At 48.6% G+C, this 72,089-nt stretch overlaps 4 pseudogenes; 2 read left to right on the forward strand and 2 right to left on the reverse strand.

The window, feature by feature from the left end:
• Window positions 1-27,512: 27,512 nt before the first annotated feature.
• LOC134931202 (5S ribosomal RNA) lies at window positions 27,513-27,630 on the reverse strand (annotated as a pseudogene).
• A 139-nt stretch (window positions 27,631-27,769) lies between these two features.
• On the reverse strand, window positions 27,770-27,887 carry LOC134929845 (5S ribosomal RNA; annotated as a pseudogene).
• A 540-nt stretch (window positions 27,888-28,427) lies between these two features.
• LOC134929846 (5S ribosomal RNA) lies at window positions 28,428-28,545 on the forward strand (annotated as a pseudogene).
• A 139-nt stretch (window positions 28,546-28,684) lies between these two features.
• On the forward strand, window positions 28,685-28,802 carry LOC134931213 (5S ribosomal RNA; annotated as a pseudogene).
• Window positions 28,803-72,089: the final 43,287 nt, after the last annotated feature.

Here is a 72,089-nt window from a genome sequence, read left to right on the forward strand (position 1 = left end):
TGATGCAGCACACTGGGCTGAGCAGTGCACACAGATATGGTATGTGACTGAGTCACTGTGTGTATCGTTTTTTTCAGGCAGAGAACGGATATATTAAATAAAACTGCACTGTCTGGTGGTCACTGTGGTCAGTCACTAGTAAACTCTGCACTCTCTACACTTCTACAGTACTCCTAAGCTCCAGTAAATCAGGTCAATCTCTCTCTCTCTCTCTCTTCTAATCTAAATGGAGAGGACGCCAGCCACGTCCTCTCCCTATCAATCTCAATGCACGTGTGAAAATGGCGGCGACGCGCGGCTCCTTATATAGAATCCGAGTCTCGCGAGAATCCGACAGCGTCATGATGACGTTCGGGCGCGCTCGGGTTAACCGAGCAAGGCGGGAAGATCCGAGTCGCTCGGACCCGTGAAAAAAAACATGAAGTTCGTGCGGGTTCGGATTCAGAGAAACCGAACCCGCTCATCTCTAATAGGTAGCAGTGTTGCTTATACACACAATGGACCCCGGTAGCAGTGCCACTTCTACACACAATTCCCATAGGTAACAGAGGCACTTATACACACAGTGGCCACAGGTAGCTGAGCCGCCTTATACACACAATGGCCACAGGTAGCAGCACCACTTATACACACGATGGCCACTTTTAGCAGCACCGCTTATACACACAATGGCCACTGGTAGCAGTGTCACTTATACACACAATGGCCACAGGTAGCAGCACCACTTATACACACAATGGCCACAGGTAGCAGTGGCGCTTATACACAATGGCCACTGGTACCAGAGCCGCGTATATGCACAGTGGCCACAGGGAGCTGTGCCACTTATACAAAATGGCCACAGGTAGCAGTGTCGCTTAGACACATAATGGCTACAGTATTACTTTTTTTTATTAATCCAATGTCCACTGGTAGCAACTATACTCACAGAAGTTCAGTGTGTGTGTGGGGGGGGGGGGGGGTTGGAAAGTGGGTGTGTTCAGTGAGATGGAGGTGCCTATCCATGTCGCCGATCACCCCGATTCAGGGAATCACTTGTAGCGGCTGCGGATGGTGTCCGAGGTGCTACGTGTGGTGGTGGTGGTGTGGGTGCAGGAGGGGGTCCAGAGGTGTTGCGGGTGGTGGAGGGGTGGGTGCAGTGGCACGGATGGCGGAAAGGGTGCAGAGGTGCTGTGGGTGGGGGAGGGGTAGGTGTGGAGGGGGCGCGGATGGGGGAGGGGGTCTAGAGGTGCTGCGGGTGGGGGAGGTGCGTGTGCGGAAGGGGAGTGTAGATGCTGTTGGTGGGGGAGGGGTGGGTGCGGGGGGCTGTGGATGAAGGAGGGGGTCTGGAGGGTGTGTGCATGGGGGAGGGGCGATGTAGTGGGGGGGTGTTTGGGGGGGTGGGGTTGCAGGGGGGGTGAGGTTGGGTGATAGGTTCTAGAAGTGCTGCGGGTGGAGGGGTGGCTGCAGGGGAGCCGTGGATCCGGAGGTGCTGTAGGAGGTGGTCCAGAGGTGCTGCGGGTGGGGGAGGTGTGGTAGGTCCACGAATGGGGGAAGGTGTCTATAGATGATGTGGGTGGGGGAGGGGGCCAGAGGTGCTGTGGTTGGGGGAGTGGTGGCTGTGGGGGTGTGGTGGGGGTCCGGATGTGCTGTGGGCAGGGGAGGGGGCGGGGGGTGCTGTGGGTGTGGGTGCTACGGGTGGGGGAGGGGCGTGTGCCGCGGGTGGATGTGGTGGATGCTGCGTGTGCCGAGGTGGGGGAGGTGCGGGTGGGGTGGAGGGTGCGGGGGGGGAGGTGGGTATGGGGGTGGGTTGGGGGAGGGGAGGGTGCTGGAGTGTAGCGGGGGGAGAGGTAGGGGAGGTGCGGGGGTACTGCGGGTGGGGGAGGGGTGGTGGGTGCTACGGGTGGGGGAGGGGCGTGTGCCGCAGGTGGATGTGGTGGATGCTGTGTGTGCCGCGGGTGGGGGAGGTGTGGGTGGGGTGGAGGGTGCGGAGGGGGGTATGGGGGAGTGAAGGGTGCGGGGGTGTAGCGGGGGGAGAGGTGGGGGAGGTGCGGGGGTACTGCGGGTGGGGGAGGGGTGGCGGGCATGGGTGATATGGGTGGGGGAGGGGGTGGGAGTGCAGCGGGTGGGGGAGGGGCATGTGCAGGGGATGGATGTGGTGGGTGCCGTGGGTGGAGGAGGGGCGGGGGTGCAGCGGGTGGGGGCGGGAGTGCCATGGGTGTGGGAGGGGTGGGGGGTGCTGCAGGTGTGGGTGCTACGGGTGGAGTAGGGGGTGCGAGGCGGATGTGGTGGATGCTGCGGGTGGGGGGCTGATGTGGTGGATACTGTGGTGCAGGGGTGGGGGGATGTAGGGGGGAGCGGTGGGTACGTGGGTGGGAGAGGGGCAGGGGTGCCACGGGTGGGAGAGGAGGGGGCGGTGCGGTTTGTGGGTGCTACGGGTGGGGGATGGGGGGGGGGAGTGGTGTGGATGGGGGAGGGGTGTGTACCGTTGGTGGAGGACAGATGTGGTGGGTGCTGTGGGTGCCGCTGGTGGGGGAGGGTGCGGGAGTGCGACGGGTGGTGCTGCAGGTGTGGGTGCTACATGTGGGGGAGGGGGCTGGAGTGCCGTGGGTGGGGGATGGGTGTGTGCCGCGGCTGGGGGAGGGGTGGAAATGCCGCAGTTGGGGAGGGGCGTCTGCTGCTTTTGGGGGAGGGGCGGGAGTGCCGCGGGTGGGGGAGGGGTGGGGGGTGCTGCAGATGTGGGTGCTATGGGTGGGGGAGGGGGTGGGAGTGCCACGGGTGGGGCAGGGGTGGGAGTGCCGCGGGTGGGGGAGGGGTGGGGGTGCTGCAGATGTGGGTGCTATGGGTGGGGGGAGGGCGTGGGAGTGCTGCAGGTGGGGGAGAGGCAGGAGTGCCACGGGGGGGAGGGGTGGGGGGTGCTGCAGATGTGGCTGCTATGGGTGGGGGAGGGGGCGGGAGTGCCGTGGGTGGGGGAGGGGTGGGAGTGCCGCGGGTGGGGGAGGGGTGGGGGGTGCTGCAGATGTGGGTGCTATGGGTGGGGGGAGGGGGTGGGAGTGCCGTGGGTGGGGGAGGGGCGGGAGTGCCACGGGTGGGGGAGGGGCAGGGGGTGGTGCAGATGTGGGTGCCTTGGGTGGGGGAGTGAGTGCCGTGGGTGGGGGGTGCTGCAGGTGTGGGTGCCGCGGGTGGGAGGGTGCGGGGAGGAGCGGGATGTGTGCCGCGGGTGGGTGGCGGAAGTTGTGAAGGCTGTGGGTGCCGCGGGTGGGAGGGGGGCGGCCGTCAGTGGTCGTCCACGGCATTCTCCTCCGGACTGTGCGGCAGCTGAGCAGTAATCGGCTGCAGTGTCACCAGGATGCAGGGAGTGTACGGGGAGGGGGGAGAGAGGGGAGTGGGTGGAGATGGGGAGGGGACTGGGCGGATGGGCAGACCAAGGGAGGGGACTGTTCCTGGCCTGCATCCAGCCACCCAGATCTGTGCCTGTGACTCCGCCCAGCATTAGAAATGCAGGCACAGAGTCACAAGGCTAATATATAGGAGATGGGATACTTGCTTAGTTTTGGGTCCAAGTGAGAGTGTTGGTGGATTTACTTCATCACGTTGGGAAGGGCAGCATTGCAAATCAGGCATCAAGGCAATGATGACACAAGTCATGGCACATAGTGTCATGAAGCCCTCACTTTCTTCACTAGGACTGTGGCCAGGACACAGGAGCTCTCATAAAATGTGAGTCTCCTGGACATTCCTGGGTTGGCAAGTATGATATAATCATAGAGAATCACCTATCTCAGTCATTAAGAACTTGCCCAGGCAGCTGCGTAGCACTGCCCTTACATGGTAAGAGTTACCTTACAGATGCATCATGCCTGTCTGAGGGCATCTGCACGCATGTCACATATCTCATCGATTCATCGATCTATGTATGCACAGTGGCACTGAACCTGGACAGAGAGTATAAAACTGTCTCTACAGTAGCTCTGTCACGTTACAGTAAGTTTTGTATGTATGATTCCAAATGTTATTTGCAATCTTTCTATATAAAGTAACTGGAATTTTAGACCTAGTATTTCATGACAGATTAGAAGGAAACCAATTGGCTAATGATATGTGACAACGCAAAGGGATACACTGATAAGAGTACATTGATAGAGGTTGCTTGACTGCCCTGTGAAAAAGTGTCACCGTCATATAGTAAATCATTCCCAGTACACTATGGTGCAGGGGGAGCAGGAGAAGCTCTATTTGGGTACTATACTGATCCCCATTGCTGCACCTTATATATAGATTCAAAATTCCTGTTTGTAAGTTAATGTTTTTTACAAATATAAACATTTTTAGTTTGGAAGCTAATTCTGGGAAAACAATGGGCCTAATTCATAATTGTAAGAAATTGCACAGCCGCAGGGAAGCAGCTCTGCAATTCCATGTCATTAAACTGTAAATATAGATAGACGCCTCCTGTTTGCATTAGCGAGGATCTGATGGTTGTGTCTGGGGGCGCAGCCTAGGATCACCATCACGGGCATCAGTCGCTATTCGTCTTGGTTTCAGTCACGGCCGGAGTGCCCATCTGGCAATTGTGGCATATGCCAGAAGGGCCGATGGGCACGTAGGCCTGTACAGTCCCACAGAGAGCGGGGAAGGCCATGCGCAACGCAGCATCAATATCTCAGATCCGTGCGTTTCCATGGAAATGGGGGAGTGCCACGAATCCACGCTCACCCGACTCATGGCACAGACCCGTGCATCAGATCCGCACACTCCCGGGATGTGTGCGCGCACCCCCTCCCTGTGATGTCGCAAATGCCAGGGCCGAAACGGAGCCCCAGCTCGTCCCTGGTTTCAGTCACTGGCCAGCCCTGCAGCAGACAGAGGAAATCCCTTTAGTACATATTAATAAGCAGTATGAACAGGGATATTCTCTGCATTTAACTTTTGCTCCCTAATTTCCGTTTAGTAAATAGACCGCTTTACACACATGCACAGATGAAAAACATCAACCATTTGCATGAATATCGGCACCGCGTGTGACTAAAAATCAGGCCCATTATCTCTCTGCTCCTCTCAAGAAAACTACTTGGATGCAGATTAAGGGGTATATTTACTAAGCAGTGATAAGAGCAGAGAAGTGAGCCAGTGGAGAAGTTGCCCATGGCAACCAATCGGCACTGAAGTAACATCTATAATGTGCATACTATAAAAGGATACAGAGCTGCTGATTGGTTGATGGGGAAATTTCTCCACTGGCTCACTTCTCCGTTCTTATCACTGCTTAGTAAATGCACCCCTAAAGCTGCTAATCCCTTGTTCCACCAACAATCATACTCTCCAAGGTGACTCTGAGGAATTTTGGTCCTGACACCGGACCTTTATCATGGACATACAGGCAGGTACCAAACACAAGTACTGTACATACCTCCATTACCCATAATCACTCGGTGACAGCACCTGGTACAATAAAGTATATATATATATATATATATATATATATTAGAGATGAGCGGGAATCCGAACCCTACCGGACTTCAATACCCGAGCCCGGATCCGAGTCCGGCTCGGGTTTTCCCGCCTGTCTCGGAAACCAGAACGAGGCAAAACCTCATCATTCTGCTGTCGGATTCTCGCGGGGTTTGGATTCCATATAAGGACCCGCGCGTCACCACCATTTTCACTACAGTCTCAGGGAGTGAAGTGAGAGGACGAGTCCTCAGTGTCTCGGTGGGCGGGAAAGTGGGGTGGCGATTCCAGTGCTATCTTGTGCTGCTCAGTCCAGTGTAGTGTCTTATGCTGCATCAGTCCAGCCAGTCACAGTGGTGGTGTCCTCTGCTGCTGTATGTCCCCAGTGCTGCTGTATAAATCCCTTTCAGTGGTACTGTGTTGTCCTGCATCAGACCAGGGGTAGTGTCTTGTGCAGCATCAGTCCAGTGTTACAATATATCCAGTGTTACTGCCGTATAATTCCAGTGATACTGACGTATAATTCCCGTGATACTGGTGTATAATTCCAGTGATACTGCCGTATAATTCCAGTGATATTGCTGTATAATTCCTGTGATTCTGGTTTATAATTCCAGTGATACTGGCGTATAATTCCCATGATACTGCCGTATAATTCCCGTGATATTGCCGTATAATTCCTTTGATACTGCCGTATAAATCCAGTGATCCTGCCGTATAAATCCAGTGATCCTGCTGTATAATTCCAGTGATCCTGACGTATAATTACAGTGATCCTGCCGTATAACTCCAGTGATTCTGCCATATAATTACAGTGGTACTGGCGTATAAATCCAGTCCAGTGATACGGCCGTATATATATATATATCTATATATATACCCTGTTGCAAAGTGGATTACTGAGGCCATAACAACTATTCTGGTGTTAGACATGCATCTGCCATTAGTGCAGTGGGACTGCAGTGCCAACCCTAGACTTGTGTCGCCTAGATAAGTCATACAGTTACCTCATTGTCCTCTTTTACTTCTTGGCATGATGCGCTGTTTGGGTATTATTTTTTTAAGTGCCCTCCTGTCTGACACTGCACTGCCACTCCTAGATGGGCCAATTGTTTGTGTCGCTTGGCTTAGTCATACAGCTACCTCATTGCACCTCTTTTACATCTTTGCATGAGGTGCTGTTTGGGGCCTTTTTTTTATATCTGTCCTCCTGTTTGCCACTGCAGTGCCACTACTAGATGGGCTAATTGTTTGTATCACTTAGCTTAGTCATACAGCTACCTCATTGCGCCTCTTTTTCATCTTTGTATGATGTGCCGTTTGGGGTCTTTTTTTATATCTACCCTCCTGTCTGACACTGCAGTGCCACTCCTAGATGGTCCAGGTGTATGTGCCGCACACTTGTGTCGCTTAGCTTAGTCATCCAGCGACCTCAGTGCAAATTTTAGGACTAAAAATAATATTGTGAGGTGTGAGGTGTTCAGAATAGACTGGAAATTAGTGGAAATTATGGTTATTGAGGTTAATAATACTATGGGATCAAAATGACCCCCAAATTCTATGATTTAAGCTGTTTTTGAGGGTTTTTTGAAAAAAAAAAACACCCAAATCCAAAACACAGTTAGTGTTACAGCAACCTCGGTGCAACTTTTTTTCATCTTTGCATCATGTGCTGTTTGGGGCATGGCTTACCATCCTGTCTAACACTGCCGTATAAGTCCAGGGGTACTGCCGTATAAGTCCACCAATTGCAGAAATATTGAAAAATGACAGGGGCATGCAGGAGATGCTGTCAGTGGACTGAAATATCGCGGGCCACTTTCGACATTCAGCCACTGCATGCCACTACTAGATGGGCCTGGTGGTTGTGTTGCTTAGCTTAGTCATACAGCAACCTCGGTGCACCTCTTTTTCTTCTTTGCATCATGTGCTGTTTGGGACCTATTTTTTAAAACTGCCATACTGTCTGACACTGCAGTGCCACTCCTAGATGGGCCAGGTGTTTGTGTCGGCCACTTGGGTCGCTTAGCTTAGTCACACAGCGACCTCGGTGCAAATTTTAGTACTAAAAATAATATTGTGAGGTGTGAGGTGTTCAGAATAGACTGGAAATGAGTGGAAATGAATGTTATTGAGGTTAATAGGATCAGAATTACCCCCAAATTCTGTGAATTTAGTTGTTTTTATGTTTTTTTCAAAAATCATCCAGATCCAAAACTAAAACCCAAAAGGGTGGTTTGCGCAAAACCAACCCAAAACACGATTTGGGGAATTAGAACCGAAACCAAAACACAAAACACAAAAAGTGCCCGCCGCACATCTCTAATATATATATATATATATATATATATATGCTAAAAACATGTAATTAAAAACAGCACACTGCTTCATCTGGAGGCATATTGTAAATACTGCTCGAGCAATTTGGATTGTTCATTATGGCAACATGAAAAACAGTAAGATTAAGGTTATCAAGTTAATTACTGTATCACCTCCTGGAGCCGTGTATCCAGGTGCTACTTAATGAGGAAAGAGAATGTTACATAATACAACTATATATCCAAGAATAAAATACAGATGTGCTGCCTTTAATCACATGTTTTTAACATTTATTAAGACTTTGATTTTATCAGGTGCTGACACAGAGGGATTATGGGTAATATAGTAAATGGAGTAAAGTCTTTCTGTTAGGTAGTTGATTATATGTCCTTGCAAACAAGTCCACATGGCGTGCACACATAGGCGTATCTATAGTGGGTGTAGTGTGCTTGGTGCACACAGGCCCCTGGGTCCAGGGGGCCCACATCACACCCCGTACACCCATGTTTAGTTACTTACCTATACAGAATCCCTCATCTGCTCTGTTGCCGCAGCAGCAATCACTCGGAAAATGGCGCTGCGGTCATTTTCCCTGTGCTTTGCGCATGTGCAGTAGAGATTTGTCACCATGAACATGGCAGGCACCATGTTTCCGGACACCTGCGCATGTTTAATAGAGATTAGTTGCTGGGAACATGGTGAGCACCATGTTTCCGGAGACCTGTGCATGCGCAGAGTCTTCTGTACCACAGAGGTAAGAGGGCCCACAAGGAGGGTGCGCCCAGGCCCCCTCATCTCTTAAACCGTCCCTGCGTACACATAATTAAATGTGTAAACATATGTGTTCTTTTTCACCTAGCGTTTTTGCACTATATGGTGCAAGATGCATGGTGCAACTGAGACACCACAGCTTAGACACTTCTATGCTGCTGAATCTCCACCAATCAGTGGGCTTGGTTTACTGAATATACAGATGACCACTATTAGCGCATGCTTGCATCTGCCTTATCCTTGGTGCAATAGGACCTATAATAGCGCAGATGCACAACCAGGAGCGCTTTAAGAGAGGAGGAAACCCGCGTGCAGGCTCCTCCATCCGGGCCGCCTCCTCTCTGCCGGCAGCGCTCTAATGCGCATGCGCAGATCTCTAGGAAAATGGCACGACAGCCATTTTCCCAGCCATTTCTCTACTGCGCATGTGCGAAACAGCAGTGAAACTGGCCACTGCACCATTTTCACAGTGATTCAACAGCGCTGCTGCCTTCGGCGCAAGACTCCGGAGGGGTGTGTATCCAAGAAATAGGTGCAGTGTGTGCGGTGTGGGCCCCCTGGACTTAGGGGCCCGTGTGCACCGCACACACTGCACCCATTATAATATGCCAGTGTGCACAGCTATGCATTTGTCAATATGCACTCACTGAATTTTACCTACAAGTGAACAAACCCATTATCACACAGTTCACATCAAGTTGATATATATATATATATATATATATGAGATGAGCGAGTTCGATTCCCAGAGAGCCGAATCCCCCGAACTGCACGCGACGCTGCCATTTTCCCTCCGAACTTGGAGAGTGAGTGGGACAGACCTCTGTCTTTCTGTGGGTGGTGGGGTCGGGTGGGGTTAGTGTGTGCTCTGTAGGGGTGCTGCTCCAATCACTGTGGTGTATCTGTGCTGTTAGGGGTGCTGTCCTGGCTGTCACTGGTGTTTCATGTGCTGCCTGTTACGGATGCTGCAGCTGTACATGGGTGTTGCTGTCCTGGCTGTCACTGTGTTGTACAGGGGGCAGGAGCACTGTCCTCCTGTATGCTGTAAAAATATAGGGATGCTGCTGTTAAAATAACATTACACTGGCCCTGTATGCTGTAAAAATATAGGGGTTGATAATGTCGATTTTATCTTAAAACATAAAGCTATGGGGGTCATTCCGAGTTATTCGCTCGTTATATTTTTCTCGCAAAGGAGCGATTAGTCGCTAATGCGCATGCGCAATGTCCGCAGTGCGACTGCGCCAAGTAAATTTGCTATGCAGTTAGGTATTTTACTCACGGCATTACGAGGTTTTTTCTTCGTTCTGTTGATCGTAATGTGATTGACATGAAGTGGGTGTTTCTGGGCGGAAATTGGCCGTTTTATGGGAGTGTGTGAAAAAACGCTACCGTTTCTGGGAAAAACGCGGGAGTGGCTGGAGAAACGGAGGAGTGTCTGGGCGAACGCTGGGTGTGTTTGTGACGTCAAAACAGGAACGACAAGCACTGAACTGATCGCACTGGCAGAGTAAGTCTCGAGCTACTCAGAAACTGCACAGAGAAGTCTTTTCGCAATATTGCAAATCTTTTGTTCGCAATTTTACTATGCTAAGATTCACTCCCAGTAGGCGGCGGCTTAGCGTGTGCAAAGCTGCTAAAAGCAGCTCGCGAGCGAACAACTCGGAATGACCCCCTATACCTTTAAACACACTTTTACCATGGAGCCGCTGCGGCCGCTAGACTTAATATGCACTCTACGTACCTTTTACGCTATTTGCGTAATGAGTCCCGTATAATGTACGGACTCTGCGTACAAACGCCGCGCTGATGGTACAAAGTATCCGCAGCGCGTACACACCCAATTGATACGCTTTTAAACCTTATACAGCTAAGCAATACAATAATGAATACACTTTAAACCTTAGCAGGGAAAATAGGACACGACACCAATTGTGATTTTACCGCTGGGTTCCGACACCACAGTGGATTATTTCTGAAAGGGGGTTTACAATACAAATTATGCACTACAATACAACAGAGTAAATGGCTACAGTCAATGTACATACGTGAGAATATTCACTTGCGCAACCCGGCCCGGTCCTCCGCTATCAGGTTGATTGCGTTGTGAGTCTTGTGTCCGGCCAGGCTGCAACAGGCTTTATTTATACAACTCTTCCAAAAGCAATACAATGGATACTGTAATCCCTTTGTCCATTGGACACAGGAATGCACTTTTAAAGTACAGGAGAGGTCATAGGTCGATTTGAAAAGGTAGGCGATGTCTTTCTCAACTGCTCTTGTGGGTGGTCTCCTCTGGATTCCCGCCGCATACATAATATACAGTAAATACAGTTTATATCTATATTCTGCTTCTGCACCTAACTATCCTCAGGAACATGCGATCTTCCGCAAACCAACACCGGAATGTTACCCTTAAAATACCCTACAGCTGGATACCAAACACCACCTTATAACCTTAGTCTGTCCCCTCTTATCCTGTAAAGGTGAATCCCTTTGTTCTGGAATCATTTAAACTGTTGTTACTTTCTGATGTGGTGCAGGGGGGCTATGTGTACAATGGCCCTCATTCCGAGTTGATCGCTCGCAAGGCGAATGTAGCAGAGTTACACACGCTAAGCCTACGCCTACTGGGAGTGTATCTTAGCTTCTTAAAAGTGCGACCGATGTATTCGCAATATTGCGATTAGCACACCTCGTAGCAGTTTTAGAGTAGCTTCAGACTTACTCTGCCTGTGCGATCAGTTCAGTGCTTGTCGTTCCTGGTTGACGTCACAAGCACACCCAGCGTTCGCCCAGGCACTCCCACCGTTTCTCCGGCCACTCCTGCGTTTTTTCCGGAAACGGTAGCGTTTTCAACCTCACGCCCCTAAAACGCCGTGCTTCCGCCCAGTAACACCCATTTCCTGTCAATCACATTACGATCGCCGGAGCGATGAAAAAGCCGTGAGTAAAAATACTATCTTCATAGCAAAGATACTTGGCGCAGTCGCAGTGCGAACATTGCGCATGCGTACTAAGCGGATTTTCATTGCGATGCGATGAAAAATACCGAGCAAACAACTCGGAATGAGGGCCAATGTGCACTATTTGGATTAAATATGTAATGTTTTGATAGCTCTCCATGCGTTCACAAACTCTGCCGTAAATACCCACACCACGCGCAGGACCGCGGGAGCGACCATACGCAAATTGCGGATATGTGCACGCATGGCAGAACAAGTACACGCGCAGAGGCCATCTGTGTGTAGTTTGTACGTGATGTGTGTACTGCAATATTTTTCGACTTTGACAGTCCACCCTTTCGCAGTCAACAATAACTGCCACTATCTAATCACTAAACAGAAAAATATCTACATAATATCTACAGAAAATTTGATGATCGGGGGAGAGTTGTAGGCGGGAAATGTATGACCCAGTGGGATAGTAAAAAGCATGTATATATGGATCCATGTCTGAGGGGCATGTATCATCGTGCCGTATATGTTCTAGATAAGCTTCGAGGTATTGCGAAGTATATATTAAATCCTTCTTATCCCGTATTAAGGATCTGTAAGTGGGCCAACAAACACTACCGAGCTCTTTTCGGCTTCTTGTTCCAACAAATGGGGTGCACATTTAGTTGATGATACATGGAGGGGGAACATTTGTGAGTGCTAGTACATGTGGATATTACCTGTCGACTATGTGTGTCATTAACTGAAGGTTGTAGAGATGAAGATAAGACACATATCTAAAATACATTCACATAACATTTTCATAAACATTCTTGGGTAGGGTTGATGTCTTTTCAGGATGGGTGTATCTGGGCAGAGGGGGAGACAAAGGAAAAACGGGTGAAAGAAACAGGCCATGGAATTCATTTGCAATCCTTATCACAACACTGTCTCTATGGATGGGTCGTAAATTAAATCTGCTGCTGTAACAATGCCCTCGCTCCTTAAACTCATAAAATTTGTGCCGTGCTTGCGCCGCGTTAGAATTCGAACACACCTAGTGGGAGATGGAGAAAATAATAAAAAAAAAAACTGGTGCAACAACCACCTCTGGTCTTGTTGTTCTCCACGCTCAGGTGCCGTCTCAACCTTCCCGGCACAGACACTCCAGTGATACGATGTTCTCTACACTCTGCTCTTTGTCAGCGATCTTCTTACAGTGGGACGAGTGGACCCAAGTCTCTCTTTCGGCAACCTTTAATGCTGTCGTGCTGGTTAGCAGGACTTGGTACGGTCCTTCCCACCTGTCAATGAGGCAACCTGAGCGTAGAAAATTTCGAATCATTACATAATCCCCAGGTTCAATGTCATGACAATTGCTGTTCGGTAGGTCAGGAATCACCAGCTTTAGATTCCTATTTTGATTCCTCAATTGCTGGCTCATCCTAACCAAATATTTCACAGTCACTTCGTTATTGCATTTCAAATCATCCTGGGGGTCTATCATTACATGGGGTTGTCGGCCAAAAAGAATCTCAAAGGGTGACAGATTAAGGGGGGACCTGGGAGTGGTTCTGCTGCTGTACAATACTAGTGGCAAAGCTTCTGGCCACAACAATCCAGTCTCAGCCATCACTTTGCTCAGCTTGTTCTTAATAGTGCTGTTCACTCTCTCCACCTTCGCACTCGCCTGTGGTCGGTACGGAGTATGCAGCTTGCTATTAATTCCCATCAGTTTGCACATAACCTGAAAGACTTCACCTGTAAAATGGGTACCCCTATCGCTTTCAATTATTCTAGGGATACCATACCTACACATAAATTCCTGCACAATTTTCTTTGCAGTGAACGTAGCAGTATTTGTGGCAGCAGGGAACGCTTCTACCCAATTGGAAAACACATCAATACAGACTAACACATATTTTAAATTCCTACAGGGTGGTAACTGTATGAAATAAATTTGTATTACCTGAAAAGGGCCGTCTGTCGGAGGGATATGGGATGGCTCTGTTGGTATTGACTTTCCAATATTCTTCCTCAAGCAAGTAAGACATGTCATTGCTCTCTTACCTGCATGAGAAGAGAATCCTGGCGCACACCAGTAGGCTCTCACCAGCTTACACATATCCTCTTTACCCAGATGAGTCAGACCGGGTGCTGCCTCAGCTAAGCTTGGGAGATATGCTCTGGGGGCTACTGGCTTACCTTGTCCACCTGTCCAGAGTCCTGAGGACTCCTGGATATACCCCTTTGACCTCCAGACCGCCTTTTCCTGTGGAGAAAACAAATTTTGCATTTCAATTAAGTTTTGTGTGTTGATTGTGTTGAATGTCATCAGGGATGTGGTGTTCGTTTGTATGGGGGTGCTGGCTGCTGATTTAGCAGCTTCATCTGCCCGGCTGTTACCAAGTGAAATTGGGTCTTGGTTGTAAGTGTGTGCTTTGCACTTGATAACAGCCACCCTGTCTGGTTCTTGTATCGCTGTTAGAAGCCTTTTTATGTGCGACGCATGCGCTACAGGTGTGCCAGCTGCCGTCATGAAATTTTTGAGGCGCCATAGGGCCCCGAAATCATGCACCACTCCAAAGGCATACCTAGAATCTGTGTATATATTAGCTGACTTACCCTTGGCCAATTCACACGCTCTGGTTAGAGCGACCAGCTCAGCAACTTGTGCTGAGTGCGGTGGGCCCAGGGGCTCAGCTTCTATGATACTTCTGTCGTCTACAACAGCGTACCCAGTGCATAAGTCTCCCGAGTCCGTCTGTCTGTGGCAACTACCGTCAGTGTAAAAAGTAAAATCTACGCCTTCCAGTGGGTTATCACTAATGTCAGGTCTTGCAGTGAAAGTCTGGTTCAGGTATTCCATACAATCATGAGTATCAGTGTCTGCACTAAATCCTCCTTCACCATCATTCTCATCCTCCACTCTTTGTGTCTGTCCAGGCACACTTGGCAGATAAATTGCAGGATTTAGTGAGCTGCATCTTTTAATGGTGATGCTTACAGGGGCAATTAGTGATAATTCCCACCTTGTAAACCGCGCAGATGAGACATGTCTGGTTTGGGCGGAGTTCAGTAAGGCTGATACTGCATGAGGTGTATGGACGGTCAGGTTGTATCCTAACACTACGTCTTCGCTTTTACTTACTAGCAAAGCTATCACTGCAACACTTCGCAAGCATGTGGGGAGAGACCGCGCTACGGTGTCCAACTGTGCACTGTAGTAAGCTACCGGCCTGTTGGCATCACCATGTCTCTGGGTTAGGACACCTGCCGCACACCCAGCACTTTCCGCACCGTACAATTCAAAGGGTTTCCCATAATCTGGCATGCCTAATGCAGGTGCCTGTGATAGGCACTGTTTGAGTCTCTCAAATGCCAGTTCGGACTCATCTGTGCGCGAGATCCAATCCGGTTTGTTTGAAGAGACCATTTCTTGCAAAGGTAAAGCCAGTATAGAGTACCCTGGGATCCAGTTTCGGCAGTACCCACACATTCCAAGAAAAGTGCGGATCTGTTGCTGGGTTTGTGGCAGAGTCATGTCGCGAATCGCCTGTATTCTATCAGCGGTGAGATGTCTAGTCCTTGAGTCAAGCAATGTCCCAAATATTTCACCCTGGTCTGGCACAGCTGTAACTTATCATTTGAAACCTTGTGTCCCGTATGGGATAGATGAAACAGAAGCTGTTTCGTTTCTTTCAAGGACGATTCAAGTGAATCAGAACACAGCAATAAGTCATCGACATACTGTATTAATACTGATCCGCTCTCAGGTTGAAAGGATTGTAAACAGTCATGCAAAGCCTGGGAGAAAATACTTGGGCTGTCAATAAAACCTTGGGGAAGACGAGTCCAGGTGTACTGTACTCCCCTGTATGTAAATGCAAACAGGTATTGGCTGTCAGGGTGCAGAGGGACAGAAAAGAAGGCAGAACAGAGGTCAATAACAGTGAAAAATTTAGCAGTAGGGGGAATTTGCATGAGGATGATAGCTGGATTGGGCACTACGAGGAATTGGCTCTCAACTATCTTGTTTATCCCCCTTAGATCCTGCACTAGCCGGTAACCCCTCTCCCCCCACTCTTTTTCACAGGGAAGATGGGACTATTGGCAGTGCTGGACGTCCTGACTAGGATGCCCTGTTGTAGCAAGCGCTCTATGACGGGGTACACTTTAATTCTACCTCTGGCTTCAGAGGATACTGAGGGATTTTTAGAGCTATCCTACCATCTTTTACTTGCACTACTGCTGGAGCTACATTCGCCATCAATCCAGTGTCTTGTCCATCTTTGGTCCAAAAGGAACTCGGTATTTGTGAGATCATTTCCTCTACCATTGATGTACACTTGTCTATAACAGCAGAGTGTGACATTAGCCTTTGTGGGGTGTCTAACATATCCTGCACTTCCTGAACGTGATTCTCGGGTATATCCAAGAAGACACCCTCAGGAGTACAATATATGACACACCTCATTTTACACAATAAATCTCTTCCAAGCAGGTTAGTCGGAGCCGATGCAGCTAGCAAAAAGGAATGCTTGGTCTGCAAAGGCCCTATCGTAATCTCTGCTGGTCTACTCAAAGGGTATTGTTGCACTATTCCTGTTACTCCCATTGCCGAAATTGTTTTACCCGTGGTTTTCATACCTACCGTTGAATTTAACACTGACCTGGCCGCCCCTGTATCTACAAGAAAAGGTAATGATCTACCAGCTACATCAACTGTGACCTCAGGTTCACTACCAAGGCTAGCAATCAACTTCACTGGTTGCAGACTACAGGTGTGGCCCAACCCCTATTGTATATTGTGACCCTCCCGCAGCGCACTGGCAGCTACAATATGTGAGGGGGGTAACTGAGAATTTTCGGAGGTCTGCCAGTCCCTCCTAGGTGGGTACCTCCTTGTTTCCCCTGCATGTGGCTCATAACTTCTCCTATGCGGTCCCTGATCCCAATTATGTGTATTATAGTGTGGTTCATATCCTGGTCTAGGGGGTCGGTATACATTACGTGTGTCTTTACACCTACAGTTCCATGCAAAATGTCCTTCCTTCCGACAGTTATAGCATACTACTACATGCGACTTACCATCAGGTGTCTGGGGTTTTGGCTGATGTGGTTTTGTTGTAAGAGCATTTATACTTACTGTCATCAGCTTATCCCCCTGAGACTCCCTGTGCTTAATGGCGTTCCGGTCATGCTCGATAGCGGACTCTCTTAGTGCAGCCACCGAGATACCTCTCCAGTTAGGTAGAGAGGTTTGTACCCTTGTTCTTAATGCCTCTTTTAACCCGTCCATTAATACTGACACAGCTACCTCCCTGTGATGTACATTGTCCTTAATGTCCTCGATCCCAGTGTATCTAGCCATTTCCTGCAGTGCTCGATGGAAATTTTCAGCTGCCATTTCACCTTCTTTTTGTCTTATGGAAAAGATTTTATTCCATTTGACAACAGTAGGGAAATATGCTCCTAATTGCAGATTGATTTGTCGTACATTCTCCTGAGTGTACTCATCAGTAAGAGGTACTTCTGCGTCTAATCTACAATCGGTAATGAATTTCGCGGGGTCAATATTGGAGGGTAAACATACTCGTAGCACTGTTCGCCAATCTTTGTTTGTGGGTTTGGTGGCGTTACCTAACTCTTTAATGAACCTCTGGCATGCAACTAGATCTTTTCTGGGATCAGGAAATTCTGCCATAATTGACCTTAACTCTGTCCGGGACCAGGGACAATGCATGGCAATGTTCCTGACGGGATTTACTCCCTGAGCGTCAGTCCTCCCATTGGGGACTGCGATCACCCTGACAGGATTTAATTCAATTACGTAATTCTGAGTTGATTCTACAATGTGAGGTGCAATTGTCTCTGCATAATGTATGGTACCGTACTTACCTGTGGACATGACCTCACTTATCCCTCCGCTAGGGGGCCTTACTACTGCTCTTGCTGGTTGGGCCGTGCCCACCTGAGTGTCTTGTATGGTGGCTGCTAGAGAGAGTGCCGATATCGTGCTGGGCTCATCTTCCTGCTTGCAGTCCTGGGTAAAATTTAAAATGGGATACAACTGGCAAGGATTAGCGTTAGTACATTTATCACCTATACTTTTATCTGATACCAATATGCCATTGTCTGTAGCCACTATCTCCCCCACAATATACGGTGGTGGTGGTGCGGTTGCCATCATTTTCCTGCTAGGTTTGGAACCTGCTGCATGAGCTAATTCTCTTTGCATATCACCCTCTTGCTGCCATAAGTTTAAACAATCTGTATGTCTGACCCTTTGTTTTCGGGATTTTATCAGACATATCCTAATCCTTAAATTCTGCAATACCTCTGGTTCAAAACTGCCTACCTTAGGGAATGGTTCCCTATCTTCCGCAGTCATACGTTCCCATGCATTGCATAAAACTTCTGTGTGTGAACCATACTTTTCACACATAATGAACCTCGCTGACCCCCTGGGCCGCGGTGTGTCAACCTGTACCCTGGTTGCACGTCCCTTACTTGAGCAACTGGCCCCCATAATTTGCAGGTATTGCCCTTTCAGCTAATCCCACAAAAAAAAACAAAATACTCAATATAAGGCAACGGTGAAAGTTCTCCGAGTGCTTTCACCCACTCACGCCCACGTTGGCCAGTACTACCATACACTGTTGATAGCGAAGGCAATGTACTCACCCTGGGGCCCTATGTAACCTCTATTTACTGGAAGTTTATGGGAATAAGTTACTCTTTCCAGTAAATATAGGCCGTTGGAGATTTCCTGAGAGAGGCCAGCGAAAACTCCCTAAACCTTTATTATACACAAATCACGCTTGCGTATGCTATATACAGCGCTAATGATACCGCGATTTTACGCAAAGCTCGTAAAAAGGGTATCACATTGCGCTAAATATTGCACCCACGAACGCGCGGTCCAATCGCACAGCGTATAGGTACTTGTTACTTATCCGCCATACGACCACTGGAATCGAATCACGAGCTACGAAACCTCAGCCGGAGCGTATCAAAAACTATATGGGTAAACCTCGCTGACCCCCTGGGCCGCGGTACTCTAAACCTCGCTGACCTCCTGGGCCGCGGTACTCTACTACCTTGCTCCTTTGTACTTCAATCTATATTAACATGAGTCAGCTGCCTCACGCCACCAAGCCTCCACTCACTCGGTGTACCACTTCGACGGGATCCCGAATTCCTGGGGTCCACTACGTTCAATGTTACGTTCGCTCACTCACGTTCGTTCACTCAAATACACTTTGGTTTTTTCTGTACAGAAAATTATCTTTCATTCAGATAAAACAGGTTTATTCCCAGAGGCAATACAGTAAAAAAGGTTTTATTTAAACTAGAGATGTGCACTTGAAATTTTTCGGGTTTTGTGTTTTGGTTTTGGGTTCGGTTCCGCGGCCGTGTTTTGGGTTCGACCGCGTTTTGGCAAAACCTCACCGAATTTTCTTTGTCGGATTCGGGTGTGTTTTGGATTCGGGTGTTTTTTTCAAAAAACACTAAAACACAGCTTAAATCATAGAATTTGGGGGTCATTTTGATCCCAAAGTATTATTAACCTCAAAAACCATAATTTCCACTCATTTTCAGTCTATTCTGAACACCTCACACCTCACAATATTATTTTTAGTCCTAAAATTTGCACCGAGGTCGCTGGATGACTAAGCTAAGCGACCCTAGTGGCCGACACAAACACCTGGCCCATCTAGGAGTGGCACTGCAGTGTCACGCAGGATGGCCCTTCCAAAAAACACTCCCCAAACAGCACATGACGCAAAGAAAAAAAGAGGCGCAATGAGGTAGCTGTGTGAGTAAGCTAAGCGACCCTAGTGGCCGACACAAACACCTGGCCCATCTAGGAGTGGCACTGCAGTGTCACGCAGGATGGCCCTTCCAAAAAACACTCCCCAAACAGCACATGACGCAAAGAAAAAAAGAGGCGCAATGAGGTAGCTGTGTGAGTAAGATAAGCGACCCTAGTGGCCGACACAAACACCTGGCCCATCTAGGAGTGGCACTGCAGTGTCACGCAGGATGGCCCTTCCAAAAAACACTCCCCAAACAGCACATGACGCAAAGAAAAAAAGAGGCGCAATGAGGTAGCTGTGTGAGTAAGATAAGCGACCCTAGTGGCCGACACAAACACCTGGCCCATCTAGGAGTGGCACTGCAGTGTCACGCAGGATGGCCCTTCAAAAAAATACTCCCCAAACAGCACATGACGCAAAGAAAAATGAATGTCTGCTGCTAATATAATGCTAAAATGATAAAATATGATGCTAAAATGTCTGCTGCTAATATAGACTGGATGATAATGAGATAAAATTAAAATATATATATATATATATCACACGAGTACTGCAGCCGGACAGGTATATATTATGTAATGACGGACCTGCTGGACACTGTCTGTCAGACTCAGCACTGCAGACTCCTAAAGTAAGCTACTAGTATCAAGAAGATAGAAAAAAAAAAACCACGGGTAGGTGGTATACAATTATGAATGGACGAGCGACTGCCGACACAGAGGTAGCTACAGCCGTGGACTACCGTACTGTGTCTGCTGCTAATATAGACTGGATGATAATGAGATAAAATTAAAATATATATATATATCACACTAGTACTGCAGCCGGACAGGTATATATTATGTAATGACGGACCTGCTGGACACTGTCTGTCAGCACTGCAGACTCCTAAAGTAAGCTACTAGTATCAAGAAGATAGAAAAAAAAAAACCACGGGTAGGTGGTATACAATTATGGATGGACGAGCGACTGCCGACACAGAGGTAGCTACAGCCGTGGACTACCGTACTGTGTCTGCTGCTAATATAGACTGGATGATAATGAGATAAAATTAAAATATATATTATATATCACACTAGTACTGCAGCCGGACAGGTATATATTATGTAATGACGGACCTGCTGGACACTGTCTGTCAGCACTGCAGACTCCTAAAGTAAGCTACTAGTATCAAGAAGATAGAAAAAAAAAAAACCACGGGTAGGTGGTATACAATTATGGATGGACGAGCGACTGCCGACACAGAGGTAGCTACAGCCGTGGACTACCGTACTGTGTCTGCTGCTAATATAGACTGGATGATAATGAGATAAAATTAAAATATATATATATTATATATCACACTAGTACTGCAGCCGGACAGGTATATATTATGTAATGACGGACCTGCTGGACACTGTCTGTCAGCACTGCAGACTCCTAAAGTAAGCTACTAGTATCAAGAAGATAGAAAAAAAAAACCACGGGTAGGTGGTATACAATTATGGATGGACGAGCGACTGCCGACACAGAGGTAGCTACAGCCGTGGACTACCGTACTGTGTCTGCTGCTAATATAGACTGGATGATAATGAGATAAAATTAAAATATATATATATATCACACTAGTACTGCAGCCGGACAGGTATATATTATGTAATGACGGACCTGCTGGACACTGTCTGCAGAATGCGTTTATAAAAACACCACACGACGAGTGTTTAACTTTTTCAGGCAGACAATCACAATATACTGGTGGTCAGCAGACAATCACAATACTGGTGGTCAGTGGTCACTGGTCAGTCACACTGGCAGTGGCACTCTGGCAGCAAAAGTGTGCACTGTACTTAAATGTACTCCTGCTATAACTGCTCCCCAGTCTCACCCACAATTAAGCTGTGTGAGCAGTGAGCACTCAGCAGTCAGATAATGATATACAGTATATGATGCAGCACACTGGGCTGAGCACAGATATGGTATGTGTGACTGTGTCACACTGTGCAGTGTGTATCGTTTTTTTTCAGGCAGAGAACGGATTAATTAAACTGGTGGCACTGGTCACTGGTCACACTATCAGCAGCAAGTAGTACTCCTCCTATATGCTCCCCAAAATTTGTGTCTCTCTCTAGTACTCTAGTCACTCTAAACGGAGAGGACGCCAGCCACGTCCTCTCCCTATCAATCTCAATGCACGTGTGAAAATGGCGGCGACGCGCGGCTCCTTATATAGAATCCGAGTCTCGCGATAGAATCCGAGCCTCGCGAGAATCCGACAGCGGGATGATGACGTTCGGGCGCGCTCGGGTTAACCGAGCAAGGCGGGAAGATCCGAGTCGCTCGGCCCCGTGTAAAAAAACCTGAAGTTCGGGCGGGTTCGGATTCCAAGGAACCGAACCCGCTCATCTCTAATTTAAACTAAATCTTGGAAACCGAGCAATTTGTGCTAATGTAACGTGGCTACTGTCCCGCCTTTAAACTAAACGATACTATTGTGTAATTTGTACTTAAAGGTCGTACCCTTACGCACGTTGCGTAAACACGCGACCGTGCGTATGTCTTTACATTGCGTACTAGTGATGAGCGGGTTCGGTTCCTCGGAATCCGAACCCGCCCGAACTTCACCTTTTTTTTACACGGGTCCGAGCGACTCGGATCCTCCCGCCTTGCTCGGTTAACCCGAGCGCGCCTGAACGTCATCATCCCGCTGTCGGATTCTCGCGAGACTCGGATTCTATATAAGGAGCCGCGCGTCGCCGCCATTTTTCACACGTGCATTGAGATTGATAGGGAGAGGTCGTGGCTGGCGTCCTCTCCGTTGTATTAGAAAAAAAAAACGAGTGACTTAGTTTTAATTGTGGGGAGGATTGGGGACGGGGAGCTGCTGTTAGGGAGTACAGTGCAGGGTTTTGAGTTTAATCCGTTGTTTCTCTGCCTGAAAAAAAACGCTCCACCATATCTGTGCTCACTCAGTGTGCTGCACTGCTGCATGATATATCTGTGCTGAGTGCACTGCTCACACTGCCTAATTGTGGGGACTGGGGAGCAGTTATAGCAGGAGTACAGTGCACAGTTTTGCTGACAGTGACCACCAGTCCAGTATACGTTTGTCTGCCTGAAAAACACTGTGGTGTTTTTTTTTTCTTTCTTCTTGCTAGTTTGTTTAGCAGTCTGCTGACAGTGTCCACCAGGTCCGTTATATAGTATATTATATATATAATTAATCACTAAGCAGCAGTACGGTAGGCCACGGCTGTACCTACCTCTGTGTCGTCAGTGCACTCGTCGTCCATAAGTATAAGTAATACTATACTATCCATCCATCTACATTGTATACCTGTGGTGTTTTTTTTTTCTTTCTTCATACTAGTTTAGCAGTCTGCTGACACTGTCCACCAGGTCCGTTATACAGTATATCATATATATAAGCACTAAGCAGCAGTACGGTAGGCCACGGCTGTACCTACCTCTGTGTCGTCACTCGTCGTCCATAAGTATAAGTAATACTATACTATCCATCCATCTACATTGTATACCTGTGGTGTTTTTTTTTTTCTTTCTTCATACTAGTTTAGCAGTCTGCTGACACTGTCCACCAGGTCCGTTATACAGTATAATATCATATATATAAGCACTAAGCAGCAGTACGGTAGGCCACGGCTGTACCTACCTCTGTGTCGTCACTCGTCGTCCATAAGTATAAGTAATACTATACTATCCATCCATCTACATTGTATACCTGTGGTGTTTTTTTTTTCTTTCTTCATACTAGTTTAGCAGTCTGCTGACACTGTCCACCAGGTCCGTTAAACAGTATATCATATATATAAGCACTAAGCAGCAGTACGGTAGGCCACGGCTGTACCTACCTCTGTGTCGTCACTCGTCGTCCATAAGTATAAGTAATACTATACTATCCATCCATCTACATTGTATACCTGTGGTGTTTTTTTTTTCTTTCTTCATACTAATTTAGCAGTCTGCTGACACTGTCCACCAGGTCCGTTATACAGTATAATATCATATATATAAGCACTAAGCAGCAGTACGGTAGGCCACGGCTGTACCTACCTCTGTGTCGTCACTCGTCGTCCATAAGTATAAGTAATACTATACTATCCATCCATCTACATTGTATACCTGTGGTGTTTTTTTTTTCTTTCTTCATACTAGTTTAGCAGTCTGCTGACACTGTCCACCAGGTCCGTTATACAGTATAATATCATATATATAAGCACTAAGCAGCAGTACGGTAGGCCACGGCTGTACCTACCTCTGTGTCGTCACTCGTCGTCCATAAGTATAAGTAATACTATACTATCCATCCATCTACATTGTATACCTGTGGTGTTTTTTTTTTCTTTCTTCATACTAGTTTGTTTAGCAGTCTGCTGACACTGTCCACCAGGTCCGTTATACAGTATAATATCATATATATAAGCACTAAGCAGCAGTACGGTAGGCCACGGCTGTACCTACCTCTGTGTCGTCACTCGTCGTCCATAAGTATAAGTAATACTATACGATCCATCCATCTACATTGTATACCTGTGGTGTTTTTTTTTTCTTTCTTCATACTAGTTTGTTTAGCAGTCTGCTGACAGTGTCCACCAGGTCCGTTATACAGTATATCATATATATAAGCACTAAGCAGCAGTACGGTAGGCCACGACTGTACCTACCTCTGTGTCGTCAGTGCACTCGTCGTCCATAAGTATAAGTAATACTATACTATCCATCCATCTACATTGTATACCTGTGGTGTTTTTCTTTCTTTCTTCATACTAGTTTGTTTAGCAGTCTGCTGACAGTGTCCACCAGGTCCGTTATACAGTATATCATATATATAAGCACTAAGCAGCAGTACGGTAGGCCACGGCTGTACCTACCTCTGTGTCGTCACTCGTCGTCCATAAGTATAAGTAATACTATACTATCCATCCATCTACATTGTATACCTGTGGTGGCTTTTAGTTGTGCGCAAAATATGGAGAACAAAAATGTGGAGGTTAAAAAAATAGGGAAAGATCAAGATCCACTTCCACCTCGTGCTGAAGCTGCTGCCACTAGTCATGGCCGAGACGATGAAATGCCATCAACGTCGTCTGCCAAGGCCGATGCCCAATGTCATAGTACAGAGCATGTAAAATCCAAAACACAAAAGATCAGTAAAAAAATGACCCCAATATCAAAATTAAAAGCGTCTGAGGAGAAGCGTAAACTTGCCAATATGCCATTTACGACACGGAGTGGCAAGGAACGGCTGAGGCCCTGGCCTATGTTCATGGCTAGTGATTCAGCTTCACATGAGGATGGAAGCACTCATCCTCTCGCTAGAAAAAAAAAAGACTTGCGGCAAAAGCACAGCAAAGAACTGTGCGTTCTTCGAAATCACAAATCCCAAAGGAGAGTCCAATTGTGTCGGTTGCGATGCCTGACCTTCCCAACACTGGACGGGAAGAGCTTGCGCCTTCCACCATTTGCACGCCCCCTGCAAGTGTTGAAAGGAGCACCCGCAGTCCAGTTCCTGATAGTGAAATTGAAGATGTCAGTGTTGAAGTACACCAGGATGAGGATATGGGTGTTGCTTGGGCTGGGGAGGAAATTGACATGGAGGATTCTGATGGTGAGGTGGTTTGTTTAAGTCAGGCACCCGGGGAGACACCTGTTGTCCGTGGGAGGAATATGACCATTGACATGCCTGGTGAAAATACCAAAAAAATCAGCTCTTCAGTGTGGAAGTATTTCAACAGAAATGCGGACAACAGGTGTCAAGCCGTGTGTTGCCTTTGTCAAGCTGTAATAAGTAGGGGTAAGGACGTTAACCACCTCGGAACATCCTCCCTTATACGTCACCTGCAGCGCATTCATAATAAGTCAGTGACAAGTTCAAAAACTTTGGGCGACAGCGGAAGCAGTCCACTGACCAGTAAATCCCTTCCTCTTGTAACCAAGCTCGCGCAAACCACACCACCAACTCCCTCAGTGTCAATTTCCTCCTTACCCAGGAAAGCCAATAGTCCTGCAGGCCATGTCACTGGCAAGTCTGACGAGTCCTCTCCTGCCTGGGATTCCTCCGATGCATCCTTGAGTGTAATGCCTACTGCTGCTGGCGCTGCTGTTGTTGCTGCTGGGAGTCGATCGTCATCCCAGAGGGGAAGTCGGAAGACCACTTGTACTACTTCCAATAAGCAATTGACTGTCCAACAGTCCTTTGCGAGGAAGATGAAATATCACAGCAGTCATTCTGCTGCAAAGCGGATAACTGAGGCCTTGACAACTATGTTGGTGTTAGACGTGCGTCTGGTATCCGCCGTTAGTTCACAGGGAACTAGACAATTTATTGAGGCAGTGTGCCCCCGTTACCAAATACCATCTAGGTTCCACTTCTCTAGGCAGGCGATACTGAGAATGTACACGGACGTCAGAAAAAAACTCACCAGTGTCCTAAAAAATGCAGTTGTACCCAATGTCCACTTAACCACGGACATGTGGACAAGTGGAGCAGGGCAGACTCAGGACTACATGACTGTGACAGCCCACTGGGTAGATGTATTGCCTCCCGCTGCAAGAACAGCAGCGGCGGCACCAGTAGCAGGATCTCGCAAACGCCAACTCGTTCCTAGGCAGGCTACGCTTTGTATCACCGCTTTCCAGAATACGCACACAGCTGAAAACCTCTTACGGCAACTGAGGAAGATCATCGCAGAATGGCTTACCCCAATTGGACTCTCCTGGGGATTTGTGACATCGGACAACGCCAGCAATATTGTGCGCGCATTACATCTGGGCAAATTCCAGCACGTCCCATGTTTTGCACATACCTTGAATTTGGTGGTGCAGAATTATTTAAAAAACGACAGGGGCGTGCAAGAGATGCTGTCGGTGGCCAGAAGAATTGCGGGCCACTTTCGGCGTGCAGGCACCGCGTACAGAAGACTGGAGCACCACCAAAAAAACCTGAACCTGCCCTGCCATCATCTGAAGCAAGAGGTGGTAACGAGGTGGAATTCAACCCTCTATATGCTTCAGAGGATGGAGGAGCAGCAAAAGGCCATTCAAGCCTATACATCTGGCCACGATATAGGTAAAGGAGGTGGAATGCACCTGTCTCAAGCGCAGTGGAGAATGATTTCAACGTTGTGCAAGGTTCTGCTGCCCTTTGAACTTGCCACACGTGAAATCAGTTCAGACACTGCCAGCCTGAGTCAGGTCATTCCCCTCATCAGGCTTTTGCAGAAGAAGCTGGAGGCATTGAAGGAGGAGCTAAAACAGAGCAATTCCGCTAGGCATGTGGGACTTGTGGATGGAGCCCTTCATTCGCTTAACCAGGATTCACGTGTGATCAATCTGTTGAAATCAGAGCACTACATTTTGGCCACCGTGCTCGATCCTAGATTTAAAACCTACGTTGGATCTCTCTTTCCGGCAGACACAAGTCTGCAGGGGTTCAAAGAACTGCTGGTGAGAAAATTGTCAAGTCAAGCGGAACGCGACCTGTCAACATCTCCTCCTTCACATTCTCCCGCAACTGGGGGTGCGAGGAAAAGGCTACGAATTCCGAGCCCACCCGCTGGCGGTGATGCAGGGCAGTCTGGAGCGACTGCTGATGCTGACATCTGGTCCGGACTGAAGGACCTGCCAACGATTACTGACATGTCGTCTATTGTTATATATATAAGGTTGAATTTGGAACCGCACTAGTGTTAATAATCTAAGTAAGATATATGAATAGCATAAGAAAACCAATATAAATGCAGTTGAAAAAATGTGATTAGGAACTGCTACTGATTGGCGGTGCTCCCAGGAAAATTGTAGATTGGACTACAGTTGGGAAGGAGAGACAAGACAAAAAACCCTTGTTTGGGAGCACTCATTTGAATAAATTAAATTAGATTAGATGAGGTAAGTATGGAAAAAAATATAAATACGATAAAACTTAACCTTTAATTGTTTCTCAAATAAAAGGAAAAAAAAGGGGAGGAGGAATAGTATGAAGAATATAGGACTCGTGTCTGGTAATTTAGCGAAAAAAACTTGTTTAACCCTTTTAGCAAATGAGGTACAAGTGGCTAGGAGAAGGTGAAAATATTGGAAGTGATAAATTGGAAGGATATAGGTATATTCAAGTGAAATGAGTATATCCAGGACCGTCACTATTTATGCCTCAATACAAAGGTATCCAAATGGAGAGTGATATGGTAGCAAGTTTGAATGAGCAATGTTGAATGTTGTATTAGAGATAGAGGAAAAAGGGGGCCCACTGCACCTGGTATTCTCAGGGGGTTTCCCATCCTGATACTGACCAGGCCATACCTGCTTAGCTTCCGAGATCGGACAGGATCGGGCGCATTCAGGGTAGTATGGCCGTGGGCCTGGGGTGAGAAAGAAGTGAAAGAAAATAAGAGCAAGATTTCAATGTCCGTGCTGAATACAAATCCACCATAGGTGGTCCGGGAGTGTTTTTCCAGAAACAGACATAGGGGTATAGTCAGTTTTGGAGAATTAAAATGGGGCCCACTGCACCTGGTATTCTCAGGGGGTTTCCCTTCCTAATACTAGCCAGGCCACACCTGCTTAGCTTCCGAGATTGGACAGGATCGGGCGTATTCAGGGTAGTATGGCCGTGGGCCAGTGTGAGGAAAAAATTGAGTGGAAAGGGAGAATGCACTGTTTTAGTGTACTTCACACTCAACCACAACCACTGATGGTTTCGGGATAGTATTTCCAGACAATGTAAAAATAATTGGTGTCTGGGTTTAGGGAGGATGTGTATAGTTGGAGAAATTTAGGAAAGTGATATATGATGTGAGTGTGTGTGAATCATGTCACTAAATGAAAAAAAATTTTTTTTGGGGGGATGTATGAAAAGGTAGAGTGAGGCTTGAAAAAGTTAATTAGAGTATATATAATTTTTTTCAAGCCTCACTCTACCTTTTCATACATCCCCCCAAAAATTTTTTTTTCATTTAGTGACATGATTCACACACACTCACATCATATATCACTTTCCTAAATTTCTCCAACTATACACATCCTCCCTAAACCCAGACACCAATTATTTTTACATTGTCTGGAAATACTATCCCGAAACCATCAGTGGTTGTGGTTGAGTGTGAAGTACACTAAAACAGTGCATTCTCCCTTTCCACTCAATTTTTTCCTCACACTGGCCCACGGCCATACTACCCTGAATACGCCCGATCCTGTCCAATCTCGGAAGCTAAGCAGGTGTGGCCTGGCTAGTATTAGGAAGGGAAACCCCCTGAGAATACCAGGTGCAGTGGGCCCCATTTTAATTCTCCAAAACTGACTATACCCCTATGTCTGTTTCTGGAAAAACACTCCCGGACCACCTATGGTGGATTTGTATTCAGCACGGACATTGAAATCTTGCTCTTATTTTCTTTCACTTCTTTCTCACCCCAGGCCCACGGCCATACTACCCTGAATGCGCCCGATCCTGTCCGATCTCGGAAGCTAAGCAGGTATGGCCTGGTCAGTATCAGGATGGGAAACCCCCTGAGAATACCAGGTGCAGTGGGCCCCCTTTTTCCTCTATCTCTAATACAACATTCAACATTGCTCATTCAAACTTGCTACCATATCACTCTCCATTTGGATACCTTTGTATTGAGGCATAAATAGTGACGGTCCTGGATATACTCATTTCACTTGAATATACCTATATCCTTCCAATTTATCACTTCCAATATTTTCACCTTCTCCTAGCCACTTGTACCTCATTTGCTAAAAGGGTTAAACAAGTTTTTTTCGCTAAATTACCAGACACGAGTCCTATATTCTTCATACTATTCCTCCTCCCCTTTTTTTTCCTTTTATTTGAGAAACAATTAAAGGTTAAGTTTTATCGTATTTATATTTTTTTCCATACTTACCTCATCTAATCTAATTTAATTTATTCAAATGAGTGCTCCCAAACAAGGGTTTTTTGTCTTGTCTCTCCTTCCCAACTATGTCGTCTATTGTCACTGCATATGATTCTCTCACCATTGAAAGAATGGTGGAGGATTATATGAGTGACCGCATCCAAGTAGGCACGTCAGACAGTCCGTACGTATACTGGCAGGGAAAAGAGGCAATTTGGAGGACCTTGCACAAACTGGCTTTATTCTACCTAAGTTGCCCTCCCCCCATAGAGACCATACGCAAATTGCGGATATGTGCACGCACGGCAGAACAAGTACACGCGCGGAGGCCATCTGTGTGTAGTTTGTACGTGATGTGTGTACTGCAATATTTTTCGACTTTGACAGTGTGCTGCTGTTAAAATAACATTACACTGGCCCTATATGCTGTAAAAATTCAGGGGTGCAGTAATTTCAATGTACACTGGTCCTGTTTTGTATGCTGTAAAAATTCTGGGGTGCAGTGAAAACAAATGTACACTGACCCTGTATGCTGTAAAAATTCAGAGGTACAGTGAAAATAAATGTACACTGGCCCTGTCTTGCATGCTGTAATAATTCTAGGGTGCAGAGAAAATCAATGTACACTGGCCCTGTATGCTGTAAAAACTCAGGGGTGCAGTCAAAATAAATATATACAGGCCCTGTATGCTGTAAAAATTCAGGGGTGCTGTTGTTAAAATAAAAGTACACTGGTCCTGTATGCTGTAAAAATACGGGGGTGCACTGAAAATAAATGTACACTGGCCTTGTCTTGTATGCTGTAAAATTGCAGGGGTGTTGTGAAAATGCTGGCACTGTCCGCAGTTGCGATGTCTAGGCCTGACCTTCACAACACTGTTTGGGAAAAGGAGGCTCCTACCACCATTTGCCCACACCCTGCAAGTGCAGGGAGGAGAGCACTTCCAGTCCAATTGCCGAAATTGAGATTGAGGATGTCACTGTAGAAGTACACCAGGATGAGGAGGATATGGGTGTAGCTGGTGCTGCGGAGGAATTCTGAGGACTCTGATGGTGATGTGGTTTGTTTGAATAAGGCACAAGTGGAGACAATTGTTGCTTATGGGATGAAAAAGCCCATTGTCATGCCTGGGCAAAATACCAAAAAAGCCACCTCTTCGGTATGGAATTATTTCTACACAAATACAGACAACAGGTGTCAAGCCATCTGTTGCTTTTGTCAGTCCATAATAAGTAGGGGTAAGGACGTTGACCACCTAGGAACATCCTCCCTTATACGTCACCTACAGCGCATTCATCATAAGTCATTGTCAAGTTCAGAAACTTTGGGTAATAGCGTAAGCAGTCCACTGACACCTAAATGATGTGGTTTGTTTGTATGAATAGTATTTCTCTGTGAGGATGAGGCTGTAAACACTGAAGGGATGGTGGGATCTGAGGATGAGGATGAAATATTTCCACTGTAGAGCTAGTTTGTGCAATGAGAGATTAATTGCTTCTTTTTTGGTGGGGCCCAAACAAACCAATCATTTCAGCCCCAGTCATGTGGCAGACCCTGTCGCTGAAATGATTGGTTTGTTAAAGTGTGACTGTCCTGTTTATACAACATAAGGGTGGGTGGGAGGGCCCAAGGACAATTCCATCTTGCATGTCTTTTCTTTGCCACATCATTCCAGGGGTACTGCCCTATATGGGGTGCTGCCGCTCTGCCCTATCAGTCCAGGGGTGCTGCCCCACTACCGTTTAAGTCCAGGGTACTGTTGGCTGTCTACTGTGCTGTGTAATTTCTTCAGGGGTGCTGCCTATGCTGTATAAGTCATGGGGTGCTGCCGTATAATTCCAGGGGTGCTGCTGTACCTGATCATAGGTTTAAATGAAAGCCTAGAGCAGATATTAAACACGCTTCAACATCACAAACAGATTTGTGAAAACTAGCCGCAAAGTTGGAAATGGAAATTGCCAAAGTGTTTTTAAATAAAGTGTGGAGAGACCACATTTGTGGCCAAAGTCAGTGTGACTCAGAAGAGACTGAGTCATAATACAGCACAACTGCCGGAGAGGTAAAAGTGATTTTTTTTTTTGTGCTGGAGCATTAGAGAGATGGTCTTCACAATTATTTCATGTTAGGGACTCACTCAAGTAAAGGCCTCCAATTAGTCAACCTTAATTTAGATTTATTATTGATGTTCCACATTTTGGGATTATATATTTAGAAGATGCGCATTTGTTGTACAGGGTTCTTTTCCTAAGTGCTGCGTAGGGTTATTGCAAGACCTCAGGGTGTTAAAAGAACAGAGTTTCAGTGATCTTGCATTGCATCAGCTTTCCATTGCACTGCGGCACTAGATGGGCCAGGAGCTCCTTTGAGGCACAGTTACTGAATAAATCCCAGTATGGAGTCTCATGGTGGCTTACAGCCAGGAAGATGTCTGGCTTGGAAGGCTGAGGCATGCTGTGGACACAGAGGCTAGCATTGCTTACTCCCACAGTCCTACTTATAGTATGAAATTAGTTTGGACTGTAGAGTGGTAAGCTCCACTAGGGCAGGGGCTCAATAACAAAAAAATTTACTGCACAGTTATGCTTAGTACTTTACAGAACCAACCCAAACTGAACTTGCCCCATCCAGGGCTGCTGTGGGGGCTCAGAAGGGGCTGCTAAAACATCTAAGAGGCTGCTTTATTTAAAATTAAAATATGAATAAAATAAACAAGACACACAGGTATGTTCACATGCGTGCAGGCTCGGACTGGGCCACCGGGGAGCAGGTGAATTCACCGGTAGGCCCTGCCGAGTATTAGCCACGCCCTCTTTTGTGTGAGGGCGGGGCCAACAAGTGTCGGACTGAGGGGAGGAGAGGTGCGCGGCACGCTGCGCTCTCCTCCCCAGCCACAGGAGCAGCAGGTGCTGTGTACGCACCTTCCAGCATTATTCTGGCAGGCAGCGGTGGTGCGGCAGTGAATCTCTGTCGTGCCGCAAATTCGGCAGGAGCATGTACGGGACTTCCAGGACTGGGACAGACGCCCCTCTTCCCTAATCAGGGGAGCCACGCCTCCATCCTGCCTCCTCCTACTACAAGGCATCAAGGGTGGGCTGTTCCTAGTGCCCCGCTCCGCCTCCAGGCAGATAATGTGAAGGAGGGGGGCCGCAGGTACACAGCCTCCAGGTCGCAGAGACAGTAACCCAAGAAGCGCCAGTTAGCCGCACACCGAGGAGCCGATAGGCCAAAGGCAGTCACCAGGTGGGTGTAATGCTTGCAGCAGTCCCGGGCAATACAGCATGAGCGAGTACCACACAGTGGCCGGAGGGCTGCCACAATGATCCAGGTTCCCTCATAGGAGTTGTGGTGCTAGGCTCGCGGTAAACCCAGGAGGCAGCCAGGTAGAGGCGCAGCATCGGTAGGGAGCCGGCAGCCAGAGCCACATGCAGCAGACTGTGGAACATAAGCTGGAAGTCCCAGGAGGCAGACGCCTGACAGTATCTAGCAGCCGCCAATGACACCAGGTACCCCAGGATGACATTGAGGGTAGGAGGGTGGGGACAGAGGCAGCAGGGGATGTAAGGCCATATGGGAAGCAGTGCTCCATGCAGGGGGCAGCTGGAGTCCGGTATACTGTAGGTGACGCTTGGAGCCGGTCACTAGTATGTACACTTGCCGACGCTTATCCCTGTGCCATGCCAGCACCAGTTGGCAAAGTGCTCAGCAGATACAAGCCGGGATGTGTGTGGGTAGCAGATGTCAGCAGGGAGCTCTAACACACCTACCATAGTAGCCTGCCCACCAGAAGTTCCTGAGTTACTTATTTAATGCTGGCAATGCTGGTACAGTGGTGTGAGTACGGGACTTCTGGGCAGGGCCATAACTACGTGTATGCCAGCAGTGCCTGGCACACAGTGCAGGCGTCCTGTGGGCGCAACTGCCCACATCCCCGTTGTGCCACCACCATGGGCCCAAAGTCTGCGGCATTGTAATGAGTCAGACTGACTCATTACAAGCCGCCTGTGCTGTGTGCTGCCGCTGGAGTGAGGAGAGGAGCACCTCCGAGGACAGGAGAGTGGGGGACTCTGGAGCCGCAGCACCACACTGTAATTGGTAGCAGCGCTGCTGCGGCTGTCCGTCTCGCTGCCACTGTGAATGCTGGGAGGCAGGAAGGACAGATGGAAGCTGCCAGCAGCTGCATCGAGGAGCCTGAGCCATCTATCTATCTATCTATCTATCTATCTATCTATCTATCTATCTATCTATCTATCTATCTATCTACTGTATATCTATCTATTTTATCCAGGGCCATAACTAGGTGGCACGTAATGCGTAAAAATGGGACGCTGTCTGCCGTAATGTGTAAAAAGGACTCTGCCTGCCGTAATGTGTAAAAGGGACTCTACCTGGTGTAGTGGTGCTACTGTGTGGCATAATTTGAATAATGAAGACTACAGTGTAGCGTAATATGAATTGGTATTATTTTGTGGCCATGCCTCTTACCCATGATGCAACACCCCTGTATTTTTGACGCACACCTACGGCATGCACTGTCCCTATTTTAAAATGGGGAGGGGGGGACGATACTGTTTCTTGCACACATCGCTAAAATGTCTAGTTATGGCACTGATATAACAGGGAAACATTGAATTAGAGAGTGGTTAGAGTGACTTTTTCAGAATAATGTTTTCATTTTGTCCCACCTTGAGGTAATTACTCACATTATTATTGTTGAGCTTGTGACATTAATAATTTGCTACTGTAGCGACAGACAAAATTTATAACACCAAATATCAGTACAGATAATTAAATTAATCATTTTCAAAATGACTGCAGCATACATACAGAATAGTTACTAGCGCTCTTCTCCCCAGCCCTTACACGGAGCAGCAGGCAGCGGGAGCGGCAGCAGAGCCCGGGCGGCGGTGGTGACTGTGTGAGGCAGAGTCAGAGACCTCAGACACAGGAGCAGCAGCGGGAGCGGTAGCAAAGCCCAGGCGGCAGCAATGAGTAGCACTGTGGGGGCAGTACCTGTGTATCTAGCACTGTGGGGGCAGTGTCTGTGTATATGCACTGTGGGCATATGTGTATCTGGCACTGTTGGGAGCATATGTGTACCTGGCACTTCTGGGGGCATATGTGCATCTGGCACTGTGGGGGCATATGTGTATCTGGCACTGCTGGGGGCGTATGTGTATCTGGCACTGCCGGGGCATCTGTGTATCTGGCACTGCACTACTGGGGCATATGTGTATCTGGCACTGCACTACTGGGGGCATATGTGTATCTGGCACTAAACTGGGTCATTATGTGTATCTGGCACTACTGGGGTCATTATTTGTATCTGACACTCTACTGAGGTCATTATTTGTGTATACTGTTCTCCCCTGCTGTAACCCAGGCGTGTATACTACTGTTTTCTCCCGGTGTACCCAGGCGCATATACTGCTGTTCTCTCCCGGTGTACCCAGGCGCATATACTACTGTTCTCTCCTGGTGTAACCCAGGAACCTATACTACTGCTCTCTCCCGGTGTAACCCAGGCACATATACTACTGTTCTCTCCCGGTGTAGCCCAGGCACATATACTACTGTTCTCTCCCGGTGTAACCCAGGCACATATACTACTGTTCTCTCCCGGTGTAACCCAGGCACATATTCTACTGTTCTCTCCCGGTGTAACCCAGGCACATATACTACTGTTCTCTCCCGGTGTTCCCCAGGCACATATACTACTGTTTTCTCCCGGTGTAACCCATGCACATATACTACTGCTCTCTCCCGGTGTAACCCAGGCACATATACTACTGTTCTCTCCCGGTGTAACCCAGGCACATATACTACTGTTCTCTCCCGGTGTAACCCAGGCACATATACTACTGTTCTCTCCCGGTGTAACCAAGGCACATATACTACTGTTCTCTTCTGGTGTAACCCAGGCACATATACTACTGTTCTCTCCTGGTGTAACCCAGGCGCATATACTACTGTTCTCTCCTAGTGTAATCCAGGCACATACACAACAGCTTTAAGTGGGCAGCGAGGTAGAGCTCTTTTTCTTTATATACTATGCTAGGTCTCTCTGGTCATGTGGCCACACCCCTTCCAGCATATGGTAATGCCCCTTAGTGGGCCCCTGTGATTTCATTTCCCTGGTGGGCCCTTTATGCCCCAGTCCGACACTGCATGCGTGTAACTGGGGCACACAGGTATGTTCACATGCGTGTAACTGGGAGCTGTGAAAAAAAATAAAGCATCTGCCACAAAATATGTAAATAAAAATGCAATATAAAAAATGGAAAAAAAGAAACCAACGAGATGTTCACAAAATAAGTCTCCAGACTCTGTGGAGGGGAAAATATCTAATCTTGATCCTGTGGTATACACCAGTACATTTGCATCCTAGCATTAAATCCGAGATTATCTTAATCCCTGAACATCGAGAGGGGGGTACAAATTTGTAGGCTTTGGTCCCTAGTTTTTCAGTTTGTCCAGTAACGTAGTAATTAATAATTATATATTTGCTCGGTTGAAGTCCTTTCTGTTCCACACCAATATAGGAGTGGAGGTGAAACCCTGTGTGTTGTTCCTGATTGCGTGTGCCTCTCTAATTTTTAATCACCTTCTTGACACTGTCCTCTTCCTTTTACCTCTTCTCATAATGTGAAAAGTCATCAAATATGGAAATGGTATGTTTGTAGCTAGCTTTGATTCGGAGAACTTGGCGAGCTTTTTCCAGGGGGACCACCTGTCGCTGAAATTATGGGTTTATTAACCCCTACAGTGACGTTTTTTTTTTATTTGGTCACACCTCCCAGGGCAGGTTTTATTTTCTTACCTGCGTGTTGCCAGGGGTTTCATGTGCATTGCCAGGGGTTTCATGCGCATTGCCAGGGGTTTCACGCGCTGTGTCATGCTTTTTCCCAGGGGTTTTATGCTCTGGGATCCATGCTCGTTGCCTCAGGGAATGCTCGTTGCCTAGGGGTAGCTAGGAATGGTCGTCGACCATCGATGATTCAAAATCATCGATGGTCTATGACCGATGTCGAATACTTTTACCATCAATGGGGAGAACAAGATGGTTTCCCGCCATCGATGGTTCAGTGCTACTGAATTGAAATTTCTTTTATTTTACAAAAACTGTCAGGGCACGGAGCTTAGCTCCGCCCCCTGACACCCACTAAGCCATGCCCCCTGGTCCGCCTGCATGTGTACTGTAAATGAGGGATGACCATCGATGGGTAAAACCATCGATGGATCCATTCCAGATGGTTTTACACCATCAAGGTTATCCATCGATGGTGACCATTGATGGACAACCCACCGATGGCCATCCACCGGCCAGCATTTAAACAACATATAAGTGTGATTTTAGCTGTTTATGTGTTTTTTTCAAAAATCATCCAGACCCAAAACCAAAACCCGAAAGGGTGGATTTGGCAAAACCAATCCAAATCCAAAACACGAGCTGGGATCCAAATCCAAAACCAAAACACAAAACCCGAAAAGTGTCTGCCGCACAACATTGATGCTGTTCTTCTCATGTTTGAAGTCCTTGGAGTGCCGCCCGTTACACTTGCTATATTGTGGTGCTGAGACATCGGGGCGGGCACCTGGGCCTGTTGTGTTTGTACTGTGAGTGCCGTCCTTCCTCCTCTGTGTATATATATATATATATATATATATATATATATATACGAACAGAAAATTCAGCACTCACCAAGCAAGCTTGCTTTGGTGTGTGCTGAATTTTCTGTTTGTATATATTTAAGTAGGTGGCCATGGGCTACATGCACCCCACCCTATGAGTGGTGAGTGCAGACATTGCACCCCGCTTCTGGGGGGGTGAGTGTTGTGGTTTTATATTTCTTTGTATGTATATATATATATATATATATATATATATATATATACTTACTGTACTAGGTCACTCTTCACACCGTTGCAAGGGGCTAACTCTGGGCGTGCAATATTTTTATTATATGGAGTATTACCATCCAAACATAATTTTGTGAGTGGTTAAATATTGCAAGGACAAAGGGCTTGCAATAGTTAAGGGGCCGTGGCATAATGAATCACCTAGGAGGTGCTGTGGTTGGGGGAGTGGCGGGTGCGGGGGAGACACATATGGTGGAAGGGGTCCGGGGGTGCTGTGGGTGGGGGAGGGGCAGTTGCCGGGGTGCTTTGGGTGGGGGTGGGGCAGATGCGGGGGGTGGGACTGCAGATGGGGGAGGGGAGGGTGTCTGTAGATGCTGCGGGTGGAGGGGGGAAGATGGGGAAGGGGGCCGGAGGTGCTGTGGTTGGGGAAGTGGCGGGTGCAGGGGAGACGTGATGGGGAAAGGTGTCCGGAGGTGCTATGGTTAGGGTAGGGGCAGATGCGGGGATGGGGAGCGTGGATGGGGGAGGGGGTCAGGAAGTGCTGCGGGTGGGGGAGGGGCTTTAAACGGGCCCCTCACCCGCTGGAATAAGTATCTACATTATATACAGCTGGCCACTCACCCGCTGGGGTAAGTAGCTACACTATATATATAACCGGCCCCTTAGGTTAGTATCTAGATGGATGGATTGTGTGTCTGGCCTTTGCCCCCATCCCCCCAGTGGTCAGGAAGCCCCACTGTACACAGTGTAAGCACAGGCAGAGCCTGCCACCACTAGGCAATTACTGTTTGTTCCGGGGTCCCTATGTCCAGCTACAGGTAGTACCCTCTCCCCGAGTCCCCCTGCAGTTTAATCACCAGCGCCATGAAGTTGATCCATCCGCTAGGGCCCAAGGCCAGCGAGAGCACCACTATGTCCTTGTGAGCAGGCGGGGAGAAAGGCTGGGGCTGGCAGACCTGGGTCGGGGAGACCCCGTGCATGTAGGAGAAGGCAGCGGAGGCACACCGGGTGGACCCCAGCAGCCACACCGGGACACCAGCAGCATTGTACCCAAGGCTCACAGGGGCTTGCTGACTGGGCAGCACGTCGGCTATGGCTGTTGCAGGTAGAGTGGAGGGGCAGCCCTGAGGGTCCCGTTGGAGACACAGTATCCTGGGTGGGGATGCAGACAGGGTGAAGGGGCTTCCCTGGGGTACACTCTACAGTCCCTGCACACAGTACAGTGCCAGCTACTGCTCTCCCCCACCCTCCCTCCTACCTATAGCATGGAGCCGTCTGCTGCTCTCCCCCCTCCCTCCTGTACACAGCACAGTGCCGGCAACTGCTCTCCCCCATCTATGCTGTACACAGCACAGTGCCGGCAACTGCTCTCCCCCCATCTATCCTGTACACAGCACAGTGCCGGCAACTGCTCTCCCCCCATCTATCCTGTACACAGCACAGTGCCGGGTGCTCCTCTCCCCCCTCCGTCCTGCCCACAGCATGAAGCCAGCTGCTTCTCACCCCCTTCCTCGTGGCCATAGTATACTGCTCACCCACCTCCTGGCCACAACACAGAGCATACCCTCCAACTGTACCTTTTTGGCCGGTATAGTACCGTATTTTTTATGGTCTGTACCGGCCAATAAGGGCTTTGTCCCGATGTTACTCACTAAATCTCCACAGAAAGTATAGGGAAGGGGCATGGCCATGACCCCTTTTTTCTGTGGCCACGCCCCTTTTCCTAATTTGTACCGGTTTCGAGTGTACAATGTTGGAGGGTATGACAAAGGTGGCTGCTGCTCACCCCCTTCCTCCTGCCAACAACACACAGCCGACTGCTGCTCACCCCCCTCTGTCCTGCCCAAAACACACAGCCGGCTGCTGCTCACCCCCTCCGTCCTGCCCAAAACACACAGTTGGCTGCTGCTCACCCCCTTACGTCATGGCCACAACACGGGTCCGGGATCTGCTGCTGCAGCGCTGCAATGCACTGCTGCCAGTACATGGGGAACAGAGCTGGCCCTAACCAATATGATTCCCTAGGCAAGATTTTGGATGGTGCCCCTTAGCACCACCACTTGTTCCGCTTCGGGCCCTGCACCCCTTTTCCAGACCCATCACCGCTCACCCATAGCAGTCCTTATTTTGGTGTTGCTACCCCCTACATTTTAAATAGGAACCGAGCGCACATTCGGTGCACAGCCCAAAAAGGGGTGTGTTTTTGCTGGCAAGGGGCATGGCCACACAATAGTACCCCCAATTCTAAATATGCCACACAGTACTGCAACTTTATTCATATTTTATCATGTGATAGTGTCCCTTATTCACGTTGTATCACACAGTAGTACCAATTTATCTTATATACGTTACTTCTCAGAGAAGTGCCCCTTATTCACATTACACCACACCATATTGTTCTTTATTCACATTGCATTACATAGTGCCCTTTCTATACGTAACACCACACAGTAGAGCACCTTTATATACATAATGCCACACATTAGTAATGCATTTATACACATACCACACAGTAATGCCCCTAACACATATGACACACATTGTTAATGTCCTTATAAACATAATGCGCCTTACACATTTACGTCGGGTGCCATTTTTTATGAAAATGCATCTTATTTGCATTGCTATGTGTGCGAGTGTGGCTGTATCTGCATACGAAATGCTACACACAGAATATAGGCATGCCGCATGTAATATTAATCAGCAGAAGCTGCTGGTGCACAGGGCCGGTTCAAGGGCGCAGAGCGCCCCGGGCAGGAAAGGGGCGTGGCCTAATACAGGGGGCGTGGTGAGTCACGCCCCCTGTACATTGAAAGCGCCGCTTGAATGCTGAGCGGTGCGCGATGACGTCTAGTTCCCTTCGTGGAGAGGACCTTTGCTGTGCGGTGCGCGATGACGTCATCGCGCACCGCTCAGCAGTTACTCTCCACGAAGGGAAACTAGACGCATAGCGTCTAGTTCCCTTCACAGGAGGCGCCGAGGACGGGGACGGCAGCGGGCAGCGGAGGCGGACGGGGGATACAGCGGGCAGCAGTGGCGGATCTTGCCATGGTGCGGCGCCCTCCGGATGGCGCCAGCGCCCTCCGGAAGGCGGCGCCCCGGGCAAAAGTCCTGCTTGCCCGTGGCAAGAACCGCCACTGCTGGTGCACCTAGGCATACCAAATGCCCTAGGCATTTGCCTAGTTTTCCTATGCTTAGGACCAGCTCTGATGGGGAAGGAGGAGTTGTGCTGCAGGTACCGTTCACGTCCCGGGATTCGGGAGTGACGTGATGTCACCGGTGCCGGACCTGCTGTCCCCGTTACAAAGTGCTTGCTGTCACCATTCTGCTGTATTTCTTGCAGGCTACCGCCTGCTTCAAGCAACAGAGTTCTGCAGAGGGGACCTAGGGAGGATTTGGACGGTCCCTCCTGGTGGCACCGGGTATATACATGGGACTGTATATGGGGCTGTGTGTTTGCCCAGATCTGTGACTGTCTGACTGTGACTCCTCCCAGCGTTGTGACTCCGCACAGCATTATACACACAGGCACAGAGTCACAGATCTGGGCTATTATATAGGAGATTATATTATATATATATATATATATATATATATATATATAATCCGGAATATATATATATATATATATATATATATATATATATAGTCCATTTATAGGTTGGCACACACCAATGAACAATTCAACCCCCTGGGGTGCAAACTCAGTGCTTCTCATTAGGTAACATCCATGTATGCAAAAATGTAGAGAAAGAGTGCAATCTCCAGGAACATCTTGCAAAAGGAGAAATAGTTTACAGAGGCTCACAGATGCATAGTCGACATTTCGGCCATGAAAAATGGGCATCATCAGCAGAGCTGGATTAAGGCTTTGGGGGGCCTGGGGTACTTAAAACAGGGGGGCCCTAAGGTCTAAAATGAAAATCATAATAATAATATATATATATATATATATATATATATAATAAGATTTTATTTACCGATAAATCTATTTCTCGTAGTCCGTAGTGGATGCTGGGGACTCCGTCAGGACCATGGGGAATAGCGGCTCCGCAGGAGACAGGGCACAACAGTAAAAGCTTTAGGATCAGGTGGTGTGCACTGGCTCCTCCCCCCATGACCCTCCTCCAAGCCTCAGTTAGGATACTGTGCCCGGACGAGCGTACACAATAAGGAAGGATTTTGAATCCCGGGTAAGACTCATACCAGCCACACCAATCACACTGTACAACCTGTGATCTGAACCCAGTTAACAGCATGATAACAGCGGAGCCTCTGAAAAGATGGCTCACAACAATAATAACCCGATTTTTGTAACAATAACTATGTACAAGTATTGCAGACAATCCGCACTTGGGATGGGCGCCCAGCATCCACTACGGACTACGAGAAATAGATTTATCGGTAAGTAAAATCTTATTTTCTCTGACGTCCTAGTGGATGCTGGGGACTCCGTCAGGACCATGGGGATTATACCAAAGCTCCCAAACGGGCGGGAGAGTGCGGATGACTCTGCAGCACCGAATGAGAGAACTCCAGGTCCTCTTTAGCCAGGGTATCAAATTTGTAGAATTTTACAAACGTGTTCTCCCCCGACCACGTAGCTGCTCGGCAGAGTTGTAATGCCGAGACCCCTCGGGCAGCCGCCCAGGATGAGCCCACCTTCCTTGTGGAATGGGCCTTGACAGATTTAGGCTGTGGCAGGCCTGCCACAGAATGTGCAAGTTGAAATGTGCTACAAATCCAACGAGCAATTGTCTGCTTAGAAGCAAGAGCACCCAGTTTGTTGGGTGCATACAGGATAACAGCGAGTCAGTTTTCCTGACTCCAGCCGTCCTGGAAACCTATATTTTCAGGGCCCTGACAACATCTAGCAACTTGGAGTCCTCCAAGTCCCTAGTAGCCGCAGGTACCACAATAAGCTGGTTCAGGTGAAACGCTGACACCACCTTAGGAAGAAACTGGGGACGAGTCCGCAGCTCTGCCCTGTCCGAATGGACAATCAGATATGGCTTTTGTGAGACAAAGCCGCCAATTCTGACACTCGCCTGGCCGAGGCCAGGGCCAACAGCATGGTCACTTTTCATGTGAGATATTTCAAATCCACAGATTTGAGCGGTTTAAAATGTGATTTGAGGAATCCCAGAACTACGTTGAGATCCCACAGTGCCACTGGAGGCACAAAAAGGGGGTTGTATATGCAATACTCCCTTGACAAACTTCTGGACTTCAGGAACTGAAGCCAATTCTTTCTGGAAGAAAATTGACAGGGCCGAAATTTGAACCTTAATGGACCCCAATTTGAGGCCCATAGACACTCCTGTTTGCAGGAAATGCAGGAATCGACCGAGTTGAAATTTCTTCATGGGGCCTTCCTGGCCTCACACCACGCAACATATTTTCGCCACATGTGGTGATAATGTTTTGCGGTCACCTCCTTCCTGGCTTTGACCAGGGTAGGAATGACCTCTTCCGGAATGCCTTTTTCCCTTAGGATCTGGCGTTCCACCGCCATGCCGTCAAACGCAGCCGCGGTAAGTCTTGGAACAGACCTGGTACTTGCTGAAGCAAGTCCCTTCTTAGCGGCAGAGGCCATGAGTCCTCTGTGAGCATTTCTTGAAGTTCCGGGTGCCACGTCCTTCTTGGCCAATCCGGAGCCACGAGTATAGTTCTTACTCCTCTACGTCTTATAATTCTCAGTACCTTGGTTATGAGAAGCAGAGGAGGGAACACATACACCGACTGGTACACCCACGGTGTTACCAGAACGTCCACAGATATTGCTTGAGGGTCTCTTGACCTGGCGCAATACCTGTCCAGTTTTTTGTTCAGGCGGGACGCCATCATGTCCACCTTTGGTCTTTCCCAACGGTTCACAATCATGTGGAATACTTCCCGATGAAGTCCCCACTCTCCCGGGTGGAGGTCGTGCCTGCTGAGGAAGTCTGCTTCCCAGTTGTCCACTCCCGGAATGAACACTGCTGACAGTGCTATCACATGATTTTTCGCCCAGCGAAGAATCTTTGCAGTTTCTGCCATTGCCCTCCTGCTTCTTGTACCTCCCTGTCTGTTTACGTGGGCGACTGCCGTGATGTTGTCCCACTGGATCAATACCGGCTGACCTTGAAGCAGAGGTCTTGCTAAGCTTAGAACATTGTAAATTGCCCTTAGCTCCAGTATATTTATGTGGAGAGAAGTCTCCAGACTTGATCACACTCCCTGGAATTTTTTTCCCTGTGTGACTGCTCCCCAGCCTCTCAGGCTGGCATCCGTGGTCACCAGGACTCAGTCCTGAATGCCGAATCTGCGGCCCTTTAGTAGATGAGCACTCTGCAGCCACCGCAGAAGAAACACCCTTGTCCTTGGAGACAGGGTTATCCGCTGATGCATCTGAAGATGCGATCCGGACCATTTTTCCAGCAGATCCCACTGAAAAGTTCTTGCGTGAAATCTACCGAATGGAATCGCTTCGTAAGAAGCCACCATTTTTCCCAGGACCCTTGTGCAATGATGCACTGACACTTTTCCTGGTTTTAGGAGGTTCCTGACTAGCTCGGATAACTCCCTGGCTTTCTTCTCCGGGAGAAACACCTTTTTCTGGACTGTGTCCAGAATCATCCCTAGGAACAGCAGACGTGTCGTCGGAAACAGCTGCGGTTTTGGAATATTTAGAATCCACCCGTGCTGTCGTAGAACTACTTGAGATAGTGCTACTCCGACCTCAAACTGTTCTCTGGACCTTGCCCCTATCAGGAGATCGTCCATTTTCTTTGAAGAAGAATCATCATTTCGGCCATTACCTTGGTAAGGACCCGGGGTGCCGTGGACAATCCAACCGGCAGCGTCTGAAACTGATAGTGACAGTTCTGTACCACGAACCTGAGGTACCCTTGGTGAGAAGGGCAAATTGGGACATGGAGGTAAGCATCCCTGATGTCCCGGGACACCATATAGTCCCCTTCTTCCTGGTTCGCTATCACTGCTCTGAGTGACTCCATCTTGATTTGAACCCTTGTATGTAAGTGTTCAACTATTTCAGATTTAGAATAGGTCTCACCGAGCCGTCTGGCTTCAGTACCACAATATAGTGTGGAATAATACCCCTTTCCTTGTTGTAGGAGGGGTACTTTGATTATCACCTGCTGGGAATACAGCTTGTGAATTGTTTCCACTACTGCCTCCCTGTCGGAGGGAGACGTTGGTAAAGCAGACTTCAGGAACCTGCGAGGGGGAGACGTCTTGAATTTCCAATCTGTACCCCTGGGATACTACTTGTAGGATCCAGGGGTCCACTTGCGAGTGAGCCCACTGCGTGCTGAAACTCTTGAGACGACCCCCCCCACCGCACCTGAGTCCGCTTGTACGGCCCCAGCGTCATGCTGAGGACTTGGCAGAAGCGGTGGAGGTCTTCTGTTTCTGGGAATGGGCTGCCTGCTGCAGTCTTCTTCCCTTTCCTCTATCCCATGGCAGATATGACTGGCCTTTTTCCCGCTTGCCCTTATGGGGACGAAAGGACTGAGGCTGAAAAGACGTTGTCTTTTTCTCCTTTATACGGCAATACTTCCATGTGCCGTTTGGAATCTTCATCACCTGACCACTGTCGTGTCCATAAACAACTTCTGGCAGATATGGACATCGCACTTACTCTTGATGCCAGAGTGCAAATATCCCTCTGTGCATCTCGCATATATAGAAATGCATCCTTTAAATGCTCTATAGTCAATAAAATACTGTCCCTGTCAAGGGTATCAATATTTTCAGTCAGGGAATCCGACCAAGCCACCCCAGCGCTGCACATCCAGGCTGAGGCGATCGCTGGTCGCAGTATAACACCAGTATGTGTGTATATACTTTTTAGGATATTTTCCAGCCTCCTATCAGCTGGCTCCTTGAGGGCGGCCCTATCTGGAGACGGTACCGCCACTTGTTTTGATAAGCGTGTGAGCGCCTTATCCACCCTAAGGGGTGTTTCCCAACGCGCCCTAACTTCTGGCGGGAAAGGGTATACCGCCAATAATTTTCTATCGGGGGAAACCCACGCATCATCACACACTTCATTTAATTTATCTGATTCAGGAAAAACTACAGGTAGTTTTTTCACACTCCACATAATACCCTTTTTTGTGGTACTTGTAGTATCAGAAATATGTAACACCTCCTTCATTGCCCTTAACAAGTAACGTGTGGCCCTAAAGGAAAATACGTTTGTTTCTTCACCGTCGACACTGGAGTCAGTGTCCGTGTCTGTGTCTGTGTCGACCGACTGAGGTAAAAGGACGTTTTAACGCCCCTGACGGTGTTCGAGACGCCTGGACAGGTACTAATTGGTTTGCCGGCCGTCTCATGTCGTCAACCGACCTTGCAGCGTGTTGACATTATCACGTAATTCCTTAAATAAGCCATCCATTCCGGTGTCGACTCCCTAGAGAGTGACATCACCATTACAGGCAATTGCTCCGCCTCCTCACCAACATCGTCCTCATACATGTCGACACACACGTACCGACACACAGCACACACACAGGGAATGCTCTGATAGAGGACAGGACCCCACTAGCCCTTTGGGGAGACAGAGGGAGAGTTTGCCAGCACACACCAAAAACGCTATAATTATACAGGGACAACCTTTATATAAGTGTTTTTCCCTTATAGCATTTTAATATATATAGTCATATCGCCAAATAAGTGCCCCCCCTCTCTGTTTTAACCCTGTTTCTGTAGTGCAGTGCAGGGGAGAGCCTGGGAGCCTTCCCACCAGCATTTCTGTGAGGGAAAATGGCGCTGTGTGCTGAGGAGAATAGGCCCCGCCCCCTTTTCGGCGGGCTTCTTCTCCCGTTTTTCTGAGACCTGGCAGGGGTTAAATACATCCATATAGCCCCCAGGGGCTATATGTGATGTATTTTTAGCAAGAATAAGGTACTATCATTGCTGCCCAGGGCGCCCCCCCCAGCGCCCTACACCCTCAGTGACCGCTGCTATGAAGTGTGCTGACAACAATGGCGCACAGCTGCAGTGCTGTGCGCTACCTTATGAAGACTGAAAAGTCTTCTGCCGCCGGTTTCTGGACCTCTTCACTTTTCTGCATCTGCAAGGGGGTCGGCGGCGCGGCTCCGGGACGAACCCCAGGGTGAGACCTGTGTTCCGACTCCCTCTGGAGCTAATGGTGTCCAGTAGCCTAAGAAGCCAATCCATCCTGCACGCCACGCAGGTGAGTTCACTTCTCTCCCCTAAGTCCCTCGATGCAGTGAGCCTGTTGCCAGCAGGACTCACTGAAAATAAAAAACTAGAGATGAGCGGGTTCGGTTTCTCTGAATCCGAACCCGCAAGAACTTCATGTTTTTTTTCACGGGTCTGAGCGACTCGGATCTTCCCGCCTTGCTCGGTTAACCCGAGCGCGCCCGAACGTCATCATGACGCTGTCGGATTCTCGCGAGACTCGGATTCTATATAAGGAGCCGCGCGTCGCCGCCATTTTCACACGTGCATTGAGATTGATAGGGAGAGGACGTGGCTGGCGTCCTCTCCGTTATAGTAGAAAAGAGTAAAGACTGAGTGACTTAGTTATAATTGTGGGGAGGATTGGGGACGGGGAGCAGCTGTTAGGGAGTACAGTGATTTAGATTAGGAGAGAGAGGGAGAGAGAGAGATTGACCTGATTTACTGGAGCTTAGGAGTATTGTAGAAGAGAGTGCAGAGTTTACTAGTGACTGACCACAGTGACCACCAGACAGTGCAGTTTTATTTAATATATCAGTTCTCTGCCTGAAAAAAACGATACACACAGTGACTCAGTCACATACCATATCTGTGTGCACTGCTCAGCCCAGTGTGCTGCATCATCTATGTATATATTATATATCTGACTGTGCTCAGCTCACACAGCTTATAATTGTGGGGGAGACTGGGGAGCACTGCAGTGCCAGTTATAGGTTATAGCAGGAGCCAGGAGTACAAGACAGTCACATACCATATCTGTGTGCACTGCTCAGCCCAGTGTGCTGCATCATCTATGTATATATTATATATCTGACTGTGCTCAGCTCACACAGCTTATAATTGTGGGGGAGACTGGGGAGCACTGCAGTGCCAGTTATAGGTTATAGCAGGAGCCAGGAGTACATATTATATTAAAATTAATTAAACAGTGCACACTTTTGCTGCAGGAGTGCCACTGCCAGTGTGACTGACCAGTGACCTGACCACACTGACCACCAGTATAGTTAGTAGTATACTATATTGTGATTGCCTGAAAAAGTTAAACACTCGTCGTGTGACTTCACTTGTGTGGTGTTTTTTTTTTTATTCTATAAAAAACTCATTCTGCTGACAGACAGTGTCCAGCAGGTCCGTCATTATATAATATATATACCTGTCCGGCTGCAGTAGTGATATATATATATTTTTTATATCATTATTTATCATCCAGTCGCAGCAGACACAGTACGGTAGTTCACGGCTGTAGCTACCTCTGTGTCGGCACTCGGCAGTCCGTCCATAATTGTATACCACCTAACCGTGGTTTTTTTTTCTTTCTTCTTTATACATACATACTACGACATCTCTTTATCAACCAGTCTATATTAGCAGCAGACACAGTACAGTACGGTAGTTCACGGCTGTGGCTACCTCTGTGTCGGCACTCGGCAGTCCGTCCATAATTGTATACCACCTAACCGTGGTTTTTTTTTCTTTCTTCTTTATACATACATACTACGACATCCCTTTATCAACCAGTCTATATTAGCAGCAGACACAGTACAGTACGGTAGTTCACGGCTGTGGCTACCTCTGTGTCGGCACTCGGCAGTCCGTCCATAATTGTATGCCACCTAACCGTGGTTTTTTTTTCTTTCTTCTTTATACATACATACTACGACATCTCTTTATCAACCAGTCTATATTAGCAGCAGACACAGTACAGTACGGTAGTTCACGGCTGTGGCTACCTCTGTGTCGGCACTCGGCAGTCCGTCCATAATTGTATACCACCTAACCGTGGTTTTTTTTTCTTTCTTCTTTATACGTACATACTACGACATCTCTTTATCAACCAGTCTATATTAGCAGCAGACACAGTACAGTACGGTAGTTCACGGCTGTGGCTACCTCTGTGTCGGCACTCGGCAGTCCGTCCATAATTGTATACCACCTAACCGTGGTTTTTTTTTCTTTCTTCTTTATACGTACATACTACGACATCTCTTTATCAACCAGTCTATATTAGCAGCAGACACAGTACAGTACGGTAGTTCACGGCTGTGGCTACCTCTGTGTCGGCACTCGGCAGTCCGTCCATAATTGTATACCACCTAACCGTGGTTTTTTTTTCTTTCTTCTTTATACGTACATACTACGACATCTCTTTATCAACCAGTCTATATTAGCAGCAGACACAGTACAGTACGGTAGTTCACGGCTGTGGCTACCTCTGTGTCGGCACTCGGCAGTCCGTCCATAATTGTATACCACCTAACCGTGGTTTTTTTTTCTTTCTTCTTTATACGTACATACTACGACATCTCTTTATCAACCAGTCTATATTAGCAGCAGACACAGTACAGTACGGTAGTTCACGGCTGTGGCTACCTCTGTGTCGGCACTCGGCAGTCCGTCCATAATTGTATACCACCTACCCGTGGTTTTTTTTTCTTTCTTCTTTATACATACATACTACGACATCTCTTTATCAACCAGTCTATATTAGCAGCAGACACAGTACAGTACGGTAGTTCACGGCTGTGGCTACCTCTGTGTCGGCACTCGGCAGTCCGTCCATAATTGTATACCACCTAACCGTGGTTTTTTTTCTTTCTTCTTTATACATACATACTACGACATCTCTTTATCAACCAGTCTATATTAGCTATATGTCTATATGTGCTGATTGGGGAGGGTTTTTTGGAAGGGACATCCTGCGTGACACTGCAGTGCCACTCCTAAATGGGCCCGGTGTTTGTGTCGGCCACTAGGGTCGCTAATCTTACTCACACAGCTACCTCATTGCGCCTCTTTTTTTCTTTGCGTCATGTGCTGATTGGGGAGGGTTTTTTGGAAGGGACATCCTGCGTGACACTGCAGTGCCACTCCTAAATGGGCCCGGTGTTTGTGTCGGCCACTAGGGTCGCTAATCTTACTCACACAGCTACCTCATTGCGCCTCTTTTTTTCTTTGCGTCATGTGCTGATTGGGGAGGGTTTTTTGGAAGGGACATCCTGCGTGACACTGCAGTGCCACTCCTAGATGGGCCAGGTGTTTGTGTCGGCCACTAGGGTCGCTTAGCTTAGTCATCCAGCGACCTCGATGCAAATTTTAGGACTAAAAATAATATTGTGAGGTGTGAGGTATTCAGAATAGACTGAAAATGAGTGGAAATTATGGTTTTTGAGGTTAATAATAATATGGGATCAAAATGACCCCCAAATTCTATGATTTAAGCTGTTTTTTAGGGTTTTTTGAAAAAAACACCCGAATCCAAAACACACCCGAATCCGACAAAAAAAATTCGGTGAGGTTTTGCCAAAACGCGGTCGAACCCAAAACACGGCCGCGGAACCGAACCCAAAACCAAAACACAAAACCCGAAAAATTTCAGGCGCTCATCTCTATAAAAAACCTAACAAAACTTTTACTCTAAGCAGCTCTTTAGGAGAGCCACCTAGATTGCACCCTTCTCGGCCGGGCACAAAAATCTAACTGAGGCTTGGAGGAGGGTCATGGGGGGAGGAGCCAGTGCACACCACCTGATCCTAAAGCTTTTACTGTTGTGCCCTGTCTCCTGCGGAGCCGCTATTCCACATGGTCCTGACGGAGTCCCCAGCATCCACTAGGACGTCAGAGAAATATATATATCTTATATATTAGCCTTATGACTCTGTGCCTGCATTTCTAACGCTGGACGGAGTCACAGGCACAGATCTGGGTGGCTGGATGCAGACCAGGAACAGTCCCCTCCCTCGATCTGCCCATCCGCCCAGTCCCCTCCCCATCTCCACCCACTCCCCTCTCTCCCCTCTCCCCGTACACTCCCTGCATCCTGGTGACACTGCAGCCGTTTACTGCTTAGCTGCCGCACAGTCCGGAGGAGAATGCCGTGGACGACCACTGACGGCCGCCCCCCTCCTACCCGCGGCACCCACAGCCTTCACAACATTCGCCACCCACCAGCGGCACACACCCCGCTCCTCCCCGCACCCTCCCACCCGCGGCACCCACACCTGCAGCACCCCCCACCCACGGCACTCACTCCCCCACCCATGGCACCCACATCTGCACCACCCCCCGCCCCTCCCCCACCCGTGGCACTCCCGCCCCCTCCCCCACCCATAGCAGCCACATCTGCAGCACCCCCCACCCGCCCCTCTCCCCCGCGGTACTCCCGTCCCTCCCCCACCCACGGCACTCCCACCCCCTCCCCCCACCCATAGCACCCACATCTGCAGCACCCCCCACCCCTCCCCCACCTGCGGCACTCCCACCCCTCCCCCACCCACGGCACTCCCACCCCCTCCCCCACCCATAGCACCCACATCTGCAGCACCCCCCACCCGCGGCACTCCCGCCCCTCCCCCACCAGCAGCAGACGCCCCTCCCTCACCTGCGGCATTTCCACCCCTCCCCCAGCCGCGGCACACACCCCTCCCCCACCCACGGCACTCCAGCCCCCTCCCCCACCCGTAGCACCCACACCTGCAGCACCACCCGTCGCACTCCCGCACCCTCCCCCACTCGCGGCACCCACAGCACCCACCACATCTGTCCCCCACCCACGGTACACACCCCTCCCCCACCCACACCACTCCACCCCCCCCCCCCCCCTCCCCCACCCGTAGCACCCACAAACCGCACCACCCCCTCCTCTCCCACCCGTGGCACCCCCGCCCCTCTCCCACCCACGTACCCACCGCTCCCCCCCTACATCCCCCCACCCCTGCACCACAGTATCCACCACATCCGCCCTCCACCCGCGGCATCCACCAAATCCGCCTCGCACCTCCTACCCCACCTGTAGCACCCACACCTGCAGCACCCCCCACCCCTCCCACACCCACGGCACTCCCGCCCCCACCCGCAGCACCCTCACCCCTCCTCCACCCACGGCACCCACCACATCCATCCCCTGCACATGCCCCTCCCCCACCCGCTGCACTCCCGCCCCCTCCCCCACCCATATCACCCACAACCCGCTGCCCCTCCCCCACCCGCAGTACCCCCGCACCTCCCCCACCTCTCCACCCGCTACACCCCCGCACCCTTCCCTCCCCCATACCCACCTCCCCCCCCGCACCCTCCACCCCACCCGCATTTCCCCTACCCGCGGCACACACAGCATCCACCACATCCACCCGCGGCACACGCCCCTCCCCCACCCGTAGCACCCACACCCGCAGCAACCACCACCCCTCCCCCACCCGCAGTATCCCCGCACCTCCCCTACCTCTCCTCCCGCTACACCCCCACACCCTCCCCTCCCCCAACTCCCTCATACCCACCTCCCCCCCGCACCCTCCACCCCACCCACACCTCCCCCACCGCGGCACACGCAGCATCCACCACATCCACCCGCGGCTCACGCCCCTCCCCCACCCGTAGCACCCACACCCACAGCACCCCCCGCCCCCTCCCCTGCCCACAGCACATCCGGACCCCCACCACACCCCCGCAGCCGCTACTCCCCCAACCACAGCACCTCTGGCCCCCTCCCCCACCCACATCATCTATAGACACCTTCCCCTATTCGTGGAACTACCACACCTCCCCCACCCGCAGCACCTCTGGACCACCTCCTACAGCACCTCCGGACCCCATCCACGGCTCCCCTGCAGCGGGTTCACTACGGCTGGCCGGCGGTCGGGCTCCCGGCGACCAGCATCCCGGCGCCGGGAGCCCGGCCGCCGGCTTACCGACAGCGTGGCGAGCGCAAATGAGCCCCTTGCGGGCTCGCTGCGCTCGCCACGCTGTCGGGCTCCCGGCGCCGGTATACTGAGCACCGGGAGCCCGACCGCCGGCATACAGAAGACCACCCCCTGCAGCCACCCCTCCACCCGCAGCACTTCTAGAACCTATCACCCAACCTCACCCCCCCTGCAACCCCACCTCCCCAAACACACCCCCACTACATCGCCCCTCCCCCATGCACACCACCTCCAGACCCCCTCCTTCATCCACAGCCCCCCGCACCCACCCCTCCCCCGCCAACAGCATCTACACTCCCCTTCCGCACCCGCACCTCCCCCACCCGCAGCACCTCTAGACCCCCTCCCCCATCCGCGCCCCCTCCACACCTACCCCTCCCCCACCCACAGCACCTCTGCACCCTTTCTGCCATCCGTGCCACTGCACCCACCCCTCCACCACCCGCAACACCTCTGGACCCCCTCCAGCACCCACACCACCATCACCACACGTAGCACCTCGGACACCATCCGCAGCCGCTACAAGTGATTCCCTGAATCGGGGTGATCAGCGGCATGGATAGGCACCTCCATCTCACTGAACACACCCACTTTCCAAACCCCCCCCACACACACACTGAACTTCTGTGACTATAATTGCTACCAGTGGACATTGGATTAATAAAAAAAACTAATACTGTAACCATTATGTGTCTAAGCGACACTGCTACCTGTGGCCATTGTGTATAAGTGGCACAGCTCCCTGTGGCCACTGTGCGTATATGCGGCTCTGGTACCAGTGGCCATTGTGTATAAGCGCCACTGCTACCTGTGGCCATTGTGTGTATAAGTGGTGCCTCTACCTGTGGCCATTGTGTGTATAAGTGACACTGCTACCAGTGGCCATTGTGTGTATAAGCGGTGCTGCTAAAAGTGGCCATTGTGTGTATAAGTGGTGCTGCTACCTGTGGCCCTTGTGTGTATAAGGCGGCTCAGCTACCTGTGGCCACTGTGTGTATAAGTGCCTCTGTTACCTATGGGAATTGTGTGTAGAAGTGGCACTGCTACCGGGGTCCATTGTGTGTATAAGCAACACTGCTACCTATGGTCATTGTGTGTATAAACTGCTTTGCTACCTGTGGGCACGTTGTGTATCAACGTCTCTGCTACCTGTGGGCACTGTATCAACGTCTCTGCTACCTGTGGGCACTGTGTGTATCGGTGGCTCTGCTACCTGTGGGCACTGTGTGTATAAGCGGCTCTGCTACCTGTGGCCGCTGTGTGTATAAGCGGCTCTGCTATATGTGGGTATTGTGTGTATAAGCTGCCCTGCTACCTCTGGCCACTGTGTGGATACGTGGCTCTGCTACCTGTGGCCACTGTGTGTATAAGCTGCGCTGCTACCTGTGGGCACTGTGTGTATAAGCGGCTCTTCTACCTCTGGGTATTGTGTGTATAAGCTGCCCAGCTACCTCTGGCCACTTTGTGGATACGTGGCTCCGTTACCTGTGGCCATTGTGTGTATAAGCAGGTCAGCTACCTGTGTCCATTGTGTGTATACGCGGCTCTGATACCTGTGGCCACTGTGTGTATAAGCTGCGCTGCATACACTAGCAGTATATACTACACTATGTTATTCATTGTGCCCTGCGGCCACTCTTTACACCCTCACAAAGGGCTACGCCCCCTTGACAATCGCACGCCCTTCCCCTTGCAATATTTACCCAATAGCATAAGCTTTTTTGCAGGTAATACTCCATATAATAACAATTATAGCACAGCTGAAACCCGTGCAGGGGTTAACGGGTCGTAGCCTCTTGCAACGGTATTTTCTGTCTAACACCTTGCCTCTCTTTATCCTCTCCCTACCTCCCTGCCTCTCCCTATCCTTTACTGATCGCACAGGGTTTCTGTACATTCCCTTTCTCCCCCCCCTACTCCTCTCTATCTTTTCTCAACCGGACCCTATTTCTGTATTCCCTCTATACTGCCCTGTGTTTCTGATTCTGTTATCTACCGGCCTGCGTATGTCCAAAGGTGTGCAGGGTTAACGGGGCGTAGCCCCTAACGATGGTGTGAAGAGCGCCCGTAGGGCGTGTTGAATCACCTAGTATATATATATTTGTTTCCAACATGATCGACACTCCCAAATACAGTACAATAGGGCGGTGTCCACACACTCCTTAAAAAAGTATCATATATATACCGGCCTAGTGCAGCTCTCGCAGCTCAATAAATCACGCTATACCAGTTTGTAATATATCAACGCTTCAATGCATTACATTTTCTTCAGGATATACTGAAGAAAATGTAATGCTTTGCAACGTTGATGTATTACAAACTGGTATAGCGTGATTTATTGAGCTGCGAGAGTCACCCTAGGTCTGTATATACATATATACAGATACATTATATATATATATATATATATTTTAGAGATGAGCGGGTTTGGTTCATTGAGATCCGAACCCCCCCGAACTTCACCTATTTTACACGGTTCCGAGGCAGCCTCGGATCTTCCCGCCTTGCTCGGTTAACCCAAGCGCGCCCAAACGTCATCATCCCGCTGTCGTATTCTCGCGAGATTCGTATTGCATATAAAGAGCCGCGCGTCGCCGCCATTTTCACTCGTGCATTGGAGATGATAGAGAGAGGACGTGGCTGCGTTCTCTCAGTTTCTGTGTCAGTGTGCTGCAAATATCTGTGCTCAGTGTGCTGCAAATATCTGTGCTCAGTGTGCTGCAAATATCTACGTTCTCTGCCTGGAAACGCTCCCTATCTGTGCTGCATTGAAGTATATAGTAGGAGGACAGTGCAGAATTTTGCTGACCACCAGTATATATATAGCAGTACGGTACAGTAGGCCATTGCTCTACCTCTGTGTCGTCAAGTTTACTATCCATCCATACCTATGCTGCATTGTAGTTGTGCACAGTATATAGTAGGAGGACAGTGCAGAATTTTGCTGACCACCAGTATATATATAGCAGTACAATACAGTAGTCCATTGCTCTTCCTCTGTGTCGTCAAGTATACAATCCATATCTGTGCTGCATTGTAGTTGTGCACAGTATATAGTAGGAGGACAGTGCAGAATTTTGCTGACCACCAGTGTATATATAGCAGTAAGGTAGAGTAGTCCATTGCTCTACCTCTGTGTCGTCAAGTATACTATCCATCCATACCTGTGCTGCATTGTAGTTGTGCGCAGTATCTAGTAGGAGGACAGTGCAGAATTTTGCTGACCACCAGTATATATATAGCAGTACGGTACAGTAGTCCATTGCTCTACCTCTGTGTCGTCAAGTATACTATCCATCTATACCTGTGCTGCATTGTAGTTGTGCGCAGTATGTAGTAGGAGGACAGTGCAGAATTTTGCTGACCACCAGTATATATATAGCAGTACGGTACAGTAGGCCATTGCTCTACCTCTGTGTCGTCAAGTATACTATCCATCCATACCTGTGCTGCTTTGTAGTTGTGCGCAGTATACAGTAGGAGGACAGTGCAGGATTTTGCTGACCACCACTATATATATTGCAGTATGGTACAGTAGTCCATTGCTCTACCTCTTTGTCGTCAAGTATACAATCCATATCTGTGCTGCACTGTAGTTGTGCGCAGTATATAGTAGGAGGACAGTGCAGAATTTTGCTGACCACCAGTATATATATAGCAGTACGGTAGAGTAGGCCATTGCTCTACCTCTGTGTCGTCAAGTATAGTATCCATCCATACCTGTGCTGCATTGTAGTTGTGCGCAGTATGTAGTAGGAGGACAGTGCAGAATTTTGCTGACCACCAGTATATATATAGCAGTACGGTACATTAGGCCATTGCTATTGATATATTACTGGCATATAATTCCACACATTTAAAAATGAAGAACAAAAATGTGGAGGGTAAAATAGGGAAAGCTCAAGATCCACTTCCACCTCGTGCTGAAGCTGCTGCCACTAGTCATGGCCAAGACGATGAAATGCCATCAACGTCGTCTGCCAAGGCCGATGCCCAATGTCATAGTAGAGAGCATGTAAAATCCAAAAAACAAAAGTTCAGTAAAATGACCCAAAAATCTAAATTGAAAGCATCTGATGAGAAGCGTAAACTTGCCAATATGCCATTTACGACACGGAGTGGCAAGGAACGGCTGAGGCCCTGGCCTATGTTCATGGCTAGTGGTTCAGCTTCACATGAGGATGGAAGCACTCATCCTCCTGCTAGAAAAATGAAAAGACTTAAGCTGGCAAAAGCACAGCAAAGAACTGTACATTCTTCTAAATCACAAATCCCCAAGGAGAGTCCAATTGTGTCGGTTGCGATGCCTGACCTTCCCAACACTGGACGGGAAGAGGTGGCGCCTTCCACCATTTGCACGCCCCCTGCAAGTGCTGGAAGGAGCATCTGCAGTCCAGTTCCTGATAGTCAAATTGAAGATGTCACTGTTGAAGTACACCAGGATGAGGATATGGGTGTTGCTGGCGCTGAGGAGGAAATTGACAAGGAGGATTCTGATGGTGAGGTGGTTTGTTTAAGTCAGGCACCCGGGGAGACACCTGTTGTCCGTGGGAGGAATATGGCCATTGACATGCCTGGTCAAATTACAAAAAAAAAATCACCTCTTCGGTGTGGAATTATTTTAACAGAAATGCGGACAACAGGTGTCAAGCCGTGTGTTGCCTTGGTCAAGCTGTAATAAGTATGGGGTAAGGATGTTAACCACCTAGGAACATCCTCTCTTATACATAACCTGGAGCGCATTCATCAGAAGTCATTGACAAGTTCAAAAACTTTGGGTGACAGCGAAAGCAGTCCACTGACAACTAAATCCCTTCCTCTTGTAACCAAGCTCCTGCAAACCACACCACCAACTCCCTCAGTGTCAATTTCCTCCTTAGACAGGAACGCCAATAGTCCTGCAGGCCATGTCACTGGCAAGTCTGACGAGTCCTCTCCTGCCTGGGATTCCTCTGATGGATCCTTGACTGTAACGCCTACTGCTGCTGGCGCTGCTGTTGTTGCTGCTGGGAGTCAATCGTCATCCCAGAGGGAAAGTCGGAAGACCAATTGTACTACTTCCAGTAAGCAACTGACTGTCCAACAGTCCTTTGCGAGGAAGATGAAATATCACAGCAGTCATACTGCTGCAAAGCGGATAACTCGGGTCTTGGCAGCTGCGGTGGTGTTAAACGTGTTTCCGGTATCCACCGTTAGTTCACAGGGAATTAGAGAATTGATTGAGGTACTGTGTTCCTGGTACCAAATACCATCTAGGTTCCATTTCTCTAGGCAGGCGATACCGAGAATGTACACAGACCTCAGAAAAAGAGTCACCAGTGTCCTAAAAAATGCAGTTGTACCCAATGTCCACTTAACCACGGACATGTGGACAAGTGGAGCAGGGCAGACTCAGGACTATATGACTGTGACAGCCCACTGGGTAGATGTATTGCCTGCCGCAGCAAGAACAGCAGCAGCGGCACCAGTAGCAGCATCTCGCAAATGCCAACTCGTTCCTAGGCAAGCTACGCTTTGTATCACCCCTTTCCATAAGAGGCACACAGCTGACAATCTCTTACGGAAACTGAGGAACATCATCGCAGACTGGCTTACCCCAATTGGACTCTCCTGGGGATTTGTGACATCGGAAAACGCCACCAATATTGTGCATGCATTACATCTGGAAAAATTCCAGCACGTCCCATGTTTTGCACATACATTGAATTTGGTGGTGCAGAGTTTTTTTTAAAAACGACAGGGGCGTGCAAGAGATGCTGTCGGTGGCCCGAAGAATTGCGAGCCACTTTCGGCATTCAGCCACCACGTGCCGAAGACTGGAGCACCAGCAAACACTCCTGAACCTGCCCTGCCATAATCTGAAGCAAGAGGTGGTAACGAGGTGGAATTCAACCCTCTATATGCTTCAGAGGATGGAAGAGCAGCAAAAGGCTATTCAAGCCTATACATCTGCATACGATATAGGCAAAGGAGGGGGAATGCACCTGACTCAAGCGCAGTGGAGAATGATTTTAACGTTGTGCAAGGTTCTGCAACCCTTTGAACTTGCCACAGTCAGGTCATTCCCCTCATCAGGCTTTTGCAGAAGCAGCTGGAGAGATTGAAGGAGGAGCTAAAATGGAGCAATTCCGCTAGGCAAGTGGGACTTGTGGATGGAGCCCTTAATTCGCTTAACCAGGATTCACGGGTGGTCAGTCTGTTGAAATCAGAGCACTACATTTTGGCCACCGTGCTCGATCCTAGGTTTAAAGCCTACGTTGTATCTCTCTTTCCAGCAGACACAAGTCTGCAGAGGTGCAAAGACCTGCTGGTGAGACACTTGTCAAGTCAAGCGGAACGTGACCCGTCAACAGCTCCTCCTTCACATTCTCCCGCAACTGGGGCTGCGAGGAAAAGGCTAAGAATTCCGAGCCCACCCGCTGGGGGTGATGCAGGGCAGTCTGGAGCGAGTGCTGACATCTGGGCCGGACTGAAGGACCTGCCAACGATTACTCACATGTCATCTACTGTCACTGTATATGATTCTGTCACCATCGAAAGAATGGTGGAGGATTATATGAGTGACCGCATCCAAGTAGGCACGTCAGACAGTCCGTACGTATACTGGCAGGAAAAAGAGGCAATTTGGAGGCCCTTGCACAAACTGGCTTTATTTTACCTAAGTTGCCCCCCCTCCAGTGTGTACTCCGAAAGAGTGTTTAGTGCAGCCGTTCACCTTGTCAACAATTGGCGTACGAAGTTACTTCCAGAAAATGTGGAGAAGATGATGTTCATCAAAATGAATTATAATCAATTCCTCCGTGGAGACATTCACCAGCAATTGCCTCAAGAAAGTACACAGGGACCTGAGATGGTGGATTCCAGTGGGGACGAATTAATAATTTGTGAGGAGGGGGATGTACACAGTGAAAGGGGTGAGCAATCGGACGATGAGGAGGAGGTGGACATCTTGCCTCTGTAGAGCCAGTTTGTGCAAGGAGAGATTGATTGCTTCTTTTTTGGTGGGGGCCCAAACCAACCAGTCATTTCAGTCACAGTCGTGTGGCAGGCCCTGTCGCTGAAATGATGGGTTTGTTAAAGTGTGCATGTCCTGTTTATACAATATAAGGGTGGGTGGGAGGGCCCAATGACAATTCCATCTTGCACCTCTTTTTTCTTTAATTTATCTTTGCATCATGTGATGTTTGGGGCCAATTTTTTTTTTAAGTGCCATCCTGTCTGACACTGCAGTGCCACTCCTAGATGGACCAGGTGTTTGTGCCGGCCACTTGGGTCGCTTAGCTTAGTCATCCAGCGACTTCGGTGCACCTCTTTTTTTCTTTGCATCATGTGCTGTTTGGGTGCTATTTTTTGAAGTGCCATCCTGTCTGACACTGCAGTGCCACTCCTAGATGGGCCAGGTGTTTGTGTCGGCCACTTGAGTCGCTTAGCTTAGCCATCCAGCCACCTTGGTGCACCTCTTTTTTTCTTTGCATCATGTGCTGTTTGGGGACTATTTTTTTAAGTGCCATCCTGTCTGACACTGCAGTGCCACTCCTAGATAGGCCAGGTGTTTGTGTCGGCCACTTGGGTCGCTTAGCTTAGCCATCCAGCCACCTTGGTGCACCTCTTTTTTTCTTTGCATCATGTGCTGTTTGGGGACTATTTTTTTAAGTGCCATCCTGTCTGACACTGCAGTGCCACTCCTAGATGGGCCAGGTGTTTGTGTCGGCCACTTGGGTCGCTTAGCTTAGTCATCCAGCGACCTCGGTGCAAATTTTAGGACTAAAAATAATATTGTGAGGTGTTCAGAATAGACTAGAAATGAGTGGAAATTTAGAGATGAGCGCCTGAAATTTTTCGGGTTTTGTGTTTTGGTTTTGGGTTCGGTTCCGCGGCCGTGTTTTGGGTTCGAACGCGTTTTGGCAAAACCTCACCGAATTATTTTTGTCGGATTCGGGTGTGTTTTGGATTCGGGTGTTTTTTTCCAAAAACACTAAAAAACAGCTTAAATCATAGAATTTGGGGGTCATTTTGATCCCAAAGTATTATTAACCTCAAAAACCATAATTTACACTCATTTTCAGTCTATTCTGAATACCTCACACCTCACAATATTATTTTTAGTCCTAAAATTTGCACCGAGGTCGCTGTGTGAGTAAGATAAGCGACCCTAGTGGCCGACACAAACACCGGGCCCATCTAGGAGTGGCACTGCAGTGTCACGCAGGATGTCCCTTCCAAAAAACCCTCCCCAAACAGCACATGACGCAAAGAAAAAAAGAGGCGCAATGAGGTAGCTGTGTGAGTAAGATTAGCGACCCTAGTGGCCGACACAAACACCGGGCCCATCTAGGAGAGGCACTGCAGTGTCACGCAGGATGTCCCTTCCAAAAAACCCTCCCCAAACAGCACATGACGCAAAGAAAAAAAGAGGCTTTTTACTGATATTTGGTGTTTTGGATTTGACATGCTCTGTACTATGACATTGGGCATCGGCCTTGGCAGACGACGTTGCTGGCATTTCATCGTCTCGGCCATGACTAGTGGCAGCAGCTTCAGCACGAGGTGGAAGTGGATCTTGATCTTTCCCTAATTTTGGAACCTCAACTTTTTTGTTCTCCATATTTTATAGGCAGAACTAAAAGGCACCTCAGGTAAACAATGGAGATGGATGGATTGGATACTAGTATACAATTATGGACGGACTGCCACGGTTAGGTGGTATAAAAAAACCACGGTTAGGTGGTATATATTGTAATACAATTATGGATGGACGGACTGCCTGCCGAGTGCCGACACAGAGGTAGCCACAGCCGTGAACTACCGCACTGTACACTGGTTGATAAAGAGATAGTAGTATACTCGTAACAACTAGTATGACTGACTATGACGGTATAAAGAATGAAAAAAAAACCACGGTTAGGTGGTATATATTATAATACAATTATGGATGGACGGACTGCCTGCCGACTGCCGACACAGAGGTAGCCACAGCCGTGAACTACCGCACTGTACACTGGTTGATAAAGAGATAGTAGTATACTCGTAACAACTAGTATGACACTATGACGGTATAAAGAATGAAAAAAAAAACCACGGTTAGGTGGTATATATTATAATAATACAATTATGGATGGACGGACTGCCTGCCGACTGCCGACACAGAGGTAGCCACAGCCGTGAACTACCGCACTGTACACTGGTTGATAAAGAGATAGTAGTATACTCGTAACAACTAGTATGACTATGACGACGGTATAAAGAAAGAAAAAAAAATACCACGGTTAGGTGGTATATAATTATACAATTATGGATGGACGGACTGCCTGCCGAGTGCCGACTGCCGACACAGAGGTAGCCACAGCCGTGAACTACCGCACTGTACTGTGTCTGCTGCTAATATAGACTGGTTGATAAAGAGATAGTATACAACAATATACTACTATACTGGTGGTCAGGCACTGGTCACCACTAGTCACACTGGCAGTGGCACTCCTGCAGCAAAAGTGTGCACTGTTTAATTTTAAATTAATATAATATTATGTACTCCTGGCTCCTGCTATAACAACCTGCAGTGCTCCCCAGTCTCCCCCACAATTATTATAAGCTTTTATACATTGATGTGCAGCACACTGGGCTGAGCTGAGTGCACACAGACTGAGTCACACTGTGTGACTGCTGTGTATCGTTTTTTTCAGGCAGAGAACGGATATAGCAGAGAACGGATATATTAAATAAAAGTTAACTTAACAACAACTGCACTGGTCACTGTGGTAAACTCTGTCTGCACAATCTCTCTCTCTCTCTCTCTCTTCTAATCTATTCTAATGGAGAGGACGCCAGCCACGTCCTCTCCCTATCAATCTCAATGCACGTGTGAAAATGGCGGCGACGCGCGGCTCCTTATATAGAATCCGAGTCTCGCGAGAATCCGACAGCGTCATGATGACGTTCGGGCGCGCTCGGGTTAACCGAGCAAGGCGGGAAGATCCGAGTCGCTCGGACCCGTGAAAAAAAAAGTGAAGTTCGTGCGGGTTCGGATTCAAAGAAACCGAACCCGCTCATCTCTATGGAAATTATGGTTATTGAGGTTAATAATACTATGGGATCAAAATGACACCCAAATTCTATGATTTAAGCTGTTTTTGAGGGGGTTTTGTAAAAAAAACACCCGAATCCGACAAAAAATTTTCAGGGAGGTTTTGCCAAAACGCGTCCGAATCCAAAACACGGCCGCGGAACCGAATCCAAAACCAAAATACAAAACCCGAAAGATTTCCGGTGCACATCACTAATATATATACATAATGTATATCTCTGTATACGTGTGTGTGTGTGTGTGTGTGTGTGTGTGTTTGTGTGTGTGTGTGTGTGTGTGTGTGTGTGTGTGTGTATGTGTGTGTGTGTGTGTGTGTGTGTGTGTGTAGATATACATACAGTATATACATACAGTATTCTACCGTATTAAATATAAAATACTTTTACTGACATACAAGGCTATTAACCAAACTGCACCAACATACATCTCTTCACTCATCTCAAAATATCTCCCTACCCGACCTCTCCGCTCTGCACAAGATCTACGTCTCTCATCCACACGCATTACTTGTTCACACTCAAAATTACAGGACTTTATCCGGACTTCACCCACTCTGTGGTATGACCTCCCACACACAATAAGACTCGCCTCTAGTCTCCAAACCTTTGAAATGTTCCCTGAAAACTCACCTCTTCAGACAAGCCTATCAAATTCCAGACCCACCCACATAACCTTCAGTGCTTCCCTATCTAATTACATCCTCTCTGTACAGTATACATAACATCCCATATCTAGTCTTTCTTTACTCTCACACCCTCCTGACACTTGGCCAACATTGCGGGGTATCATTCATCATACAACCCATTAAGAACCTAGCAATCTGGTGGACCATTATGCAATAGATAGCATCTATCCTGGTGTATCTATGCCTATTTCCCTATAGATTGTAAGCTTGCGAGCAGGGCCTTCCTACCTCTATGTCTGTCTGTTTTTACCCAGTTTTGTTCTATTACTGTTGCTCTAATTGTAAAGCGCAACGGAATATGCTGCGCTATATAAGAAACTGTTAAAAATAATAACTCTGTATACTATATATGTGTGTGTGAGTGTGTGTGTGTGTGTGTGTGTGTGTGTGTATAGATAGATAGATAGATAGATAGATAGATAGATAGATAGATAGATGACCCATTAACTTCAAGTTTCTACAATAACATAAAAAAAGTTAATGCAGCCTACCTTACTTTTGCACTGCTGTGCTGGAGGCAAAGAGGCTGTGACGAGGAACAGGAGGAGAGAGAGCTTGCAGGTTCCTCTCTCCTCCGGGTACAACCAGCTCCACGCGCCGCCGAAGATGAGCATGGCCGGGATCCCGCCTCCCTCTTCCCTGCAGCTTGTGCTCCAACCAGTCACGGAGCCGCAGGCTGCAGTTTCATATATCATTGGACAGTGGAGCCGTCGCTCGGCTCTGCTGCCCTGCAGAACTCTGGCTGGCTGGCTGTCACTGGTGTTAGCAGGGAGCGCAGTGCCGCAGATCGGATCGGTAATAGAGATCCGATCTGTAGCAGGTGACAGGGGGCCCTGTCAACGCGGGGGCTCAGGGTTACCTACCCCCAGAGCCTCCGCCCCCTTAATCGGGCTCTGGTCATCAGGACACACCATACAGAGTACACTAACCAGGCGCGTGTACGCTGGTGTGCTCTGTATGGTGTGTCCTGATGAAGGTGGGAAACTCAGTCATATCAGTTCCCAGTCTCTTGCCTTTTTTCTCTGATTGGCGGTTTATAGATAATCTCTCCATTTTAAACTGAAATGTATGTTTGGATATGCACATAATTACTATATATATCCACGCTCTCTATATACTCCGTCTGTATCACCCCTGTCTGTCTACCCCTCCCCTTTAGAATGTAAGCTCTCACGAGTAGGGCCTCTTCCCTCGTGTGCTTATCATTTTTCTTACTTTAATAATCTTCAACTGCACCAAATCCTGCAGCCCTCTGCCACCTGATACTTATTCCAGTGTGTAGCTATGTTTATTTTAGAGATGTGCGGCGAGCACTTTTCGTGTTTTGTGTTTTGGTTTTGGATCTGGATCCTCGCTCGTGTTTTGGATCTGGTTTGGTTTAGCCAAAACCACACTTTCGGATTTAGGTTTGGTTTTGGTTTTGGGTCTGGATGATTTTAGAAAAAGACACAAAACAGCTAAAATCACAGAATTTGGGGGTCATTTTGATCCTACAGTATTATTAACCTCAATAACATTCATTTCCAGTCATTTCCAGTCTATTCTGTACACTGAACACCTCACAATATTGTTCTTAGGCCAAAAGGTTGCACCGAGGTCACTGAAAGACTAAGCTAAGCGACCCAAGGGGGTGGCACAAACACCTAGCCCATCTAGGAGTGGCACTGCAGTGTCAGACAGGATGGCACTTTTACAAACTAGGCCCCAAACAGCACATAATGCAAAGAAGAAAAAAAGGTGCAATGAGGTCGCTGGATGACTAAACTAAGCGACCCAAGTGGGCGGTACAAACACCTGGCCCATCTAGGAGTGTCACTGCAGTTGCAGACAGGATGGCACGTTTAAAAACTATGCCCCAAAGAGCACATGAAGCAAAGCAAAAAAAAAGCTGCAAGATGGAATTGTCCTTGGGCCATCCCACCCACCCTTATGTTGTATAAACAGGACATGCACACTTTAACAAACCAATCATTTCAGTGACAGGGTCTGCCACACGACTGTGGCTGAAATGACTGGTTTGTTTGGGCCCCCACAAAAAAAGAAGAAATTAATCCCCCCACCAAAAAAGAAGCAATTCATCTCTCCTTGCACAAACTGGCTCTACAGAGACAAGATGTCATCCTCACCCTCCGATTCCTCACCCCTTTCAGCGTGTATATCCTCACCCTCACAGAGTATTAATTCGTCCCCACTGGAATCCACCATCACAAGTCCCTGTGTACTTTCTGGAGGCAATTGCAGTTAAACGTTTTCCTGGAGGAATTTATAATTAATTTTGATGAACATCATCTTCTCCACATTTTGTGGAACTAACTAGTGATGAGCGGGTTCGGTTCCTCGGAATCCGAACCCGCCCGAACTTCAGGTTTTTTTACACGGGGCCGAGCGACTCGGATCTTCCCGCCTTGCTCGGTTAACCCGAGCGCGCCCGAACGTCATCATCCCGCTGTCGGATTCTCGCGAGGCTCGGATTCTATCGCGAGACTCGGATTCTATATAAGGAGCCGCGCGTCGCCGCCATTTTCACACGTGCATTGAGATTGATAGGGAGAGGACGTGGCTGGCGTCCTCTCCGTTTAGACTAGAGTACTAGAGAGAGACACAAATTTTGGGGAGCATATTATTAGGAGGAGTACTACTTGCTGCTGATAGTGTGACCAGTGACCACCAGTTTAATTAATCCGTTCTCTGCCTGAAAAAAAACGATACACAGTGTGACACAGTCACATACCATATCTGTGCTCAGCCCAGTGTGCTGCATCATATGTAATACTGTATATCATTATCTGACTGTGCTGAGTGCTCACTGCTCACACAGCTTAATTGTGGGGGAGACTGGGGAGCAGTTATAGCAGGAGTACATATTTTAAGTAGAGATGTGCACTTGAAATTTTTCGGGTTTTGTGTTTTGGTTTTGGGTTCGGTTCCGCGGCCGTGTTTTGGGTTCGACCGCGTTTTGGCAAAACCTCACCGAATTTTTTTTGTCGGATTCGGGTGTGTTTTGGATTCGGGTGTTTTTTTAAAAAAACACTAAAAAACAGCTTAAATCATAGAATTTGGGGGTAATTTTGATCCCAAAGTATTATTAACCTCAAAAACCATAATTTCCACTCATTTTCAGTCTATTCTGAACACCTCACACCTCACAATATTATTTTTAGTCCTAAAATTTGCACCGAGGTCGCTGGATGACTAAGCTAAGCGACCCTAGTGGCCGACACAAACACCTGGCCCATCTAGGAGTGGCACTGCAGTGTCACGCAGGATGGCCCTTCCAAAAAACACTCCCCAAACAGCACACGACGCAAAGAAAAAAAGAGGCGCAATGAGGTAGCTGTGTGAGTAAGATAAGCGACCCTAGTGGCCGACACAAACACCTGGCCCATCTAGGAGTGGCACTGCAGTGTCACGCAGGATGGCCCTTCCAAAAAACACTCCCCAAACAGCACATGACGCAAAGAAAAAAAGAGGCGCAATGAGGTAGCTGTGTGAGTAAGGTAAGCGACCCTAGTGGCCGACACAAACACCTGGCCCATCTAGGAGTGGCACTGCAGTGTCACGCAGGATGGCCCTTCCAAAAAACACTCCCCAAACAGCACATGACGCAAAGAAAAAAAGAGGCGCAATGAGGTAGCTGTGTGAGTAAGCTAAGCGACCCTAGTGGCCGACACAAACACCTGGCCCATCTAGGAGTGGCACTGCAGTGTCACGCAGGATGGCCCTTCCAAAAAACACTCCCCAAACAGCACATGACGCAAAGAAAAAAAGAGGCGCAATGAGGTAGCTGTGTGAGTAAGATAAGCGACCCTAGTGGCCGACACAAACACCTGGCCCATCTAGGAGTGGCACTGCAGTGTCACGCAGGATGGCCCTTCCAAAAAACACTCCCCAAACAGCACATGACGCAAAGAAAAAAAGAGGCGCAATGAGGTAGCTGTGTGAGTAAGATAAGCGACCCTAGTGGCCGACACAAACACCTGGCCCATCTAGGAGTGGCACTGCAGTGTCACGCAGGATGGCCCTTCCAAAAAACACTCCCCAAACAGCACATGACGCAAAGAAAAAAAGAGGCGCAATGAGGTAGCTGTGTGAGTAAGGTAAGCGACCCTAGTGGCCGACACAAACACCTGGCCCATCTAGGAGTGGCACTGCAGTGTCACGCAGGATGGCCCTTCCAAAAAACACTCCCCAAACAGCACATGACGCAAAGAAAAAAAGAGGCGCAATGAGGTAGCTGTGTGAGTAAGATAAGCGACCCTAGTGGCCGACACAAACACCTGGCCCATCTAGGAGTGGCACTGCAGTGTCACGCAGGATGGCCCTTCCAAAAAACACTCCCCAAACAGCACATGACGCAAAGAAAAAAAGAGGCGCAATGAGGTAGCTGTGTGAGTAAGATAAGCGACCCTAGTGGCCGACACAAACACCTGGCCCATCTAGGAGTGGCACTGCAGTGTCACGCAGGATGGCCCTTCCAAAAAACACTCCCCAAACAGCACATGACGCAAAGAAAAAAAGAGGCGCAATGAGGTAGCTGTGTGAGTAAGGTAAGCGACCCTAGTGGCCGACACAAACACCTGGCCCATCTAGGAGTGGCACTGCAGTGTCACGCAGGATGGCCCTTCCAAAAAACACTCCCCAAACAGCACATGACGCAAAGAAAAAAAGAGGCGCAATGAGGTAGCTGTGTGAGTAAGGTAAGCGACCCTAGTGGCCGACACAAACACCTGGCCCATCTAGGAGTGGCACTGCAGTGTCACGCAGGATGGCCCTTCCAAAAAACACTCCCCAAACAGCACATGACGCAAAGAAAAAAAGAGGCGCAATGAGGTAGCTGTGTGAGTAAGATAAGCGACCCTAGTGGCCGACACAAACACCTGGCCCATCTAGGAGTGGCACTGCAGTGTCACGCAGGATGGCCCTTCAAAAAAATACTCCCCAAACAGCACATGACGCAAAGAAAAATTAAAGAAAAAAGAGGTGCAAGATGGAATTGTCCTTGGGCCCTCCCACCCACCCTTATGTTGTATAAACAGGACATGCACACTTTAACCAACCCATCATTTCAGTGACAGGGTCTGCCACACGACTGTGACTGAAATGACGGGTTGGTTTGGACCCCCACCAAAAAAATAAGAATTTACTCACCGGTAATTTTATTTCTCGTAGTCCGTAGTGGATGCTGGGAACTCCGTAAGGACCATGGGGAATAGCGGGCTCCGAAGGAGGCTGGGCACTCTAGAAAGATCTTAGACTACCTGGTGTGCACTGGCTCCTCCCACTATGACCCTCTTCCAAGCCTCAGTTAGGTACTGTGCCCGGACGAGCGTACACAATAAGGAAGGATTTTGAATCCCGGGTAAGACTCATACCAGCCACACCAATCACACCGTACAACTCGTGATATGAAACACAGTTAACAGTATGAAACAATAGAGCCTCTCAACAGATGGCTCAACAATAACCCGATTTAGTTAACAATAACTATGTACAAGTATTGCAGATAAACCGCACTTGGGATGGGCGCCCAGCATCCACTACGGACTACGAGAAATAGAATTACCGGTGAGTAAATTCTTATTTTCTCTAACGTCCTAGTGGATGCTGGGAACTCCGTAAGGACCATGGGGATTATACCAAAGCTCCCAAACGGGCGGGACAGTGCGGATGACTCTGCAGCACCGAATGAGAGAACTCCAGGTCCTCCTCAGCCAGGGTATCAAATTTGTAGAATTTTGCAAACGTGTTTGCCCCTGACCAAGTAGCTGCTCGGCAAAGTTGTAAAGCCGAGACCCCTCGGGCAGCCGCCCAAGATGAGCCCACCTTCCTTGTGGAATGGGCATTGACAGATTTTGGCTGTGGCAGGCCTGCCACAGTATGTGCAAGCTGAATTGTACTACAAATCCAACGAGCAATAGTCTGCTTAGAAGCAGGAGCACCCAGCTTGTTGGGTGCATACAGGATAAACAGCGAGTCAGATTTTCTGACTCCAGCCGTCCTGGAAACATATATTTTCAGGGCCCTGACAACGTCTAGCAACTTGGAGTCCTCCAAATCCTTAGTAGCCGCAGGCACCACAATAGGCTGGTTCAGGTGAAACGCTGACACCACCTTAGGGAGAAACTGGGGACGAGTCCTCAATTCTGCCCTATCCATATGGAAAATCAGATAAGGGCTTTTACATGATAAAGCCGCCAACTCTGACACTCGCCTGGCTGAAGCCAAGGCCAATAACATGACCACTTTCCACGTGAGATATTTCAGATCCACGGTTTTTAGTGGCTCAAACCAATGTGATTTTAAGAAACTCAACATCACGTTGAGATCCCAAGGTGCCACAGGAGGCACAAATGGGGGCTGAATATGCAGCACTCCTTTCACAAATGTCTGAACTTCAGGTACTGAAGCTAGTTCTTTTTGAAAGAAAATCGACAGAGCCGAGATCTGTACCTTAATGGAGCCCAGTTTTAGGCCCATATTCACTCCTGCTTGCAGGAAATGCAGAAAACGACCTAGTTGAAATTCCTCTGTTGGGGCCTTTTTGGCCTCGCACCATGCAACATATTTCCGCCATATGCGGTGATAATGCTTTGCCGTAACATCTTTCCTGGCTTTAATAAGCGTAGGAATGACTTCCTCCGGAATGCCCTTTTCCTTCAGGATCCGGCGTTCAACCGCCATGCCGTCAAACGCAGCCGCGGTAAGTCTTGGAACAGACAGGGGCCCTGCTGCAGCAGGTCCTGTCTGAGCGGCAGAGACCACGGGTCCTCTGAGATCATCTCTTGAAGTTCCGGGTACCACGCTCTTCTCGGCCAATCCGGAACCACGAGAATTGTGTTTACTCCTCGCTTTCTTATTATTCTCAATACCTTTGGTATGAGAGGTAGAGGAGGGAACACATAAACTGACCGGTACACCCACGGTGTCACTAGAGCGTCCACAGCTATCGCCTGAGGGTCTCTTGACCTGGCGCAATACTTCTCTAGTTTTTTGTTTAGGCGGGACGCCATCATGTCCACCTGTGGACGACCCCATTGATTTACAATCATTTGGAAGACTTCTGGATGAAGTCCCCACTCTCCCGGGTGGAGGTCGTGCCTGCTGAGAAAGTCTGCTTCCCAGTTGTCCACTCCCGGGATGAACACTGCTGACAGTGCTAGTACATGATTCTCCGCCCATCGGAGAATTTTTGTGGCTTCTGCCATCGCCGTCCTGCTTCTTGTGCCGCCCTGTCGATTCACATGGGCGACTGCCGTGATGTTGTCTGACTGGATCAGCACCGGCTGGTGTAGGAGCAGGGATTTTGCTTGACTTAGGGCATTGTAAATGGCCCTTAGTTCCAGAATATTTATGTGAAGGGCAGTCTCCTGACTTGACCATAGTCCTTGGAAATTTCTTCCCTTTGTGACTGCCCCCCAGCCTCGTAGGCTGGCATCCGTGGTCACCAGGACCCAGTCCTGTATGCCGAATCTGCGGCCCTCCAGAAGATGAGCACTGTGCAGCCACCACAGAAGAGACACCCTGGTTCGTGGAGACAGGGTTATTAAACAATGCATCTGAAGATGCGATCCGGACCACTTGTCCAACAGGTCCCACTGAAAAATCCTGGCATGGAACCTGCCGAATGGAATTGCTTCGTAAGAAGCTACCATCTTTCCCAGGACCCGCGTGCAGTGATGCACCGATACCTGTTTTGGTTTTAGGAGGTCTCTGACTAGAGAAGACAACTCCCTGGCTTTCTCCTCCGGGAGAAACACTTTTTTCTGGGCCGTGTCCAGAATCATTCCCAGGAACATTAGACGTGTCGTGGGGACCAGCTGTGACTTTGGGATATTCAGAATCCAGCCGTGCTGGCTCAGCACTTCCTGAGATAGTGCTACTCCCACTAACAACTGTTCCTTGGATCGTGCCTTTATTAGGAGATCGTCCAAGTATGGGATAATTAAAACTCCCTTTTTTCGAAGGAGTATCATCATTTCCGCCATAACCTTGGTAAATACCCTCGGTGCCGTGGAGAGTCCAAACGGCAGCGTCTGGAATTGGTAATGGCAGTCCTGTACCACAAATCTGAGGTACTCCTGGTGAGAATTGTAAATGGGGACATGCAGGTAAGCATCCTTGATGTCCAGGGATACCATGTAATCCCCCTCGTCCAGGCTTGCAATAACCGCCCTGAGCGATTCCATCTTGAACTTGAATTTTTTTATGTATGTGTTCAAGGATTTCAAATTTAAAATGGGTCTCACCGAACCGTCCGGTTTCGGCACCACAAATAGTGTGGAATAGTAACTAGAGATGAGCGGGTTCGGTTTCTCTGAATCCGAACCCGCCAGAACTTCATGTTTTTTTTCACGGGTCCGAGCGACTCGGATCTTCCCGCCTTGCTCGGTTAACCCGAGCGCGCCCGAACGTCATCATGACGCTGTCGGATTCTCGCGAGGCTCGGATTCTATCGCGAGACTCGGATTCTATATAAGGAGCCGCGCGTCGCCGCCATTTTCACACGTGCATTGAGATTGATAGGGAGAGGACGTGGCTGGCGTCCTCTCCGTTTAGAATAGATTAGAGAGACACTTGATTTACTAATTTTGGGGAGCATTAGGAGTACTCAGTACAGTGCAGAGTTTTGCTGATAGTGACCAGTGACCACCAGTTTTATTTATAATCCGTTCTCTGCCTGAAAAAAGCGATACACAGCACACAGTGACTCAGTCACATACCATATCTGTGTGCACTGCTCAGGCTCAGGCCAGTGTGCTGCATCATCTATTATCTATATATAATATTATATATATCTGTCTGACTGCTCAGCTCACACAGCTTATAATTGTGGGGGAGACTGGGGAGCACTACTGCAGTGCCAGTTATAGGTTATAGCAGGAGCCAGGAGTACATAATATTATATTAAAATTAAACAGTGCACACTTTTACTGCAGGAGTGCCACTGCCAGTGTGACTAGTGACCAGTGACCTGACCACCAGTATATATAATATTAGTAGTATACTATCTCTTTATCAACCAGTCTATATATTAGCAGCAGACACAGTACAGTGCGGTAGTTCACGGCTGTGGCTACCTCTGTGTCGGCACTCGGCAGCCCGTCCATAATTGTATATACCACCTAACCGTGGTTTTTTTTTCTTTCTTTATACATACATACTAGTTACGAGTATACTATCTCTTTATCAACCAGTCTATATTAGCAGCAGACACAGTACAGTGCGGTAGTTCACGGCTGTGGCTACCTCTGTGTCGGCACTCGGCAGCCCGTCCATAATTGTATATACCACCTAACCGTGGTTTTTTTTTCTTTCTTTATACATACATACTAGTTACGAGTATACTATCTCTTTATCAACCAGTCTATATATTAGCAGCAGACACAGTACAGTGCGGTAGTTCACGGC

The sequence above is a fragment of the Pseudophryne corroboree genome, chromosome 5, assembly GCF_028390025.1.
Source record: "Pseudophryne corroboree isolate aPseCor3 chromosome 5, aPseCor3.hap2, whole genome shotgun sequence".
In the NCBI taxonomy this organism is placed as follows: Eukaryota; Metazoa; Chordata; class Amphibia; order Anura; family Myobatrachidae; genus Pseudophryne; species Pseudophryne corroboree.